At 35.2% G+C, this 72,089-nt stretch overlaps 1 non-coding gene across 1 annotated transcript; it reads left to right on the forward strand.

Moving 5' to 3' along the window:
* The first annotated feature begins 46,003 nt into the window (after positions 1 to 46,003).
* LOC112535845 lies at positions 46,004 to 46,110 on the forward strand. The gene has a single exon (XR_003079933.2). It is a non-coding gene; the product is annotated as a small nucleolar RNA R71 (small nucleolar RNA).
* The last annotated feature ends 25,979 nt before the right edge of the window (positions 46,111 to 72,089 follow it).

Genomic DNA, 72,089 nt, shown 5'->3' on the forward strand with positions numbered 1-72,089 from the left:
TACATATTGATTTAATTAAAAAGTAATGATTTTGGACTAAATTGAAAAGTTAGAAAGAAAGAGGATTAAATTGTAATTTGCCTATTTCCACACCAATATACCACCTCTTTCATTTGTTCTTATCTACGTATGCTTCCCAATTTCCTTTTCTTCTTTGTCTCTCTCATTTTTTCTCCTTTCCTTCTTCAACTTTGATTTTCCAAATCAAACTCTACAAAACTTTTAGTAAGTGAAAATCAAATTCTTTTTTTAAGCTTGAAAGATTTGGGCTTTCTTAATCAAGAAAAACAAAGGTGAGTAATTTTAATTGCTTGATTTTGCTGTAAATTAGGGTTAATGATATGAAATTGTTGATGATTATGTGTTTTGGAATTGTTTAATCAAGAGTAAACATGCTTTTACTTGTGATCTTGAAGCTGAAATTTCTGGGCAGATTTTTCACTTATGATTTCGTGACCTTAGAGGCTTTATCTCGAAAATTTTCAAACATGAAAGTTGTAGGTATATGTCTCAAGAATATCTCTGTAAAATGGTTTTGCAGATTGTTGAGTGAGTAGGAACTTATGAGGTTCGATTTTGCTGCTGCTCTGTTTTTGGTTCAGCAGGTGACCTGGTTTTTGTGCTGACATTTTGAGGCATTTAGACGCTGAACCAAGCAGAGAGTTAAACATGAAAGTTGTTCATTTATATATGTAGTATATGTCTGAAAATTTTCATAATTTTTGGTTGAGTATAACGTGAGATATGTTAAACTTAATATGGCCTGCCCGAAACTGTTTTAAGCAGAAATCGGGCTTAGGATTCAGAAATTTGTTGCTAATTGTGTGTTTCACAACTTGAGCTAGAAAAGTCCAAATTGAGTAAAATTAGTGTCTATAGAAACTTTAGAATGTTAACTTTATATCTGGAGAGTTTCATCAGAAAATTCATTCGTTTGATTGGTCATTTAATAGGAAACTTTTTTCTGTTCTGTTTAGATGGAAATTTGAGCAGCTGTATAGAAAATGCCATAACTATTTCTATACCAATGATTTTGAGGTGATTCTTTCTGATATGGTTTCTATAAAAATGGAAGTGTAATTCTGGAAAATATGAGATTTTTATTAATTGTACATAAGTTTTGGTGTAATTTCTAAGTCAGTATCTACAAGCTGCCTTCATCAACAAATATGTTGATTTGTTGTCATTCATCTCATGCATCATATTAATATCTAGAATATATGTTATTTTGTTGAAATGTGATATTTTATTGATAGTAAATATATATATATATATATATATATATATATATATATTTATGCCTTGTGATTGAATTGTATTTGTATTGAATATGTGAATAGGTTCATCCAAAGGCAAGGAAGTGGTAAGAGAAAAGAATAGGATTACTTTGATATCCTATAACTTTTGGTAAGTATTTAATAGACTAAACTTTGTGTATATTGAGTAGGGACTGTTGTTTGATTACTTGATAATTTCTTCGTTGACTGAGTTGATATTAGTTATGTTTTGGCTTGTTATAAAGTGAATTGATTGTGATGTGTTGTGAAGTGAATTGATTGTGATGTGTTGTGAAGTGAAATGATTGTGATTAAGGATTGATGACTTTTGTATGGATATTGTGTGATCGGGAAAGCTGAGGCGGATAGCTACCCGAGTATGTGAGATGGCAAGGCGGATAGTCTTGTCAAGCGGTCGAAATTTAAAAATGTGAGGAAATGTAAGGATGAGTCATCTGATCCTAATTTGATAGAAATAATGTGGAATTGAATTATTTGACTTGGTTGAGTTTGAGATTATTTGCATTACGTGAGATGAAATTATATGTTTATGAGAATAACTGAAATGGTTGATTTTGTGATTGTTAGTTAAGTGTTGGTATAATTTTCTGTATTGATAAAGATTTGATAATTCTAGCATAATATACTATAGTTTAGTAAATTAAATGCTTATTGAGTCGCTAGCTCATTCCTTAGCAATTTTTTTTTTTTCAAGTTAGTGCAGTTGTAGATAGCCTTAGCTGTGCATTGCTCTTTTTGCATCAGTCAATATTATCAGGTGGGCCAGAGGAGTTATCTAAAGCATTGGGGCATTTTGGGAACTTGTGTGAATTAAACTACTGTATAAATATTTCTTATATATATTAAGTATGTCATGCCACTTAAATTGTATGAATGTATATTGTAACTAAGTAGTAAATTATGTTTATAAAGTTATATATATATATATATATATTGCTATTCAATGGGAAGTTTGAGTTGGGGTGTTACAGTTTTTGGTATCAGAGCGGGAATTAGACCATTGGGACATAAGTTTGAGTACTTATATTTGTGTTTATGTTATGTTATATGAAGGTGTGTATGTGTTGTGATATGTTAAAGTGAGTTGGAATTTTTAATATATTCCAATATGTTAAATGCTTGTGTGATTGAATTGATGGGAATAGAGGGGATTAAGAGCATAACATGCAAGCATATAGTAATTATGCACAACCATTTATTGTTGTGAAGTTTGTTAATGATATAGGCATGGATGAGCACTCCAACGGCCCAGTGGGTTCACATTCGTCAGTTCATGCACATCATATTGAACAAGAACAGATGCATGAAAATGAGCGATTACAAGGAAAAGCTGAAGGGTATGCTCGTGACAAATACTGAAGAGTTAAGAAGATTAGCTCAACAACGTACCACCACCTCCACTAAACGTGCACTGCATTGGATGCAAACTTTGGAAAGTTAAGAAAGCATGGCGGGAAAGAGTTTGAGGGGACAACTGATCCAATTGTAGCAGAGGAATGGCTAAAGTCTGTTAAAGGTGTGTTTATACAATTTAAAAACCGATAACCCAAATGAAAGTGAGGTATGCAACCTCATTATTTCTTAAGGATGCTAGAAACTGGTGGGAGACAGTCCCAGGTAGCCAAACACAACCATTGACAATGACATGGCAAGAATTCTTAAAGGAGTTCAAGATGAAGTATATGCCACCAATATATCAAGAGAGGAAGAAACTTGAATTCCTTGAATTGAAACAAAATGAGATGTCATTCTTTGACTATGAATTACAATTTACAAGGTTATCTAGGTATGCACCAGAGGAAGTGGCAACTGATGAACTGAAGAGAAATAGATTTGAGAGGGGTTTGAGATTGGAGATTCGTGAAAAGTTGGTAGTGCAACCACCTACCTTTATTACTTTATTGGAAGCTGCAACAAGAGCAAAAGAATTATTCTTAGAAAGAAATATATTAGAAGCAAAGAAAAAGAAGATAATTGGGACGTTTACTCCATCTTTCTCTAGAGGTACCTCATTTACACCTAGGGGAGGATCAGGAGGTCAGCGAGGAGGTTTTAGAGGAAGGGGTAGTTATCAGTTTAAAGGGCCAAGTAGTATAACTTTGGGTAGAAGTGGTGGATCGTTGAACATGCGAGGTAATTCGGGTTTCACTTGGTAGAGGATATAGACCCGTTTGTGGCACTTGTGGAAGGACCCATTCAGGAGAGTGTTGGGGACCGAGAGTGCAGGTTTGTTATAGATGTGGGAAACCTGGGCATTATGCCAATGAGTGTGTGGTAGGTAGAGGAGCATCGAGTACCTACCATTCAGGAGGACAAAGTAGTGTTGGGGATAATGTAGTACCTACAACGGTGGTCGTGGTAGAGGTAGGGGAGGTAGAAGTGCAGCTGACATATGTCCATATTGAAGATGCGAACCAATCCTTACCGCGGTGTAACACCCCAACTCAAACTTCCCATTGAATAGCAATATATATATATATATATATATATATATAACTTTATAAACATAATTTACTACTTAGTTACAATATACATTCATAAAATTTAAGTGGCATGACATACTTAATATATATAAAAAATATTTATACAGTAGTTTAATTCACACAAGTTCCCAAAATGCCCCAATGCTTTAGATAACTCCTCCGGCCCATCCCGATAATATTGACTGATGCAAAAGAGCAATGCATGCCTAAGGCTATCTACAAATCGCACTAACCTGAAAAAAGAATTGCTAAGGAATGAGCTAGCGACTCAATAAGCATTTAATTTACTAAACTATAGTATATTAGGCTAGAATTATCAAATCTTTATCAATACAGAAAATTATACCAACACTTAACTAACAATCACAAAATCAACCATTTCGGTTATTCTCATAAACATATAATTTCATCTCACGTAATGCAAATAATCTCAAACTCAACCAAGTCAAATAATTCAATTCCACATTATTTCTATCAAATTAGGATCGGATGACTCATCCTTACATTTCCTCACATTTTTAAATTTCAGTAACCACTTGACAAGACTATCCGCTCAGTCTTGCCATCTCACATACTCGGGTAGCTATCCGCCTCGGCTTTCCGATCACACAATATCCATACAAAAGTCATCAATCCTTAATCACAATCATTTCACTTCACAACACATCACAATCAATTCACTTTATAACAAGCCAAAAACATAACTAATATCAACTCAGTCAACCAAGAAATTATCAAGTAATCAAACAGCAGTCCCTACTCAATATACACAAAGTTTAGTCTATTAAATACTTACCAAAAGTTATAGGATAACAAAGTAATCCTATTCTTTTTCTCTTACCACTTCCTTGTCTTTGGATGAACTTATTCACATATTCAATACAAATACAATTCAATCACAAGGCATAAATATATATATATATATATTTACTATCAATAAAATATCACATTTCAACAAAATAACATATATTCTAGATATTAATATGATGCATGAGATGAATGACAACAAATCAACATATTTGTTGATGAAGGCAGCTTGTAGGTACTGACTTAGAAATTACACCAAAACTTATGTACAATTAATAAAAATCTCATATTTTCCAGAATTACATTTCCATTTTTATAGAAACCATAGCAGAAAGAATCACCTCAAAATCATTGGTATAGAAATAGTTATGGCATTTTCTATACAGCTGCTCAAATTTCCATCTAAACAGAACAGAAACAAAGTTTCCTATTAAATGACCAATCAAACGAATGAATTTTCTGATGAAACTCTCCAGATATAAAGTAGCATTCTAAAGTTTCTATAGACACTAATTTTACTCAATTTGGACTTTTCTAGCTCAAGTTGTGAAACACACAATTAGCAACAAATTTCTGAATCCTAAGCCCGATTTCTGCTTAAAACAGTTTCGGGCAGGCCATATTAAGTTCAACATATCTCACGTTATACTCAACCAAAAATTATGAAATTTTTCAAAAATATACTACATATATAAATGAAAAACTTTCATGTGTAACTCTCTGCTTGGTTCAGCCTCTAAATGCCTCAAAATGTCAGCACAAAACCAGGTCACCTGCTGAACCAAAAACAGAGCAGCAAAATCGAACCTCATAAGTTCCTACTCACTCAACAATCTGCAAAACCATTTTACAGAGATATTCTTGAGACATATACCTACAACTTTCATGTTTGAAAATTTTCGAGATAAAGCCTCTAAGGTCACGAAATCATAAGTGAAAAATCTGCCCGAAATTTCAGCTTCAAGATCACAAGTAAAAGCATGTTTACTCTTGATTAAACAATTCCAAAACACATAATCATCAACAATTTCATATCATTAACCCTAATTTACAGCAAAATCAAGCAATTAAAATTACTCACCTTTGTTTTCCTTGATTAAGAAAGCCCAAATCTTTCAAGCTTAAAAGAAGAATTTGATTTTCACTTACTAAAAGTTTTGTAGAGTTTGATTTGGAAAATCAAAGTTGAAGAAGGAAAGGAGAAAAATGAGAGAGACAAAGAAGAAAAGGAAATTGGAAAGCATACGTAGATAAGAACAAATGAAAGAGGTGGTATATTGGTGTGGAAATAGGCAAATTACAATTTAATCCTCTTTCTTTCTAACTTTCAATTTAGTCCAAAATCATTACTTTTCAATTAAATCAATATATAACTAAATAATTTATTTATCTACCACATAATATAATAAAATAGATCATATATAATCATGATGCAAATGACATGTTTAATGACATGCTAATGAATATTAATTATTAATAAAAGAAATAAATAAATTTGGTTGTGACAATTCCTACCCACTTAAAAAATTTCGTCCTCGAAATTAACTAATCGCCAACAGACATGCCAAATAAGCTCGGGTATTTATCCATCATATGCTTCTCTACTTCCCAAGTTGCTTCCTTAGATGAATGTTGACTCCATTTCACCTTTACCATAGGAATTTCCTTGTTTCTTAATTTTCTAACCACGGTCTAATATCCGAATCGGTTCTTCAACATATGTGAGTTTCTCGGAAACTTCAATTTCGGTATCTTGATGACATGGCTAGGATCAGATCGATATCGTCAAGCATAGAAACATGGAAAACATTATGTACTTGAGCTAACTCGGGGGTAATGCAAGTTTATAGGCTAAAGGACCAACCCGCTCTAAAATCTCATACGGCCTGATATATCGAGGAATTAGTTTACCTTGTTTACCAAATCAAGGATACCCCTCCATGGTGATACTCTCAAGAAAACCTTATCCCCAACTTCATACTCAATTTCCCTTCCGTGTTTATCCTGCATAGCTTTCACATCTATCTTGTGCGGCCTTGATACAGCAACTTGTATCTTGTCTACCGTTTCTTGAATAATTTCAGGACCTTCCAATTGTCTCAACCCTTCTACATCCCAACATATAGGGCTTCTACATTTTCTCCCATATAATGCCTTGTATGGTGGCATACCAATACTAGAATGAAAACTATTATTATAAGCAAATTCCATAAGTGGTACCTGTTCATCCCAATTTCCGCTATACTCTAATGCACAAGCCCGTAACATGTCTTCAAAAGTTTGAATAGTTCTCTCGGATTGCCCATCCGTTTGAGGGATGAAAAGCGATCTTGAAATGCAATTTAGTTCCCATTGCCACTTGTAAGCTCTTCCGAAATGAGATGTAAACCGAGGATCCCCATACGAAACAATGGAGATAGGTACACCATGCAACCTAACAATTTCTTTCACATACAAGTTGGCTAGCTTATCCAATGAATCATTCTCATTGAATAGGTAAAAGTGCGCTGATTTTGTTAACCTATCAACTATTACCCCAATAGCATCATTTCTCCTAAAAGTGCTAGGCAAACCAACAACAAAGTCCATAGTAATTCTTTCCCATTTCCACTCAGGTATAATTAAAGATTGTAATTTACCTGCAGGGTGATTGATGTTCGCTTTCACTTGTTGACAAGTTAGGCATTTAGCTACATATTCGCAACTTCCCTCTTCATGCCCGACCACCAATAATGTGGCTTCAAATTGTTATACATTTTTGTACTCCCGGGTGCATTGAATAAGGAGAATTGTGAGCCTCCCAAAGAATCTTTTGTTTCAATGCGGCTACATTAGGTACATATACTCCGGTTTTCATAACCCACATTCCATCATCTCGCTCGATTAGTTCACTTGTCTTACCATCTTGCACCTTCTTCAACTTCTTTAAGTATGCATCACTACCTTGTGCATGTTTGATCTCATCTAGTATCCGGGGACTAGTCTTCATTGTAGTCAATAATACCCCATTCTTTATAGAACAATGCATATCCATAGCTCTTAGCCGAAATTAAGGAACTCATCTGATATGAAATCATACCTGCAACCCTTTCCAAAGTCTTCCTACTAAGTGCATCTGCCACAACATTTGCTTTTCCTGGGTGATAATCAATGGTACAATCATAATCCTTCAATAATTCCATCCATCTTCGTTGCCTGAGGTTCAACTCTTTCTGTGTAGGTATGTACTTTAAGCTTTGTGGTCGTTGAATATCCGAAATGTCTCTCCATAAAGATAATGTCTCCAAGTTTTCAAAGCATGTATAATTGCAGCCAATTCTAAATCATGTGTAGGATAATTTTGTTCATGAGGTTTAAGTTGTCTAGAAGCATAAGCAATAACCCTTCCATTCTGCATCAATACACAACCCAAACCATTAAGTGAAACATCTGTATAGACTACATATTCCCCTCCTTGTATAGGTAATGTAAGTATAGGTGCTGTAATCAATCTATTTTCAACTCCTCAAAACTAGCTTGACATTTATCATTCCACTGAAAAGTCACTTGTTTTTTTAACAGATTAGTCAATGGCTTTGCTAAAATGGAGAAGTTCTTCACGAATCTTCTATAGTACCCAGCCAATCCCAGAAAACTACGAACTTCTCAAATATTTCTTGGTGATTCCCACTCCTGAATAGCCTTCACCTTAGATGGGTCCGGTTGAACACCTTGTGCAGATATAATATGCCCCAAAAATGCAATGTTATTCATCCAGAACTCACATTTACTGAACTTACCATATAACTGTTTTTCTCTCAAAGTTTGTAATACTGTTCTTAAATGATGCTCATGGTCTTCAGAATTTCTGGAGTATATCAGAATATCATCAATGAAGACTATCACAAATTGATCAAGATACGGTTGAAAAATATTATTCATCAAAGACATGAATGCTGCAGGTGCATTGGTCAAACCAAATGGCATAACAACAAACTCATAATGACCATATCGTGTCCGAAATGCCGTTTTAGGTATAAAAGTCTCTCTAACCTTTAATTGCCAATACCCAGATCTCAAATCAATTTTGGAGAATACAGTTGCCCCTCTGAGTTGATCAAGCAAATCATCAATGCGAGGTAAAGGATATTTGTTCTTGATAGTAACTTGGTTCAACTTCCTATAATCAATGCAAAGTCTCATACTTCCATCCTTTTTCTTCACAAACAACACTGGAGCTCCCCACGGTGATATACTAGGTCGAATATAACCTTTCTCCAATAAATCCTCAAGTTGCTTTTCAATTCCTGTAATTACGCGGTGCCATTCTCAAGGTGCTATAGAAATAGGAGCAACTCCGGAATAGTTTCAATTTCAAAATCCACTTCTCGTTGAGGTGGCAATCCGTAATTCTTCTAGAAATACATCCGGGAATTCTTTGACTATTGGTACCTCCGAAGCCCCTGGACTAACAATTCCAGTGTCTACCACATTCACAAGATAAGCATCACACCCAAATTTCATTAAATGAAAAGCAGTAGCAGCAGAAATCAAACATGTAGGTACAATTTTCCTGTCACCCGTGAACACTATTTTTATTTCCCCATCTATAACCATTTTTACTTCCTTCGTTAAACAGTCAACTATGACATGATTTCTAGATAACCAATCCATTCCCAATATCACATCAAAATCTCGCAAATTGATCACAATTAGGTCTACTGACATATTTGTACCATAAATCATCACAGAACAAGCCCGAACTACAGTATTCACCATTATTACTCCTCCGTGAGGCATCAAACACAAATATCATGTCCTAAAGATTCAATGGCACAATGCATTTTCAATGCAAAATCACATGAAATGAATGAACATGTAGATCCGGGGTCAACTAACACATATGCATCATGCCTACAAATAGGAATTATACCAGTTATTATCTCTGGAGAAGTAGTTGCTTCCCGCCTCGTAAGCATACACTCTTGCCTGCGGTAAGGATTGGTTCGCATCTTCAATATGGACATATGCTGCTGTAGCTGCACTTCTACCTCCCCTACCTCTACCACGACCAGTCGTTGTAGGTACTACATTATCCCCAACACTACTTTGTCCTCCTGAATGGTAGGTACTCGATGCTCCTCTACCTACCACACACTCATTGGCATAATGCCCGGGTTTCCCACATCTATAACAAACTGCACTCTCGGTCCCCAACACTCTCCGAATGGGTCCTTCCACAAGTGCCACAAACGGGTCTATATCCTCTACCAAGAAACCCGAATTACCTCGCATGTTCAATCGATCCACCACTTCTACCCAAAGTTATACTATTTGGCCCTCTAAACTGATAACTACCCCTTCCTCTAAAACCTCCTCGCTGACCTCCTGATCCTCCCTTAGGTGTAAATGAGGTACCTCTAGAGAAAGATGGAGTAAATGCCCCAATTATCTTCTTTTTCTTTGCTTCTAATATATTTCTTTCTAAGAATAATTCTTCTGCTCTTGTTGCGACTTCCAATAAAGCAATAAAGGTAGGTGGTTGCACCGCCAACTTTTCACGAATCTCCAATCTCAAACCCCTCTCAAATCTATTTCTCTTTAGTTCATCAGTTGCCACTTCCTCTGGTGCATACCTAGATAACCTTGTAAATTGTAATTCATAGTCGGCAACAAACATCTCATTTTGTTTCAATTCAAGGAATTCAAGTTTCTTCCTCTCTTGATATATTGGTGGCATATACTTCATCTTGAACTCCTTTAAGAATTCTTCCCATGTCATTGTCAATGGTTGTGTTTGGCTACCCGGGACTCTCCTACCGGTTCTAGCATCCTTAAGAAATAATGAGGTTGCATACCTCACTTTCATTTGGGTTGTCGGTTGGGTATTAAATTGTGTAAACACACTTTTAACAGACTTTAGCCATTCCTCTGCTACAATTGGATCAGTTGTCCCCTCAAACTCTTTCCCCCCATGCTTTTTTAACTTTCCAAAGTTTGCATCCAATGCAGTGCACGTTTAGTGGAGGTGGTGGCCGTTGTTGAGCTAATCTTCTTAACTCTTGACTATTTCGCGAGCATACCCTTCGACTTTTCCTTGTATTTGTTCATTTTCATGCATCTGTTCTTGTTCAATATGATGTGCATGGCGAATGTGAACCTCCGGGCCGTTGGAGTGCTCATCCATGCCTATATCATTAACAAACTTCACAACAATAAATGGTTGTGCATAATTACTATATGCTTGCATGTTATGCTCTTAATCCCCTCTATTCCCATCAATTCAATCACACAAGCATTTAACATATTGGAACATATTAAAAATTCCAACTCACTTTAACATATCACAACACATACACACCTTCATATAACATAACATAAACACAAATATAAGTACTCAAACTTATGTCCCAATGGTCTAATCCCCGCTCTGATACCAAAAACTGTAACACCCCAACTCAAACTTCCCATTGAATAGCAATATATATATATATATATAACTTTATAAACATAATTTACTACTTAGTTACAATATACATTCATACAATTTAAGTGGCATGACATACTTAATATATATAAAAAATATTTATACAGTAGTTTAATTCACACAAGTTCCCAAAATGCCCCAATGCTTTAGATAACTCCTCCGGCCCACCCGATAATATTGACTGATGCAAAAGAGCAATGCAGCTAAGGCTATCTACAACACTAACTGAAAAAAAAATTGCTAAGGAATGAGCTAGCGACTCAATAAGCATTTAATTTACTAAACTATAGTATATTAGGCTAGAATTATCAAATCTTTATCAATACAGAAAATTATACCAACACTTAACTAACAATCACAAAATCAACCATTTCAGTTATTCTCATAAACATATAATTTCATCTCACGTAATGCAAATAATCTCAAACTCAACCAAGTCAAATAATTCAATTCCACATTATTTCTATCAAATTAGGATCGGATGACTCATCCTTACATTTCCTCACATTTTTAAATTTCAGTAACCACTTGACAAGACTATCCGCTCAGTCTTGCCATCTCACATACTCGGGTAGCTATCCCGGCTCGGCTTTCCGATCACACAATATCCATAAAAAAGTCAACAATCCTTAATCACAATCATTTCACTTCACAACACATCACAATCAATTCACTTTATAACAAGCAAAAAACATAACTAATATCAACTCAGTCAACCAAGAAATTATCAAGTAATCAAACAGCAGTCCCTACTCAATATACACAAAGTTTAGTCTATTAAATACTTGCCAAAAGTTATAGGATAACAAAGTAATCCTATTCTTTTTCTCTTACCACTTCCTTGTCTTTGGATGAACTTATTCACATATTCAATACAAATACAATTCAATCACAAGGCATAAATATATATATATATATATTTACTATCAATAAAATATCACATTTTAACAAAATAACATATATTCTAGATATTAATATGATGCATGAGATGAATGACAACAAATCAACATATTTGTTGATGAAGGCAGCTTGTAGGTACTGACTTAGAAATTACACCAAAACTTATGTACAATTAATAAAAATCTCATATTTTTCAGAATTACATTTCCATTTTTATAGAAACCATAGCAGAAAGAATCACCTCAAAATCATTGGTATATAAATAGTTATGGCATTTTCTATACAGCTGCTCAAATTTCCATCTAAACAGAACAGAAACAAAGTTTCCTATTAAATGACCAATCAAACGAATGAATTTTCTGATGAAACTCTCCAGATATAAAGTAGCATTCTAAAGTTTCTATAGACACTAATTTTACTCAATTTGGACTTTTCTAGCTCAAGTTGTGAAACACACAATTAGCAACAAATTTCTGAATCCTAAGCCCGATTTCTGCTTAAAACAGTTTCGGGCAGGCCATATTAAGTTCAACATATCTCACGTTATACTCAACCAAAAATTATGAAATTTTTCAGAAATATACTACATATATAAATGAAAAACTTTCATGTGTAACTCTCTGCTTGGTTCAGCCTCTAAATGCCTCAAAATGTCAGCACAAAAACCAGGTCACCTGCTGAACCAAAAACAGAGCAGCAGCAAAATCGAACCTCATAAGTTCCTACTCACAAAACAATCTGCAAAACCATTTTACAGAGATATTCTTGAGACATATACCTACAACTTTCATGTTTGAAAATTTTCGAGATAAAGCCTCTAAGGTCACGAAATCATAAGTGAAAAATCTGCCCAGAAATTTCAGCTTCAAGATCACAAGTAAAAGCATGTTTACTCTTGATTAAACAATTCCAAAACACATAATCATCAACAATTTCATATCATTAACCCTAATTTACAGCAAAATCAAGCAATTAAAATTACTCACCTTTGTTTTCCTTGATTAAGAAAGCCCAAATCTTTCAAGCTTAAAAGAAGAATTTGATTTTCACTTACTAAAAGTTTTGTAGAGTTTGATTTGGAAAATCAAAGTTGAAGAAGGAAAGGAGAAAAATGAGAGAGACAAAGAAGAAAAGGAAATTGGAAAGCATACGTAGATAAGAACAAATGAAAGAGGTGGTATATTGGTGTGGAAATAGGCAAATTACAATTTAATCCTCTTTCTTTCTAACTTTTCAATTTAGTCCAAAATCATTACTTTTCAATTAAATCAATATATAACTAAATAATTTATTTATCTACCACATAATGTAATAAAATAGATCATATATAATCATGATGCAAATGACATGTTTAATGACATGCTAATGAATATTAATTATTAATAAAAAGAAATAAATAAATTTGGTTGTGACAGCAGGCAAGAGTGGATGCTGTTACGAGGCAGGAAGCAACTACTTCTCCAGAGATAATAACTGGTATAATTCCTATTTGTAGGCATGATGCATATGTGTTAGTTGACCCCGGATCTACATGTTCATTCATTTCATGTGATTTTGCATTGAAAATGCATTGTGCCATTGAATCTTTAGGACATGATATTTGTGTTTCGATGCCTGCTGGAGGAGTAATAATGGTGAATACTGTAGTTCGGGCTTGTTCTGTGATGATTTGTGGTACAAATATGTCAGTAGACCTAATTGTGATCAATTTGCGAGATTTTGATATGATATTGGGAATGGATTGGTTATCTAGAAATCATGTCATAGTTGACTGTTTAACGAAGGAAGTAAAAATGGTTATAGATGGGGAAATAAAAATAGTGTTCACGGGTGACAGGAAAATTGTACCTACATGTTTGATTTCTCACTCGCTTTTCATTTAATGAAATTTGGGTGTGATGCTTATCTTGTGAATGTGGTGAACCTTTGGAATTGTTAGTCCAGGGGTTTCAGAGGTACCAATAGTCAAAGAATTCCCAGATGTATTTCTAGAAGAATTACCTGGATTGCCACCTCAACGAGAAGTGGATTTTGAAATTGAAACTATTCCAGGAGTTGCTCCTATTTCTATAGCACCTTATAGAATGGCACTGGTAGAATTACAAGAATTGAAAAAGCAACTTGAGGATATTTTGGAGAAAGGTTATATTCGACCTAGTATATCACCGTGGGGAGCTCCAGTGTTATTTGTGAAGAAAAAGGATGGAAGTATGAGACTTTGCATTGATTATAGGAAGTTGAACCAAGTTACTATCAAGAACAAATATCCTTTACCTCGCATTGATGATTTGCTTGATCAACTCAGAGGGGCAACTGTATTCTCCAAAATTGATTTGAGATCTGGGTATTGGCAATTAAAGGTTAGAGAGACTTCTATACCTAAAACGGCATTTCGGACATGATATGGTCATTATGAGTTTGTAGTTATGCCATTTGGTTTGACCAATGCACCTGCAGCATTCATGTCTTTGATGAATAATATTTTTCAACCGTATCTTGATCAATTTATGATAGTCTTCATTGATGATATTCTGATATACTCCAGAAATTCTGAAGACCATGAACATCATTTAAGAACAGTATTACAAACTTTGAGAGAAAAACAGTTATATGGTAAGTTCAGTAAATGTGAGTTCTGGATGAATAACATTGCATTTTTGGGGCATATTATATCTGCACAAGGTGTTCAACCGGACCCATCTAAGGTGAAGGCTATTCAGGAGTGGGAATCACCAAGAAATATTTGAAGTTCGTAGTTTTCCGGGATTGGTACGGGTACTATAGAAGATTCGTGAAGAACTTCTCCATTTTATCAAAGCCATTGACTAATCTGTTAAAGAAACAAGTGACTTTTCAGTGGAATGATAAATGTCAAGCTAGTTTTGAGGAGTTGAAAAATAGATTGATTACAGCACTTATACTTACATTACCTATACAAGGAGGGGAATATGTAGTCTATACAGATGCTTCACTTAATGGTTTGGGTTGTGTATTGATGCAGAATGGAAGGGTTATTGCTTATGCTTCTAGACAACTTAAACCTCATGAACAAAATTATCCTACACATGATTTAGAATTGGCTGCAATTATACATGCTTTGAAAACTTGGAGACATTATCTTTATGGAGAGACATTTCAGATATTCACTAACCACAAGAGCTTAAAGTACATACCTACACAGAAAGAGTTAAACCTCAGGCAACGAAGATGGATGGAATTATTGAAGGATTATGATTGTACCATTGATTATCACCCAGGAAAAGCAAATGTTGTGGCAGATGCACTTAGTAGGAAGACTTTGGAAAGGGTTGCAGGTATGATTTCATATCATATGAGTTCCTTAATTTCGCTAAGAGCTATGGATATGCATTTTTCTATAAAGAATGGGGTATTATTGACTACAATGAAGACTAGTCCCCAGATACTAGATGAGATCAAACATGCACAAGGTAGTGATGCATACTTAAAGAAGTTACAGAAGAAGGTGCAAGATGGTAAGACAAGTGAACTAATCGAGCGAGATGATGGAATGTGGGTTATGAAAACCAGAGTATATGTACCTAATGTAGCCGCATTGAAACAAAAGATTCTTTGGGAGGCTCACAATTCTCTTTATTCAATGCACCCAGGGAGTACACAAATGTATAACAATTTGAAGCCATATTATTGGTGGTCAGGCATGAAGAGGGAAGTTGCAGAATATGTAGCTAAATGCCTAACTTGTCAACAAGTGAAAGCAAAACATCAATCACCTGCAGGTAAATTACAATCTTTAATTATACCTTAGTGGAAATGGGAAAGAATTACTATGGACTTTGTTGTTGGTTTGCCTCGCAGTTTTAGAAGAAATGATGCTATTTGGGTAATAGTTGATAGGTTAACAAAATCAGCGCACTTTTTACCTATTCAACAGAATGATTCATTGGATAAGCTAGCCAACTTGTATGTGAAAGAAATTGTTAGGTTGCATGGTGTACCTATCTCCATTGTTTCAGACAGGGATCCTCGGTTTACATCTCATTTCTGGAAGAGCTTACAAGTGGCAATGGGAACTAAATTGCATTTCAGTACTGCTTTTCATCCTCAAACAGATGGGCAATCTGAGAGAACTATTCAAACTTTTGAAGACATGTTACGGGCTTGTGCATTAGAGTATAGCGGAAATTGGGATGAACAGGTACCACTTATGGAATTTGCTTATAATAATAGTTTTCATTCTAGTATTGGTATGCCACCATACGAGGCATTATATGGGAGAAAATGTAGAAGCCCTATATGTTGGGATGTAGAAGGGTTGAGACAATTGGAAGGTCCCGAAATTATTCAAGAAGCGGTAGACAAGATACAAGTTGCGGGCGTTGTATCAAGGCCGCACAAGATAGACAGAAAACCTATGCAGATAAACACAGAAGGGAAATTGAGTATGAAGTTGGGGATAAGGTTTTCTTGAGAGTATCACCATGGAGGGGTATCCTTCGATTTGGTAAACAAGGTAAACTAAGTCCTCGATATATCAAATGTATGAGATTTTAGAGCGGGTTGGTCCTTTAGCCTATAGACTTGCATTACCCCCGAGTTAGCTCAAGTACATAATGTTTTCCATGTTTCTTTGCTTCCGACGATATCGATCCGATCCTAGCCATGTCATCAAGATACCGAAATTGAAGTTTCCGAGAAACTCACATATGTTGAAGAACCGATTCGGATATTAGACCGGCGGGTTAGAAAATTAAGAAACAAGGAAATTCCTATGGTAAAGGTGAAATGGAGTCAACATTCATCTAAGGAAGCAACTTGGGAAGTAGAGAAGCATATGATGGATAAATACCCGAGCTTATTTGGCATGTCTGTTGGCGATTAGTTAATTTCGAGGACGAAATTTTTTAAGTGGGTAGGAATTGTCACAACCAAATTTATTTATTTCTTTTTATTAATAATTAATATTCATTAGCATGTCATTAAACATGTCATTTGCATCATGATTATATATGATCTATTTTATTATATTATGTGGTAGATAAATAAATTATTTAGTTACATATTGATTTAATTGAAAAGTAATGATTTTGGACTAAATTGAAAAGTTAGAAAGAAAGAGGATTAAATTGTAATTTGCCTATTTCCACACCAATATACCACCTCTTTCATTTGTTCTTATCTACGTATGCTTCCCAATTTCCTTTTCTTCTTTGTCTCTCTCATTTTTTCTCCTTTCCTTCTTCAACTTTGATTTTCCAAATCAAACTCTACAAAACTTTTAGTAAGTGAAAATCAAATTCTTTTTTTAAGCTTGAAAGATTTGGGCTTTCTTAATCAAGGAAAACAAAGGTGAGTAATTTTAATTGCTTGATTTTGCTGTAAATTAGGGTTAATGATATGAAATTGTTGATGATTATGTGTTTTGGAATTGTTTAATCAAGAGTAAACATGCTTTTACTTGTGATCTTGAAGCTGAAATTTCTGGGCAGATTTTTAACTTATGATTTCGTGACCTTAGAGGCTTTATCTCGAAAATTTTCAAACATGAAAGTTGTAGGTATATGTCTCAAGAATATCTCTGTAAAATGGTTTTGCAGATTGTTGAGTGAGTAGGAACTTATGAGGTTCGATTTTGCTGCTGCTCTGTTTTTGGTTCAGCAGGTGACCTGGTTTTGTGCTGACATTTTGAGGCATTTAGAGGCTGAACCAAGCAGAGAGTTAAACATGAAAGTTGTTCATTTATATATGTAGTATATGTCTGAAAAATTTCATAATTTTGGGTTGAGTATAACGTGAGATATGTTGAACTTAATATGGCCTGCCCGAAACTGTTTTAAGCAGAAATCGGGCTTAGGATTCAGAAATTTGTTGCCAATTGTGTGTTTCACAACTTGAGCTAGAAAAGTCCAAATTGAGTAAAATTAGTGTCTATAGAAACTTTAGAATGTTAACTTTATATCTGGAGAGTTTCATCAGAAAATTCATTCGTTTGATTGGTCATTTAATAGGAAACTTTTTTCTGTTCTGTTTAGATGGAAATTTGAGCAGCTGTATAGAAAATGCCATAACTATTTCTATACCAATGATTTTGAGGTGATTCTTTCTGATATGGTTTCTATAAAAATGGAAGTGTAATTCTAGAAAATATGAGATTTTTATTAATTGTACATAAGTTTTGGTGTAATTTCTAAGTCAGTATCTACAAGCTGCCTTCATCAACAAATATGCTGATTTGTTGTCATTCATCTCATGCATCATATTAATATCTAGAATATATGTTATTTTGTTGAAATGTGATATTTTATTGATAGTAAATATATATATATATATATATATATATATTTATGCCTTGTGATTGAATTGTATTTGTATTGAATATGTGAATAGGTTCATCCAAAGGCAAGGAAGTGGTAAGAGAAAAGAATAGGATTACTTTGATATCCTATAACTTTTGGTAAGTATTTAATAGACTAAACTTTGTGTATATTGAGTAGGGACTGCTGTTTGATTACTTGATAATTTCTTCGTTGGACTGAGTTGATATTAGTTATGTTTTTGGCTTGTTATAAAGTGAATTGATTGTGATGTGTTGTGAAGTGAATTGATTGTGATGTGTTGTGAAGTGAAATGATTGTGATTAAGGATTGATGACTTTTGTATGGATATTGTGTGATCGGAAAGCTGAGCCGGATAGCTACCCGAGTATGTGAGATGGCAAGACTGAGCCGGATAGTCTTGTCAAGGCGATTCTTGAAATTTAAAAATGTGAGGAAATGTAAGGATGAGTCATCTGATCCTAATTTGATAGAAATAATGTGGAATTGAATTATTTGACTTGGTTGAGTTTGAGATTATTTGCATTACGTGAGATGAAATTATATGTTTATGAGAATAACTGAAATGGTTGATTTTGTGATTGTTAGTTAAGTGTTGGTATAATTTTCTGTATTGATAAAGATTTGATAATTCTAGCCTAATATACTATAGTTTAGTAAATTAAATGCTTATTGAGTCGCTAGCTCATTCCTTAGCAATTTTTTTTTTTCAGGTTAGTGCAGTTGTAGATAGCCTTAGCTGTGCATTGCTCTTTTTGCATCAGTCAATATTATCAGGTGGGCCAGAGGAGTTATCTAAAGCATTGGGGCATTTTGGGAACTTGTGTGAATTAAACTACTGTGTAAATATTTCTTATATATATTAAGTATGTCATGCCACTTAAATTGTATGAATGTATATTGTAACTAAGTAGTAAATTATGTTTATAAAGTTATATATATATATATATATATTGCTATTCAATGGGAAGTTTGAGTTGGGGTGTTACACATGAATCGTACATGCTTTCATCATCACACTGCACAAAAGAAGATATGTCATTTCTAAGTTTAGCGGTTTTAGCAAGAGGAAAATACTTATATAAAACATTTTCGGCCAACGCCTTCCAAGTAGTAATTGTCTGCTGTGGAAGAGATTGCAACCATCTCTTAGCTCTATCCCTCAAGGAAAATGGAAACAATCTCAACCGAATGGCATCATCGGTTGTTCCATTTATTTTGAATGTGTCATAAATCTCCAAAAAGTTGGAGATATGATCATTGGGATCCTCGCTGGGCAATCCTCCACACTGAACGCGTTGCTGGATCATCTGGATAACATTGGCTTTTATTTCAAAGTTGTTGGCCGCTACAGCAGGTCTGACTATACTAGTTTTCGTCCTATCCAAAGATGGTCAAGCAAACTCGTACATCGTCCTCTGATCGTCATCGGCCTGGGGGTTGTGGTTATGCATCACGTCCGCTCCTTGAACCTTAACTGTAACTCTATCCTCCTCTTCAACTGCCTGCAAACGTCATCTCAATAATCTGAGAGAGTGCTATGGGTCAGATAAGGGTTCTATGAGATCAAGGTTAGAGCTCTTGGTCATAAACTACCTGAAACCGACAACCAAACAACCACTAATCAACAAAAATAATAAACTAAAGAATAAATAATAAATAAATAAACAGATAATGACTAAATTAACACAAAAATAATTCACTCTAGTTCACCGTTACTTATCCCCGGCAACGACGCCAAAAAAACTTGATGGGCTACTTATGCAACCTACAGCTAAGGCAGTGAACCTATCAATGCGGCCTAGCACTAGTGAGTATCAAGGTCGTATCCGTGGAGATCTAGTGACCTAGAGTTACTACTGTTCACTATGTTATCTAGTCTGAATTAAAGTGTGAGAAGTCTACATTAATTAACTAATGATTATGAATGCAAATAAAGGAATAAATAGCAACTGACAATCGAAAGACAGTCACAACTAAAGAAGCAAACCCAAAGGGGACCTAAGTGATGGAATTCTAAGGTTGATTTTATAAATTACCAATCTTGTTACCCGTGCCTAAATCCTGAATCGAACTCGGTTCCTTTCTCGAGCTCACCGAGTTCCTAAACCGGAACTAACCTAATGGATTCTCTTCCTATCAGATTATTACAGATTAGCATTAAGATTAATTTAGATCTATTAAGAGTTGTTAATTCTTAATCCGACGAGTGAATTAATGTTATCTCTAAGTGTTAACTACTAGTTCTTACTATTCAATTTCCAGTTGTAACAAGCATTTCTCAATGTCAAGAAACAACCCACAAGACAATTAATTCAACGTCTCAAACTAACTGAATCAAACTTTATTACTGAATAGCAAAGAGATTACAAGAAAGGTAATTACAAATCTAACAATTAAGCACAATCCATCACAATAAAGACCCCAATGGGTTCAAAAGATCTAGCTACTCATGTTCATAGTTAAAGCAAAATAAGGTTTTCTTTCAAGTTGGATGAGAAACCCTAATTTTCCAATCCAAAATATCAAACCCTAATTTGCCTCTTGAATGCTCCCAAATGTTGTTTTGATCCTCAAATCAATGTTGAAAACAAGTGTAATCCTCCCTCAATTGATGAATTTGATCTTCCAAGGACAACAATTGACATCTAGAAAACAAGTGAATTGAGTGTATACTCGAATTAGGTTAGAGAAAATCGAGCTTTTCCCTATATACTCTCTTCAGCATGGCCGTGGTCAAGCCTGTGTTGGTCAGCACGGGCGGAGTCCAGGCTGTGCTGACCCCTAGGGTTCCGTTGTGTTCACCTCTTCCAGGCTGTGCCTAAGCCGGTGCTGACCACCACGGGCCGTGGTGGCTACGGAAACCGTGCCAAAAGGCACTCTTGGAAGGCAGCTAGTTAGCAATTCAGCACGACCGGAGTCCAGGCCGTGCTCAACCCTCGGGGTGCTAGTCCTCACCCAATTTGATGGAATTTAGTCTGTAATCACACGTATTTCCCTCGATTGTTGATGGTGTCCTTCGAAAATGACCTGAAACAAGAAAGGAAAAATAAGACAGGTGATTCTAGCATAAAACGGGATAATCATGCATAAAAATATAAACAATCGAGCATGAGAACATGTGAAGTATGATGCCTATCACTATTCCTAATCTTCTTATTATTTGTTTCTTTGTCATTATAGAACTAGGTATTTTTAAGGCCTGCATAAGCTAGTATGAATTTCTATGTAAAGGGAGTCATTGACTAATGATTATTTTGGAGTCAATTCTCTTCTTTTATTCTTTATGAACTTGATGAATTTATCAAGCGAAGGCTTGGTATTTTACAAACTTAGTTTAATCTAAACTTTTATTTATATAAAACAGCCTTTAATTCTTTATAATTAAGGTTCTAAAGTACGAGTTATTTAAGGGTCTTGTTGGGAGTTAGAGTTTCTTTACTTGATTAGGTGAATGATCCTTGGTGAAGACATCAACATTGAATATGGGTTTGGCATAAGTTAGCCATATTCGTATCATTTATTGTTTTTGGTTGATTCATTTTCTTTAGTGTCAAGAAAGAAATTTGTGAATTGTTTTCTTGTCTAGAGTATTTTTCTTATTCAATTCATATTCCTTACTACTTTTAGAGTCCAATTCATTTGTTCCCTTTTCTTCTTAAATGTTAAATACATTCTTTATTCTATAAAATCAAATCTGTCCTTTTAGTTTAGTTCGTTCATCAAGCTTAGTTTTTCATTAGTTTATCTTATTCTTGGGTGTTTTATTCTGTTTAGACATAATCTTGTTCATTAAGTCTAGTTTCATTTTTTTAATTCGTGTTCTTATGTCTCCTAAATTTGATTCTTTGGTTATTAAGTTGTTCCAACTTTTCTTGTTTGGTATTTGATTATTTTAGCCTTTATAAGTGCCAAAGAGTAGAGATTGAGTGGTAAAAGGTAAAGTGGTGAGCTCAATAGAGGGTAGAAGCCTAATTGAGTGAAACATGAGTGTAAATATCTTTACTTTGAGTGTTAAACACATCAGATTGTGTGTGTGAGAGATGTTTCATCAAGAAGAGTTTGCTAGAGGACATTGAGATCTTCTTTATCAATCTTGTGATAGATTATCAGGAAGACAGAATGATGATTATTATGAAAAGTGTCAGCGAAATTTTTATAATCCTAAACATAAGCCAAAGAAGATAGAAAGACAATCGCGTAAAGATTTCAATGATGAACTTTCAAATGATTGGATAAGTTTGATTGCATTTACTCAAGAACTCAAGGTTCAGAGCAACAACTTTGGAAGGAAAAATACTTGAACTATTATTAATAAAAGTTGAATTCTACAAAGAAACTTGTTTAGGCTTTATAAGCCTCAAAAATCCCCAATCCTAGCTTGCTTAGGAAACATATCTCAAAAGGATAGAGATAATCTTCCTAATTAAAAGATAACTAAAGATAATTCCTAATTAAGCTAAAACACATAAGTAGTCGCCTATAACAACTAAAGAAAATCCTAATTTAATGCGTATGGGCCTTATTTAAGTATAAGCTAAATATACCTAAACAACAAGCTTAAACTAAAGCCCAAGTGTGGCTTGTGGAACTGGCCCATCTTGAACTTGGACTTGTAATATATTAACAGAGATGTGATCCACACTATCTTGTCTCAAATAATCTCGTTGGTCCGCCTGGATGTGGCATGCTAAGCCTTGGATATGCTTTGTTAAGGCCTCTCGATACTTCTTAGCTCTTAATCTAGTCATAGGGCCTTGTGGCAAGGCTTTTGGATCCTTGGCCCATTGGACTTAATCTTGATCTTGCTCTCTATGTCCATATTCCTTAAGATCCTTAGCTTTCTCTATCCAGCCTTGATATAACAAATCTTGTCCATCATCTTCAACCTTTCCATGCCCATTCCTAGGCTGGTCCATATCACCTCTATAAAAGTTACATGGAACCGGCAATTATAGACGCCAATCCAATGCCTAGACGAATGCAAAGAAAGTAAAGTAGTTGATCGAGTATTGATTTCATTCTCTAAATTATCACAGATGAATCTTCTAGAGGAAAGAGTGAACGATGAGAATCGAGGCACGCCCTAATACTTCGATACAAGATTTGCACCATTCGGATCTCTATCATTCCATATTTCTCTAGGCACGAGGACTCCTGATGACACAAGGATTGGCACAAGGAATCATGGGAATGCAATTGATAAGCTGGAGTAGTAGCATTGGGGCGTGATTTGATTATCTAGCAAGACGAGACCCAAATCCATACTAGTAAGGGAGAAATCATATTGCTTTCGATTAATCCAAGCGGGAATGTGCGTGTTTTTATATTTGAAACGCACATAATTATGTAATTTGGCTGGGGTGTTATTAGGTATGCCCATGTGAATTTTTCCTTATTTTGTTATTCTAGCTCAGAAAATTTTGAACTGCGAGAGTTGTTGACTAATCAACTCCTTTTTGGTTCTTCATTTGATTAGAGTTTATTTATCACTCTTTATTTATTTATTCATTTTTAGCTTCTAGTTTCTTCTTCTTATGGAACGAGGCTTGTGCGCTATAAAAATCGCATGCAACTGAATACTTAAGGTCAGTGAGCATATTATTTTAGTTTTCTACCTTCTAGGAAATCAAGTTATGGTTTCTTTCAAGAACTTTGCAGAATTATCAAGACTCGAGCTAACGAACTTAGACTTATTGCTCACGTCCTTCTTTTGTTTAGTGTTCTTCATATACCCTTGTGATTTCTTTCCTTATCGGGATGAAATCCTACATATGTTCTCATTTTATTTGTTTCTTTTGTGCCACTCTTTCTAATTTCTATCTAGTTTGATGGTTTGGTTTTATTTGAAGCTGCCTACAAGTGGTAATTATAGGCACCAATATGATGCTTGGACAATCGCAAAGAAAGAAAATTAGTTGATCGAGTATTGATATCATCTTCAGAATAATCGCGGACGAATCTTTTAGAGGAAATAAGGAATGATAAAAATTAAGGCACGCCCCAATATGCCTATTAAGGATTTGCACCATAGGGATCTCCATCATTCCATATTCCTCTAGGCATGAGGACTCCTGATGACATAAGGATTGGTGTAAGAAATTATGGGAACACAATTGATAACCTTGATCGGTGGCGTTATGGCGGGACTTGATGATCCAACAGGACGAGATATAAATTCATATGCGTAATGAAGAAAACATGTTGCTTTCTATTAATCCAAGCGGGATTGTGTGCCTTTTGATGTTTGTGATGCATAATTATCTAATTTCGGTTAGGGTGTTATTAGGTATGCCCCCACGAATTCTCCCTTGTTTTCATTATTTTGGGTTAGAAAATTTAGGACTACGAGAGTTATTGACCAGTCAACTCCTCTATGTCTAGTATGATGGTTTGGTTTTATTTAGGGAGCATAACCATGACTATTAAGAGAAAGCTCATAGAAGCGGCAAGCATAGGTATTGATCCAATACTTGGATGAATGCGAAGAAAGAAAATTAGTTGATCGAGTATTGATATCATTCTTCGAATGATTACAAATGTTTATTCTCGCCAAATAAAACCAAACCATCGTACTAGACAAAGAGGAGTTCATGGGTCAACAACTCTCGTAGCCCTAAAGGTTCGTGTGGGCTTACCTAATAACACCCCAGCCCAATTTACATAATTATATGCGTCCCAAAAATCAGAATACGCACATTCCTGCTTGGATATTAAAAGTAACATAATTTCTTCATTATGCGTGTGGAGTTGTGTCTCGTCCTACTAGATCATCAAGTCACACTCTAAGCCACCAGTCAAGCTTGTCAATTGCATTCCCATCATTCCTTACGCCAACCCTTGTTTCATCACGAGTCCTTATGCCTAGAGGAACATGGAATGATGGAGATCCCTATGGTGTAAATCTGAATTGGAATATTGGAGCGTGCCTCGATTCTTGACGTTCCCTCTTTCCTCTAAAAGTTTTGTTCTTGCTCATTCTGAGAATGAAATCAATACTTGATCAATTTAATTTTCTTTATTTGCATTTGTCCAAGAACTGTATCGGTGCCTATGATTGCCACTTTAATACGCTTTTAATCAACACTCATATTTTTGCTTGCCAAATAAAAGCAAACCACAAAACCAGACAGAAATTAGATAGAGCCATAAGTTCTTTATTCTCTTCCCTACAACTAAGCAAAAGGATCAAATCAAATTTACTTAAATATAAGGGTCGACAAATAGCACACAAAAAATGAAGGACATAACTGATAAGTCTATGTTTGCTAAGTCCGCAAAGTTCTTAAAAGAACCTATATCTTGATTTTCTATAAGGTAGAAAATTCAAATAATATGCTTACTACCCTCAAGTATTTAGTTGCATACGATTTTTATAATACGAGAGAGTAGTTGACTGGTCAACGACTCTTGTAGTTCCAAATTTTATGAGTACACTGCCCTTTCTAATTTCTAATGGGTTTTAAAGAAAAGAAATTCTACATCGCATATAGGCTTTAACAGCATCGTGGCATAACCATCGAGGTGAGTTCGGGACCTAAGAGATCGAATAGAAAGAGACATAGACAAATAAATCCCTTATGAATTCTAAGGTACTAGGATAGCTTAACAAAAACAAGGAACAATTCGCGTAGGCATACCTAATAATAATCTGGCCTAAATTATTTCATTTATATGTGTCTCGAACATCAAAATTATTACACTTGGATTAATAAAGAAAATATGATTTCTCCCTTATACTTGTGGATTTAGGTCTCGTCCTGCTTAATCATCAAGTTAAGCCCTAATGCTACTAGTCAAGCTTGTCAATTGAGTTCCTATGATTCTTTACGCCAATCCTTATGTCATAGAAGTCATCATGCCTAGAGGAACAAGGAATAATGGAGATTCTAATGGTGCAAATCCTAAATAGGAATATTAGGCGTGCCTCGATTCTCATTGTTTGCTCTTTCCTCTAGAAGATTCGTCTGTGATCATTTGGAGAATGATATTAATACATGATCAACTAGTTTTCTTTCTTTGCATTTGTCCAAGCATTAGATAGGTGCCTATGGTTGCCGCTTCTATGAGCTTTCACTCAACACGTGTTTATGCTCTTGAGATGAAACAAAAATATCATACTAGACAGAGAATAGAAAGAGAGGCATAAAATAAACTAACAGAATGAGAAAAGAAAGAAATAGAAAATAAAAAGAGTGCTTTAGAGAGTGAAAATAAAAAGAGCTTTTTGGAGAGCGGAAAAAAGAATATTGATGTCGTAGAGGAATTACAATGCTCTATTAAAGGAATCGACTCTCGTTGTTTCCTCTTTCCTCTAGAAGATTCATCCGTGATCATTTGGAGAATGGTATCAATACTCATTCAACTAATTTTCTTCCTTCACATTTGTTCAAGCATTGATTAATGCCTATGATTGCCGCTTTCACGGGCTTTAACTTAGCAATCATGTTTATGCACCCTAAATAAATCACACCATCATACTTGATGTGCATAGTTTTACACATATTTGCTTGCATATTATTGCGTATGTTCTTAGCAATTATTATGCTTTTATTCCTAGATCACCTGTGTTTTGTGTTCTTTTGCATTTCAGGAGCATTTATAGGACCGACATCGGTGTTTAAGCAATTATAGATCAATACGTGCGGAAACAGACGAGAATTCATCAAGATCGGATAAGAGCCCGCGTTACACATATTGAGCACGTCCTAGGTCAAGGTCGTGCTAACCATCACGGCCTCGACTCTGGCCATGACCAACCATCGAAACTTGGTCTTTAAAATAATGGTTTGGGCATGGTTTCTGAGGCCACCACAGGCCGTGGTGGCCAGCACCGGCTAGGCCACGGCCATGGTGAGATCCATAGTTTCAGCACGGCCTGGACTTGGTCAGCACGGCCGTGCTGAAACAAATATATAAGGAAAACGAATTTTTTAGGGTTGAGAAAGCAAAGAGGAAGGAGTGAGAGAGAGCCTTGGCGGCTGGTTCAGTTTTTGCATAGTATTGATCGCGAGAGAGAGTTGCAGAGAGGAAGAACCCCGGAATCACAAGGTTCCGAGTACAAACAGTAGTGGAGTAATTCAAGAAGCAATTTGGGAGATTAATCATAGTACAGATCTAGATTTGGAGCTGTTCATCCAATTCGAGAGAAAAAGGTGTACATGTATCATTTTCATTATTCTTCCATTGTAATTGATTTCCTAGATTGTTTTAAACATGAACATGTTTAGCTAGATTGATTAAGTCCATTAGGATTTCTTTACTATATTGGCTTAATATTATATTGTTGGATTATTTGAGTTAGTTTTGTATTCTTTTTGCTTTCAGTATTAATAAGATAATGCATTATTCATGAGACGTTGTGAATTATGGTGTTTAGATTGCTTTATGAGATTGAGAAGTCCATTTGGCAATTGGAATTTTGGAGAGCAAGAACTAGTTAATATTCACTTAGAGATAAGGATAATTAACTAGCCGGATTAAGAATTAACAAAGCTTAATAGAGGCAGATTAAAGCTTAATGCTAATTTAAGAATCAATTGTTAGGAAGAGATTCCAACTTTAGGTTATTAGGTTTAGGAATTCGGTTATCTCGAGAGAGAAACCGAATTCAGTTAAGAATTCATCCACGGGTAGCATAATTGGACTCATCAATCATTTATCTTTTGTTTAATTGCCAACTAGTTTAGGTTCCCTTTGGGTTTGCTTTCTTGTCTTGGTTATTTCATTTATCCATTTATTCTTGCATCTCCCTTAGAACTTCGCTTGTAGTTAATAGTTAGTTTAGAAATTATTCATCATTCATTTTAGGTTAATATAACAAAGAACAAAGAAGTAACTCTGGGCTTTCACTTTCCCAAGGAATCCGACCTTGATACTCGCCATAAGTGCTAGACTGCATCGATAGGTCCACTGCCTTAGATTGTAGCTGCATAAGTAGCCTATCAAGTTTTTGGCGCCATTGCTGGGGACTGTTTAAAAACTAGAGTGAAATTTGCTATTTGTTAATTTAGCCATTTTTTTTATTTTTATTTATTTCTGTTTTGTTTGTACATATTTATTTAGTTAAGTTTATGATTCAGGTAGTGGATGATAAGGAGGTTCAATGCTAAACTCTTTGTATGACACGTTGGAAAATGGTTTCAGGAACCGAGAGAGTGCTAAAAATTGGGATACCCATGCATCTTTAGAAGCTCGAGTGGAATCATTTTGCAGGGCTACCGGTCAACTCTCCACTCCTATCCTTTCACCTCAAGTTTTTTGCGAATTTTGTTGTGGTTTACATTTGAGTAACGATTGTCCATTCTGCAGAGATTTTACTTGTTGTTCTTATAACTATGAATAGGTGAATTATATGGGAAGTTGGCCAAATTACTCGTATGGAAGCACCTACAATCAAGAGTTGAGCATTCATTCACCCTTTGGATGGAGCTTAGATGGCCAAGAACCATCAGGATTTCAGCAACTACATCAACAGCCTAATCTTGCACCTTCAACTCAAGATGAAGAGTTACTATCAGAGGAGCTGATGATGAGGTTCATTGCAAGTCTTGATGATAGATTCTAACAAACAGAGAGGGTACTTGAAAGTCAACAAGCCTCAATTGAGAACATAGAGCATCAAGGAGGCTTGATCTTCAAGTTACTAGCGGCAGAACAATGGGGAACTCCATCAAATGCTACTGAATCTGAGGAACATTTGAGCGCCATCACTTTGCATTTAGGTGAGAATTTTTCTAGTTTATCTACTATGTTTGATGATGATCCTTCTGTGCAAGACGATTTCTTAAACATGAAGATGGAACCAGAAAAGGAAGAAGCGAACATGATTCCTCTGAAAGACTATCAACACGAATGTATAGTTGATGATACTGAGTTGCAGTTAGAGGAATTTTTGGTGGATTTTCCACAAGTCCCTTCGATGATGGAAGATGAACACGAGTTATCCAATGAAGAAGTCTTGGAGGAGCTCGAGTTTCTTCTAGCAAGTGAACCAAGACAAGGACTAGAGAAAACCATTGACGTTCCTGAAGAAATTGCCCAACCGTCGATCCTTCCAATTGGTGAAACTTCAGCTTTCAAATTGGAAGAGCCCCTAGAGCATCATGACTACTAAGGCTGAGCACGAATCGGTCCAATTCGGTTATTTATAAATCACCAGTACCATACCAAACCTCAGTTATTTTAAAATTGAAGGTACCAGTACTGTACCAAACATAAAAGGATCCAATACCGTATTGTACCAATTTTAGGGTTCAATACAGTTTGGTTCGGTGTTATTTTCGGTTCTAACAAATTTAAAAAACACAACTTTAATCTTATCTTTAATCAAATACATTTAGAGAAAATATGATTACCAACCTAAAAAAGTAGCATGAAAATCTGAATTAAAATTGCAATCACATTCTTGAACAACCTGTTTCGCAATTCAGTCACTTGCAAATACAATAATTCATTCAATATTCAAATACAAACCATTAAAATATATATTACTGCTAGCATAAAAATATTTTACAGATGGCAATCAGTAAAATAAATAAATTTATAAACTTTATGTAGCACTAAAATACATGTCCAAAATTAGCAAAGGAATGTTATTACCTCCTCTCAAAATTAGCACTCCCCATTTAATCTTGGCATAAGGAACTCACCAATCTCAGGATCTTGAATAATTTCTAAAATAAAAGTAAAAAATTATGTTAATAAGACTTAACAGCATCAACAATAAACAAAAATATGTAAGAAGTAAAGAAATGTTACCTGACTCTATGCTTTCAATATCCTCTATTGATTCTTCTAGTTGGATAGGTTTATTTGAATTTCTAAGCCAATCTTGACAACAAATGAGGACATACGCTGTTGTAGGAAGTAAAGAACTTCTATATTGTTAAAAGATGTTTTGACAATTTTTTTCTCAAGTTTTGTTTGATCCTTTTCAAAAAAAATTAAATTTATAAATATAATTTAATATATTTTTTATATTTTAATATTAATTTATAATATTTTAAAAGTTAATAAATTAATTATTTCTAAATATTTAATTTAAGTTTTATTAGTATAATAATATAAAAATTATTTTTAAAATATTTATTTCTTAATTTTAATATTTATATAAATTAAGACTTTTAGTATAATTAATATTATTATTCTTAAAATAAAAATATTATATAATTAAAAATTAATTTATTAATAAATATAGTGTAAATAATATTATATTTATATAATAATATCTTTTATAATTTTTACTAATTTATATAACTTTTTATTAAATCAAGTAATATTTTAATTAACTTGTTAAAAATTTCTAGATAGTAAATAAATTTTAAATCTAGTATTATAGTATGTATACTAGATTACTAGTATCAATATACTATGTGACATATTAATATATACAACTTATATTTTTTATAGAGTATAAAGTATATTATAATATTATAGTTATTTTTAATATGTATTATTTTTTATATTTCGATAACAATTGCTTGAATTATATAAATGATAAATATAAAATAATTTTTTATAGAGTATATGTATTATTTGTTTAATATATGTATTATTTATATAATATAAATAATTATTTATAAATATATGTAAAAAATTCAGTTCTACGGTTTGGTCCGGATCAGTACAAGACGGATCGGTTCTATTACGGTTACGGTACGGTTTTTACTAAAGAACTAGTACCCTACCGTAATAGTAAAAAAAATCGGATCGGTTCAATTCGGTTTTAAAAACTTTCGGTTTTTTCGGTTCTGGTACTTTTCGGTACAGTTATTCTATTCGGGCGGGAATTACCGAGATCCATGCTCAGCCCTATGACTATGTGCAATTATACGAGGAGCGAGTTTTGCCCATCATACTGGCAGCTTACTGGACAGTCGGGAAGAGGAAATTGACGATTATCCCTCTAAGCAGATGCTGGAAGCCATTTGCTTGGAAGAAGGATGGATGGTCGTCGATCACGCCCGTTTGCTTTTCACCATGAGTCCAGCTAAAAAGAACCATCACATAAAAAAGAAGCACTTTTGGGAGGCATCCCAAATTCTATTTTTCATTTTTAATATTTTATTATTTTTAAATTCTACCGAGGAGGCACTGAATTTCCACTACATCAGCCTCGATGGATGATCAGGGCAGTCCCCTAGATCTTTTTATTTTTCTGCATTTATTTACTTTATTTTTCATACATGTCATGCACTTGGATTGTGTTGCCTTTGTTCTCTTAGTTGAGCATCCCATGCGGGGTGTCCACAACATTTTACACTAAGGACAGTGTGTTCTTCAAGTGTAGGGTGGTTGCGGGTAAACCTTATAATCCTAATCTCTCATATGGTTTTTAGATATATCTGAAATTGCTATTGCTAAGTGTTGTGTATTTTTAGGGGATGTTAGGACACTGTGTTTTTGTGCACTTAAGTATGCTATTTTTGAGTTGATTGATGACTTAATTTATAGAATTGTAGTTACTTTTCTTTGTTGTTCATTGTCCTTGGAAAATAATTGATGGTGTTTTACACATCAGCCCTGCCGGGTTAAAACGGTGTTATTTAATTATTTTTGAATTTTCAAATTTTAACTTAAAACGTTAATAATGTCATATGCATGTGTTTCTTAAGTAATGATTCAATTAATGATGTTGTGAACCAATTGCACCTAATACCACACCTCAAAATGAAATTTTTAGCCTGTTGAGCATTCATTATACTTATGCTCTTTATATTTCTTGTTTGAGTGTGCATTGCACTGGACTTTACTTTTAGAACTTGCTTTGTAATGCGTGTTGAAGTTACATGAATATTGTGAATACCATGAGATGATTTGGACGATTTAGGATTCACCACATTTGGCCAAAAGCCTAGCCTTTATATTTCCATTAATTAGCCAGTTTTGAGCCTTAACCCTTTCTTCATAATTTACACCTATACACTTCAATTATACCATTCTTTACATTTGTCTTTCCCCTACCCTTATGTTAAAATTTCTTTTTGTGATTTGCTCAACCTTATGTGGGACTAAAATGCCAGTTGCTAAGTTGGTAAATTCACTAAGTCTTTTTTGATATTTTAGATGCTCCGTTTGATCCTAATTGTATTTGTTATTCTTTATGTTTATTCGAGTTGTATGCAGCGGTCGCTAATAAGCTACTAGTTCATTATTCAAAAAAAATAAAAAATAAAAAATAAAAAATAAAAAAATAAAAAAAATTAAAGAGAAGAAGAAGAAAAAAAATATAATAAACAAAATTCTTTAATTATTTATCTCTTTATTGGATTTAGAGCATTTGCGAGCGTTATTCTATAAAGTAGGGATTTTAGTGAATGATTCTTTTTATGATCTTAGGCATTTAATCCTTTGAGCATACACTATTGTTTATCGCACGAATTTCAGCATTTTCACACTTCTGTCCAAATCTCCATACCTTTACCTCAGCCCCATTACAACCTCGGTAAAGACCCCTTTGATTTTGGTATTTACTTATTCACAATAGCGAAGATATGAGTTCTGAGCAAGCCTATGGTGAGCGAGTTTTGTGCATTTGCTTTGAGAGATTTGTTTTTCACCTTATATACACTTTGAGCGACTTGAGTGATCCCAGTGAGGCACTGGTTCGTGATGTTTGTATTGAGTTGTCATTTAAGTTATTCATGCATTAATATTATTTCCATACTCTGTTAATGATTTGCAATTTGATTTATGATTGAGTATCCTTTGAGATGTGTCGAATACTATCTATTGTGGACTAGGGGCATAAACTGTAAGGAATTGCTAACTGCAGTTTTATGAGGTGAGTTGTTAATTGCTTGAGGACAAGCAATAGCTTCAGTGTGGGGTAATTTGATGTGCATAGTCTTACATATATTTGCTTGCATATTATTGCGTATGGTCTTAGCAATTATTGAGCTTTTATTCCTAGATCACTCGTGTTTTATGTTCTTTTGCATTTCAAGAGCATCTATAGGACCGCCATCGGTGTTTAAGCAATTATAGATCAATACGTGCGGAAACGGACGAGAATTCATCAAGATCGGATAAGAGCCCGCGTTGCATACATTGAGCACGCCCTAGGTCCAGGTCGTGCTAACCATCACGGCCTGGGCTCTGGCCGTGAGCAACCATCGAAACTTGGTCTTCAAAATAATGGCTTGGGCATAGTTTCCGAGGCCTCCACGGCCTCCACCACGAGCCGTGGTGGCCAGCACCGGTGGGGGCATGGCCATGGTGAAAACCTACTTGGTGAGATCTATAGTTTCAGCATGGCCTGGACTCCAGCACGGCCTTAACCACGGCCGTGTTGAAACAAATATATAAGGAAAACGAATTTTTTAGGGTTGAGAAAGCAAAGAGGAAGGAGTGAGAGAGAGCCCTGGCAGCTGGTTCGGTTTTTGCACAGTGTTGAGTGCGGGAGAGAGTTGCAGAGAGGAAGAACCCCAGAATCGCAAGGTTCCGAGTGTAAAACAGTAGTGGAGCAATTCAAGAAGCAATTTGGGAGATTAATCGTAGTGCAGATCCAGATTTAGAGCTGTTCATCCAATTCGAGAGAAAAGGGTGTACATGTTTCATTTTCATTATTCTTCCATTGTAATTGATTTCCTAGATTGTTTTAAAGATGAACATGTTTAGCTAGATTGATTAAATCCATTGGGATTTCTTTACTATGTTGGCTTAAAATTATATTGTTGGATTGTTTGAGTTAGTTTTGTATTCTTCTTGCTTTCAGTATTAATAAGATAATGCATTATTCATGAGATGTTGTGAATTGTGGTGTTTAGATTGCTTTATGAGATTGAGAAGTCCATTTGGCAATTGGAATTTTGAATAGAAAGAACTAGTTAATATTCACTTAGAGATAAGGATAATTAACTAGCCGGATTAAGAATTAATAAAGCTTAATAGAGGCAGATTAAAGCTTAATGCTAATTTAAGAATCAATTGTTAGGAAAAGATTTCAATTTTAGGTTATTAGGGACTCATCAATCCTTTTTCTTTTGTTTGATTGCCAACTAGTTTAGGTTCCCTTTGGGTTTGCTTTCTTGTCTTGGTTATTTCATTTATCCATTTATTCTTGCATCTCCCTTAGAACTTAGCTTGTAGTTAATAGTTAGTTTAGAATTTATTCATCATTCATTTTCGGTTAATATAATGAAGAACAATGAAGTAACTCTGGGCTTTCACTTTCCCGAGGAATACGACCTTGATACTCGCCATAAGTGCTAGACTGCATCGATAGGTTCATTGCCTTAGATTGTAGCTGCATAAGTAGCCTATCAATACTAGATAGAGATTGGAAAGAGAGGCACAAAAGAAATGAACAATATAAGAACATAGGTGATGTGATTCTTGTAAGGATTTACAAGAAACACATTACAGAATTGTTGCAAAGAATGTCTAATGTCAGATTCACGAACAAAGGCCTCAACCTAACACTTTACTAGAATTGTGAACCTTGGTATAGAAAAGGTTTTGGATGCCGCACTTAAGATTACAAAGAAGGTAAGTGATAAGTCTCAAAGAATGCCTCAAGAACAAGTCTTGATAAGTTCACAAGTTTTAGAAGAACTAAGAATTGAATTCTCTGAATGGAATCAATAATAAAAATCCTCATTAACCTTGAACCATTCAGCTATAGTGTGTTTAAATAGCTAAAGATACAACCTTAGCTTCCTTTACACGTTTAGGCAGAAACTAGAATAGGAAAATAAAAATCAGAGACTAAATTAGAAGTTTCCTAAATAACAAAACAAGTAAACTACAATGATTTAGACAATCTTTGATATAGGAAGAATAGACTAAATCAGCATTTAATATTCATAAATAACTACAAGGGGTGGCTGCCCTTGTTTCCTAAAAAAAATTAGGCGCCTAGGTTAAGCTTACAAGCATGAGCCTCCTTATTTCCTCTTTAAGTTTCTTTCCTAGCTTCCTCTTTAAGAACTCGGCCTTCCCTTATTCCCTTGAGTAAAATTTCATCCAAAACTTAAGGATTCATTGCCCAACATGTTGAATAAGGTTAATGACAAGATTAGGCTTGATTAACTCTAACTCTTCATGTGGCATAGAAGGCTTGGCCCAAATATCTTGAATAAGACCATTTAAGGCCTCATTTATTCTCTTGGATCTAGCTCTTGCAATCGGGCCTCCCTCGACGAATAATGGATCACTTGGGCTTGGAACTTGATCTCTTTGACTTAGTTGGCTACTTGGCTCTTTAGGCTTTAGGATTGCATCATTCTCCCTCTCTTCAAAAGGACTTCTCCTCAAATCATAACCTATATCAAAGAGAGTTAAATTAGCAAACACTGAAAGTAGGACTAACATTATACTCACTAGGTAAATCAAGTTTACATGCATTGTTATTGATCCTTCCAACAACTTAAAAAGGACCATGTCCTCTTAGGAGTAGTTCAGAACGCCTTTGAGCTGGAAACCTTTCTTTTAGCATATGTACCCAAAGGCAATCTTTAGGCTCAAAAATCACTTTCTTTCGCCCTTTGTTACCTTAACTAATATATTGCACCGTCCTCTTTTCAATATTTAATTCCACCTTATCATGCAATTGCTTCATATATTCAGCCTTCTTTGCACCATCTAAATTAATATGCTCATGCATGGGCAAATGAGATAAATCTAATGGAGTTGAAGGATTGAAACCATAAAAAATTTCAAAAGGTGCATATTTAGTAGCAGAATGCACACTCCTATTATAAGAAAATTCATCATGCGGTTAACATTCTTCCTAAGTTTCCAAGCTATTTTAATGATACTATGCAAAATAGTACACAAAGTCCTATTAACCCATATGAACATCAGTTTGTGGATGACATGTTATAGAAAATAATAGCTTACCAAAAAGTAACTCAAGAACTTAGCATCTTTATCACTCACAATGGTGTGAGGCATGCTATGTAAACACACAATCTCCTTGAAAAATAAATCAGCTATATGTGATGCATCATTACTTTTATAACATGAAATAAAGTGAGCCATCTTAGAAACCTATCAACAACCACATACATTGAATCTTTTTAATATGGAACCTTTATGGATAAGCTTGAGAACCCCTTTTGAATTGCGAACTCCTATTACATTAACATGAACACCCCAAGAACCGATTCGGTTCAACCTCTAAGAAAGGTTAGAAAACATAATACCTAGAAAGACAATCAAGAATTAGAATCTAAGGAAAACTAAGTCCCTCAAACCCGAATTCCAATTATGCCACAAGGATAGATCAACTCCTTAATAAGTAAGATTTGCATTCAAACAAGAATGACAAAGACAAAGCAAACAAGCTTTAACGTAAAAATACCAATTATCATTCAACTTCAACTTAACTTTACATCAAAATTCGTATTGGCCTCATGTAGCCTCAGAAAACAATAAATCTTAACTAATAAGGATTTACATCTCATCTAGGATAAAGATAACCTTACTAACTAAAAGAGATAACCTAAACCTACTCCTAATTAGGTTAAAATACATGTGTGGCCTCCTATAATAAGGAATAAAGTCCTAATTCACATAAGTCATATAGATGGCCTTAAAATATAAGGCAAGTTTGGCCCAAAGTCTTCATATGCTCTGATTCTGCTTATTTGGGAAGCCCAATTAGATTCATTCAAACCCAATAAACTGAATTAGATTAATGACCTTTGAACTTAAATCTAATTCTTCAAGCCTTAATGTGTCCTTAGTCCAAATGTCCTGGATAAGCTCATTCACTTATAATTTGAATCAAACTAGGACTCCTAGTTGAATTAGGATTCCTTTTGTTTCTTAAACTCCTAATATCATTAGGACTCCTTGCAGGATTAGGATGCGTAGTTGAGTCAAGACTTCCTTATTGAATTAGGATTCCTTGAGCTAGTAGGATTTACATCATCAAGACTCCTTGTTGGAGTAGGATTAGTAGGATAACTCTGTATCCACACTATACAACTCAAGATCTCTTTCTTCTTCCCTTGAATCTTTAATCCAATCCTCAAGAGCGGCTATCTTTAAGATGTTTAAGTGGAATTCATTTCCAGTTTTCTCTTTTTTATCGTCTAGAAGTTAGCTCTCAAGGTATGTCTTGAATAGTCTAAAGTTCTCTTCTTCTCCTCTCTTTTCCTTTTTCTCTTTCTTTTCCTTTTGTTTTAACTTAGCTTTTGGGATCCAATACGGCCTGGATTTAGGTCATGCTGGTCAACACGGCCTGGATTTGGGCCGTGCTAACCTGGATCCATGCTGTATTGATCTAAAAGTGTACATTTAGCCTTCTTCAGCACAGCTTGGATTTGGGTTGTGCTCCTCAACACGAACACGCTCCTAGGCTGTGTCACTCTCGGAAACCGTGTTGAAAATTGCTTCAAATCGCCATAGGGAAGGCATTGCAGCACACCCTCTAATCCTGACTGTGCTCCTCAGCACAGGCGTGTTGAACAGTCTAACGCGCCCGATTCATCCATTTCTTCCCGATTCTGGTCCGATTTCTCTCTAACTTTGATGATGCACCTAAGAGACAAAGGAAACTAAAACAAGATGATTCTAATACAAAAACACATAAATTGCTATAAAAATAACTCAAATCAAGCATGCAAACACGTGTACTATCAAGGATATCAAATCACCGCACACTTTTGCTTGTCCTCAAGCAATCAACAGTTTAGATCATAAGTTTGCAATCAACCCCCCTTAGAATTCATGCATTTGATTACAATTAAGCAATATTCAATCTATCCCAAATTGAAGCTCAACCAAAAAACTAAACTAGTAATCTAAACAAGAATAATTATCATATTAGTGTATGAAGAAATTAAATAGTATATTCAACATCAAATATCTAAGAAAGCATATGCCTTATAAGGGATCACTTTATGCACTCGGTGTTTAAAAGGTAGTCATCAATCCCTCAATGCAATTATATTCAATCCACTTGCCATAGGTTTGCTCATAAATCTCGTCTCCGCTACTGCAAACAATCAAATATCACAATCAAGGGTCTTCAGAAGGGTTGAAGTGAGGTGTAAATAATTTCTGGACTTTTTGCAATGCCTTCCCCCCAATGTCAGCTCAAAAAGGACTAAATGCCAAACAAAGGTAATTAAATTCACTATAGTTCTAAAATCTCTAAAACAAGATGCTCAAAAGGTGAAGAATGAATGAATACTCAATAAAGTACTATATTTAAGCAATAGATTTTTATTTTGGATTGAAGGGAGCATCTAAACTAAGTTTTTGAGGGACTTAGTGAATTCAAAGTACTCATAAAACTGACATTTTATCCAACAACTCGATGAACAGATTGCAAAAATTTCAGAAATAGGGTAGGGATCAATCGATGAAAGGCTTAACAAAGTGTGATGATAAAACAAAAATGATAAAAATGAAGAAAGTGAATAGGCTCAAACTTGGCTAACTAATGGAAAATATTTACAGGTTGCCTTTTGGCTACAAGGGTCCTTATCATTTCACAACATCTGATTATTCATGTGACCTCAAAAAGCATTACCGAGCAAGTTTTAGAAATAAGAAGAGTACAATGCACACTCAAACAAAGAAAAAGGAGCATTTATGATGATGCTCAATTAGGTTCAAAACTCACAATTTAAGTGTGTACATTTGCATAAGGTGTCCAAATACCATCAATGAAATCATCATTTAATCAATTCATACACAAAACGCAACAATTAATCAAATTTAATTTAACTGACTTAAAAAATGGTCAAGTAACACTGGTTTAACCTAGCCACTATGATAAACTAAAAATTGCTCAATAATATTCCAAAAGCAACAAACAAGGAGGAAAAATCTGATGCTCAAAATCATAACTATTAATCTTTCAAAGATAAACAAAAAGCTAATAAACATCCTAAGTATCCTAAAGATATACTTCATCAATAATACATTACATAACAATCAGAAAATATAAGAAAAAGAAAAGCCAAAACAACGGCTTACCCACCCCATACTTGAAGGACAGACTATCCACAATGTATAAAAGAGTTAGGAGGCAACATATTAAGTACATAAAAAAGGAAAATAGATACTGGTGGAGGTGGAAAATATTCGCCAAAATTAGCAAAGTCAAAATCGTCCATCCTATTATGCTGCAAGGCTACCTCTATCCTATCTCCCTAGGCCAACTGCCTATGTAGCAAATCCAAAATCTGCCTCTGCATAACATCAAAATGCTAGAACTGCGCTCTAACCTCTTGTTCAAACTTGTTAAACCTATTTATGTGTTGTTGCTGTATGTCGATGATCCGATCAAATCTCGCAATCAGCTTATTAATCTGCACACTATATGGCCGAGGAGCTAATAAGGATGAAGGTTGGGAGGAGCCAGGAATATCTACGGGTCTAGGGTGCTCCCCCTGCTTCTCCCGAGCTGCCCGGGCTATCGACTAAATAAGTCTGTACTCTGGCCCGAAGGGCCTTGTCCTCCGGGTGATCATCCTCATATGCTACATAGTAGAGAGGCTAGTAGGGGTCATCTCGCCCATAAGCATTAACTCATCCAGTAAAGCTCTGTCTATTAGCTCCATCCTCCTAGCAATCCTAGTCACATAAGGTCTGAAACAGATCCAAGTCTTCTTCGGGTCCCTAGTAACAATCTAGCAATGCTGGACTAATCCATACCCCATGTCCACCCTTCTCCTCTGATGTAAGGCCCATAAATAGAATACGTCAGGCTGGGTGACCACTCCAAAAACTGTCCCCCCGCCTTGTCAATGTATATGTGAGCAGGCAGTGAAGATAGCACAAGTTATCAGAGAAGCTGGATGCCTTAGAATTACTCTGGTAGTAAGGCTCGTCCCCCTCTGAGATGGTCTCTTGGGCCTTGTCAAAAGAAACTCTTAGATTGTATAAGGAACCTCTAAAATCATCTGACTCTAGCGTCGCCTGGTCAGAGAGGCCAAGTGCAACACCAAACTAGGGAATACTCATCATGCAAGTCTGCCCCCTAACCGAAATGAAATGGCTTCTAGCTACAGCCAGTCCCTGATCTGTGTCTAAAGGAAGAAAGTATAGGCGAACTCAAGTGTGAGCTCCCTGTAAGTGAGCTCCATAATGCCGAATAAGGCCTTAAAAGGTGGAGTCTAAAGTAACTCTTTTAGTAGCTAGGCCAACTGTTTCCAATGCCTGCTAGTCGATGCATCTCCCACAGCCTAATTGCCTGTACCGCAGCTACTAATAACAAGCCTCGTGAGTGGGGCTCTGAAACTGTAAAAAGTCTATATCATGCGGGAGCTAGAGGTGGAGATGGAGCTCTAGGGGCCGGTCGTCGAGGTGCAGGTGCTCGAGGTGCAGGTGCAGGTGGTGCAGGTGCAGGTGGATCAATCGGGTCTGAACGCCTTCTCTTCTAGATGCCCACCTTCCGGGGTCTCTCATGCTGCTCAGCCATATTCCTGCATGAAAATTGATCAAAATTCTTACCAAAATAATAATTCTTGCACGAAAGAGACAAATATTCCAATAATAGCAATACGACAGTAATTTAACATATTTTCAACACACTTGCATTAGTTAATTTCCAATTCAGCAGCATGATGGCTAATTCACCAAACCAGCTCACAATTTAGTAAGTTCAAATATCAAAACAACGATAATCAGGCAATTCAAATGCAGAATAAAAGAAATAAAAAATATAAACAATAGTAACTAATAAAGCAAAGTAAACAATAACATCAAAGCAACATTAAAAGAAAAATAAGAAATTGAACGAAACAATAAATAAAATGCAAAAAAAGTGAAGAATTTATGAAATAACAAAATTAACAAAGAGATTAATGAAAATAAGAAACAATATCAAAAGAATTAGAAATAATTAACTAAATTAGAGAAAAGAGTAGAATCACATACCAAAATGGAGTATTAAACAAAGTTATTAAACACAGTTATGTGTCCTAAACACGGGCATGTCATCTTACACGGTCGTGCCGACAGCACGTGTTACTCTCGGAAGACGTGCTGAATTCCCATTTCAGCTCAAAACAGTTTTTGTGTCGTCAACACGGGCGTGTTGTCTAACACGTTTGTGTCCACAAACCGTGTTACTCTTGAAAGACGTGCTGAAATTACAGGTTTCTCTCAACACAATTTGGTTGCCCACAACACGTCCGTGTTGACCAGCACAAGTGGGCATGTTGAACCTCCAAGACCGTGCTAAAACTCAGAATTCATTTCAAGCACTTTTTCACCCGCAATTTCCTACAATTTTCAATAATCAAACATTCAAGTTACGTTCCATATATTTCTAAACACTCATATGGCATATAAAACTAAAAAAACTTAAATGAAAATGAAGACTAAACTAGACAAAATAATGTACCAAAACCAATGATTAAAATGTTTAAGAACATAAAATAAAAGTTGGGGTGCCTCCCAAAAGCACTTCTTTTTTTCCTTGAGTCATTTTGCTAGACTAATAATGCTTGAGCTACTTCTTTTGATGCAATACAAAGTTGACTCGCTCCTCGAGCTCCAATGAGTCACCATAGTAATGCTTCAACCTATGCCCATTGATGTTGAAGTTTCCTTATTCTAGATGGTGCAATTCCACCGTGCCATATGGGATAACTTGTTGGATAGTGAACGGTCCTGACTAATGGCTCTATATCTTCTCAGGAAAGAGCCGGAGTCGTGAGTTATACTATAACACACTATCCCCAACTTGAAACTCCTTGGTGCTCCTTAGCCTCTTGTCATGCTACTTCTTAGTACACTCCTTGTAGACTAAGGAGTTGCCATATGCTTGGTTATGCCACTCTTCCAACTCGTTAAGCTGCCCTTGTTTATTTTTACATGCATTATCAACATCAAAATTGCAAGTTTTTAAAGTCCACAATGCTTTATGCTCAAGTTCAACAGGCAAATGGCATGCTTTCCTATAAACTAGCCTATAACCAGTTGAAGTACGATAGGCCGTCCTAAATGCCCCTAAGGCACTATCTAGCTTCTCCGCCCAGTCCTTCCTAGTCACTCCTATAATTTTCTCTAAAATCCATTTCAAACCCTTATTAGTAACCACCACTTGTCCATTGGTTTATGGGTGATAGGGTGTGGAAAACCTGTGTGATACACTATAGCGTTTAAGCACCTTTTCTAACTAGGCATTACAGAAATGATTCCCCCTATCATTATTAAGAGTTCTAGGTGTCCTTAAGCTAGCAAACAGTCTTTTGAGGAATCTTGTAACTACCCTAGGATTATCAGTGGGAAAGGCTTGCGCTTTGGGTCATTTAGAAAAGTACTCAACGGTAACCAAGATGTATTTATTGCCAAAGGAAGAACTTATTACGAGTAGAGATGTTACCTGATCTTTGGTAGGCATCACAAACCTGGACAAATGCTGTAGCATCCCTAAAGATTGTTGGCCAGTAGAATCTAGAGTCCTTCTTGGCAATGCCTCAAAATCTAGAGGATCTCCTTCCCATGTACACATCGCCGTATAACCTGATCTGCACAAACCTGTAGTATTTCAATTCAAAAAAGAATTTCTTCTTTTACTGAAATGTCATATCCTTCGCAAGGACTTTAGCTATCACATAGTTTGCAAAATCAGAAAACCAAGGGATATCAGAATTAACCTAAACTGAGCATAGGAACTCATCCGAAAAATGGTCATCAATCGCACTCTCATCAAGTGCCTCCAAAGTTAGGTTTTCTAGCACAGAAAGGTGGTCTATTGCTAAGTTCTCAACACCTTTCTTATCCTTGATCTCAATATCAAACTCTTGCAACAACAGAATCTAATGAATAAGTCTAGGCTTTGCATCATTCTTGCTAAACAAGTACCTGAGTGCGGAATGGTCTGTATAGACCTCAGTCTTTGATAGCACCAAATAACATATAAACTTGTCAAATGCAAAGACAATAGCTATAAGCTCCTTTTTAGTGGCGGTGTAGTGCTCCTTGGCATCAGTCAATGTCTTGCTAGCATAGTGAATTGATTAGAACTTTTTATCTCTCCTCTGTCATAAAACAGCTCCAACTGCAAAATCACTAGCATTGCACATAAGCTCAAATGACAGCTCCCAATTAAGTGAGACCATAAGTTATTAGTTTCTCCTTCAACATCTCAAAAGCATGTAAACAATCATCAGAAAATAAAAAAGGTGCATCCTTTATAAGCAAATGATTTAAAGGTCTAGAAATCTTAGAGAAGTCCTTAATAAACCTCCTATAGAAACCTGTATGACCTAAGAAACTCCTAATAGCCTTAACTGAACTAGGTGGGGGTAATTTAGTAATAGTATCCACCTTGGCCGTATCGACCTCCATCAACTCATACAAAATTTTGTGTTCCAGTGCTATACCGCCCCTAATTATAAAATGACACTTTTCTCAATTAAGGACTAGGATAGTATCTACACAACGCTCAAGCATCCATTCTAGATTATGTAAACAGTGAGTAAAAGAGTTACCAAATATAGAAAATAGTGATACACACTGGAAAGCTCGTTACTGTTCTAATCGGTATAAGCTCATCCTTCTCATTTTTAACCATGGTCATACCTCCCTTTTTGGGAACTACCTGCACAGGACTAACCTGAGAACTATCAGATATAGGGTAAATCAAACCTGCATAAAAGATTACCTCCTTTTAACCACTTCCTTCATGTTCGGGTTCAGTCTGCACTGTGGTTGCACCACTAGCCTGCAACTATCCTCCATAAGGATCTTTTGCAAGCAGTAGCTAGGACTAATCCTAGGAATGTCAGGAATTTTCTAAGCAAACCCCTTTCGGTACTTCCTAAGATAGGCCAAAGTCATTTCCCTCTCTTCGGGTGTCAAGTTTGCACCAACTTCCTTCCACCATGTGAATTTTGGGCTGCTAGGATGAAAGGCAACATGTTATCCTCATCCAAATATGCATAATTGAGGTGCATTAGGAGCTCTTTCAACTCAAGGACTGGTGGTTCTTAAAGTGACGGCCTCAATTTCTGCACACCTACCCTGTCAATCTCAATAAACTTATCAGTATTCTTGCTTGGTTCATTAGCTAACGAAAATGCAAGCTGCTCCAACACACTCTCATTGGATAGCTCATGCTCATCCTCTGTCTACAATGCTACTTGTAAGGGATAATTAAGCAATATTTCCTACAATTGTGTATCAATAACATCATCAGGTAAATAAACAGAAAATATAGTATCATCATGATCTAAGGATTGTCTCATAGAATTATTCAAATCAAAAGTGATAGTTTCATCCCCTACCTAAGTTTAAGGTTCCTATCATAAATATCTATAATAGCCTTAGACATTGCAAGGAAAGGTCGACCTAAAATTAAAGGTATGTTACTCTCACCATCCATGTCCATGATCATAAAGTCAATAGGAAATATAAATTTGTCAACCTTAACAAGCACATCCTCCACAATACCCCTAGGATACTTAACAATCTTATCAACAAACTGTATGCTCATCCTAGTGGGTTTCGTCTCACCCAGCCCTAACTTGGTAAGCAAACCATACGACATCAAATTAACCCTAGCTCCTAAGTCAGCTAAAGCATTGCTAATTTTCAAATTACCAATCACACAAGGGACAGTAAAACTCCCTGGATCACGCTTCTCCTCTAGCCATTTGTTCTGAAGTATAGCCGAACACTCATCATTTAAGGTCACGATCGCCAAGTCCTCTAACTTCCTATTGTTGCTACGGATTTCCTTTAAGAACTTCGCATACCTAGGCAGCTACGAAATAGCTTCAACAAAAGGTAAGTTAATTCGCAGTTGTTTAAACGAGTCAAGAAACTTAACGAACTACTGATCGACTTTCTCCTGCTTCAACCTGGCAGGATATGGAATCGGGGGCTGGTATTCCCTTAAAGGACTGTTCTTCTACCCTCTATCTTCTCTGGCTCCATCACCTTGCTATCTCCATCTTTCCTACCCGAATCTTCCTGCACAGCATCATCATCATTAGAAATAGGAATAGAACTAGATAGTTGCTTACCTGATCGTAAAGTGATAGCCTTCACGTGCTCTCTCAGGTTGGACTCTGTATTACTGGGCAAAGTCCCTGGCTGCCTCTCAGTCATCATCTTAGAAATTTGGCCTATCTGATTCTCCAAGTTCTAAATGGAGACTTGTTGACTTCTAAGAGCTGTGTCCGTTTGCTGGAATCTAGTCTCTGAAGCGGACACAAACTTCATCATCAGCTCCTTTAAGTTAGGCTTTTTGTCTCGAGTTGAGGACACTGAGGTGGGAGAACAAATTGTTGTGATTGCTGATGTAGTTGTTAAAACCCTGGTGCCCCTGGTTGTTGTTGTTCCTCCATCTGAAGTTCGGATGATTTCTCCATCCCGGATTATAGGTGTTTCTGTAAGGGTTGTTCTGCTGCCTAGGCTGACTTCCCATATAGTCCACCTGTTCATGGTTAGATAAAGAAGAGGAAGCAAACATATCTCCCAATATACAGTTACTACTGTAATGCAGGCCACCACAAAACTCACAGCTTACTTGAGCTGCTTGGACATGCATCTGGAGTTGATCAAGTTTCTTGGATAATAACTCCACTTGAGCTGCCAAGGCTGCAGTGGCATCCAACTAGTGTACATTCCCTAAACATCCCATCCTGCTCCTAGTAGTGTGCCACTCGTAATTATTTTTTGCCATCTCCTTAATTAAAGCTTTTGGCTTGCTCTAGTGTCTTGCTGCTCAAAGAACCACTTGAAGCTACATCTACCATCTGCTTAGTAGCCAAATTCAAACCATTATAAAAAGTTTGTACCTATAACCAGATTGGTAATCTATAGTGTGGGCAACATCGCAATAGGTCCTTGTACCTCTCCTAAGTGTCGTACATCAACTCATCATCAAACTGCACAAAATAAGATATGTCATCTCTAAGTTTAGCAATTTTAGAGGGAGTAAAGTACTTAACAGAAATTTATCTACCAAAGAATCCTATGTAGTGATAGTGTTAGGAGGTAGTGACTGTAGCCATTACTTTGCTCTATCCCTTAAGGAAAAGGGAACAAGCAGAGACGAATTGCATCGTCTGTTGTCCTATTAATCTTGAAGGTATCACAAATCTTCAAGAAACTTGCTATATCTGCATTAGGATCCTCATCTTGCAAGCCTCCAAACTAAACCGTTTGCTACACCATCTAAATAACATTAGGCTTTATTTCAAAATTATTGGTGGCAACAGCCAGTCTCGTAATGCATGTTCATATCCCACCAATGATGGTTTCAGAAAATCATACATCGTCCGGTTATTGCCATTGTTGTCGTTGGCGTCTGCCATCTCTACTGTAATATTTCTGGATTCACTCTCATGTACGGATTTCCTAACCTGAATCTCTTCTTCCTCTATGTTCAATCGCTTTTTCAATTGCCTGAGGGATCACTCTAGTTCTGACAGAGGGTCTAGTAGATCAAGATTGGACCTCCTGGTCATACACTACCTGAAACAACAAATAACCAACAATACAAATGAATAAAAGAAGAAAATTGAACAAAAAACAAATAAAGAATAAATAGTAAATGGCTAAATTAACAAGAACACACAATTTATAATATTTCTCAAAATAAACTCCCTAGCAATAGCACCTATCGAATGTAATCTAGCTATGGCAAGTATCAATATTGTATCCCATGGGAATTGAGGAACTACTGCTATTACGCTATTCCTATTATCTAATCGATTAAAAGGTGGTGAAGATTATTAACTAAACATGATTAAGAATGCAATTGAAAGCTAAATTTTAACAAAGAGAATAAAAGTTGAAAAAGGATAATAAGATGAGTTAACCCAATTGGGGATTACTCTAGCTAGCCGACTTTACAACAATAAATTATGAATTGATTTATTAAGAATTGTGATCTGTGGATAATTTTTTGAATGAATTGGCTTCTCTCTCGAGTTAACCAATTCCTAACCATAAAGATCTAAAGTTGGAATCTATTCCTAACAATCAATTTTAGAATAGCATTAATCTCTAAATTACCGCTGATAAGAATGTCTAGTTATTATTTCAGTAAGCTATTACACTTATCTCTAGGATGCAAATCACCAAATCACACAAGCAGTTGTCCAATCTCAATTGAGTTTTTCAATTATAAAGCAGTTCTCAAATTGATTCAACAATAAAGAGGAAACTATAAATTTTACTATACGTGAATGAAAACAACAATTTTAAATCAATAATCTGATCATTTAAGCACAAAACAAGCCTAGCATGACTAAAGATCACCCCTAAATAGGTTTGATAGAATTAGTTACACATGTTCATGATTAAAGTAAAACAGGAATGGAATACAAACTAGATAAGAATTGAAAAGAACATGAACACCCTTTTCTTAAATGGTAAGATGCTATCCCCTCTTTAATAACTCTGTATCCATACTCTACAGCTTAAGATCTATTTCTTCTTCCCTTGAATCTTGGATCCAATCCTCAAAAGTAGTTATCTTGATGATTTTGAAGTAGAATTCGTCTTTATTTTCCTCTTTTTGATCATTTGGAAGTTAGCTCTCAAGTTCTATCTTGAATAGTCCAAAGTTCTCTTCTTCTCCTCTTTTTTTTCCTTTTTTTCTTTTTCTTCTTTTGTTTTAGCTTAGGTTTCGGGATCCAACACGTGCTGATCTAAAAGTGTACATTTGGCCTTCTTCAGCACGGCTTAGATTTAGCCATGCTCCTCAGCACAGACATACTACTAGGTCGTGTCACTCTCAGAAATCGTGTTGCAAATCGCTTCAAATCGCCATAGGGAAGGCATTTCAGCACACCCTCTGACCCCGACCATGCTCCTCAACACGACCATGCTCCTCAGCATAGGCCATCTTTGGTAGAGCTAATTAGGCCCAAACTCCCTTATGTGCTCCTTTATGCTCATTAAGCCCATATTAGATTTATTCAAGGCCAATAAACTGAATTAGATTAATAAGCCTTGAATTTGAATCCAATTCTTCCAGCTTTGATGTGTGCAATTCTAAAAGGATGAATACATACTTAGAGTACGGGTGTGACAATTCTCCCCACCTTATGAAATTTCATCCTCAAAATTAAACAGACTAGGGTATTGGTTTCTGATATCCTCCTCCCACTCCCAAGTTGCTTCCTCATTTCCATGATGTTTCCATAATACTTTCACTAAAGGAATAGTCTTCTTTCTTAACTCTTTAACTTCTTTAGCTAAAATGGCAACTAGTCTTTCCTTGTAAGACAAATTATCCTTTATTTCTCAAGGTTGAGCTTGTAAAATATGACTAGGATCACTCCTATACTTTCTTAACATAGAAATGTGGAAAACATCATGAATTGAGATAATTCTAGAGGTAAAGCCAATCTATAAGCTATTGGACCAATCCTTTCTCTAACACCCCAACTCAAACTTCCCATTGAATAGCAATATATATATATATATATATAACTTTATAAACATAATTTACTACTTAGTTACAATATACATTCATACAATTTAAGTGGCATGACATACTTAATATATATAAGACATATTTATACAGTAGTTTAATTCACACAAGTTCCCAAAATGCCCCAATGCTTTAGATAACTCCTCTGGCCCACCTGATAATATTAACTGATGCAAAAAGAGCGATGCACAGCTAAGGTTATCTACAACTGCACTAACCTGAAAAAAAGAAATTGCTAAGGAATGAGCTAGCGACTCAATAAGCATTTAATTTACTAAACTATAGTATATTAGGCTAGAATTATCAAATCTTTATCAATACAGAAAATTATACCAAGACTTAACTAACAATCACAAAATCAACCATTTCAGTTATTCTCATAAACATATAATTTCATCTCACGTAATGCAAATAATCTCAAACTCAACCAAGTCAAATAATTCAATTCCACATTATTTCTATCAAATTAGGATCAGATGACTCATCCTTACATTTCCTCACATTTTTAAATTTCGGTAACCACTTGACAAGACTATCCGCCCATTTCAGTCTTGCCATCTCACATACTCGGGTAGCTATCCGGCTCAGCTTTCCGATCACACAATATCCATACAAAAGTCATCAATCCTTAATCACAATCATTTCACTTCACAACACATCACAATCAATTCACTTCACAACACATCACAATCAATTCACTTTATAACAAGCCAAAAACATAACTAATATCAACTCAGTCAACCAAGAAATTATCAAGTAATCAAACAGCAGTCCCTACTCAATATACACAAAGTTTAGTCTATTAAATACTTACGGAAGTTATAGGATAACAAAGTAATCCTATTCTTTTCTCTTACCACTTCCTTGCCTTTGGATGAACCTATTCACATATTCAATACAAATACAATTCAATCACAAGGCATAAATATATATATATATATATATATATATATATATTTACTATCAATAAAATATCATATTTCAACAAAATAACATATATTCTAGATATTAATATGATGCATGAGATGAATGACAACAAATCAACATATTTGTTGATGAAGGCAGCTTGTAGGTACTGACTTAGAAATTACACCAAAACTTATGTACAATTAATAAAAATCTCATATTTTCCAGAATTACACTTCCATTTTTATAGAAACCATAGCAGAAAGAATCACCTCAAAATCATTGGTATAGAAATAGTTATGGCATTTTCTATACAGCTGCTCAAATTTCCATCTAAACAGAACAGAAAAAGTTTCCTATTAAATGACCAATCAAACAAATGAATTTTCTGATGAAACTCTCCAGATATAAAGTTAACATTCTAAAGTTTCTATAGACACTAATTTTACTCAATTTGGACTTTTCTAGCTCAAGTTGTGAAACACACAATTAGCAACAAATTTCTGAATCCTAAGCCCGATTTCTGCTTAAAACAGTTTCGGGCAGGCCATATTAAGTTCAACATATCTCGCGTTATACTCAACCAAAAATTATGAAATTTTTCAGACATATACTACATATATAAATGAACAACTTTCATGTTTGAAAATTTTCGAGATAAAGCCTCTAAGGTCACGAAATCATAAGTGAAAAATCTGCCCAGAAATTTCAGCTTCAAGATTACAAGTAAAAGCATGTTTACTCTTGATTAAACAATTCCAAAACACATAATCATCAACAATTTCATATCATTAACCCTAATTTACAGCAAAATCAAGCAATTAAAATTACTCACCTTTGTTTTCCTTGATTAAAAAAGCCCAAATCTTTCAAGCTTAAAAGAAGAATTTGATTTTCACTTACTAAAAGTTTTGTAGAGTTTGATTTGGAAAATCAAAGTTGAAGAAGGAAAGGAGAAAAATGAGAGAGACAAAGAAGAAAAGGAAATTGGAAAGCATACGTAGATAAGAACAAATGAAAGAGGTGGTATATTGGTGTGGAAATAGGCAAATTACAATTTAATCCTCTTTCTTTCTAACTTTTCAATTTAGTCCAAAATCATTACTTTTCAATTAAATCAATATGTAACTAAATAATTTATTTATCTACCACATAATATAATAAAATAGATCATATATAATCATGATGCAAATGACATGTTTAATGACATGCTAATGAATATTAATTATTAATAAAAAGAAGTAAATAAATTTGGTTGTGACAATTCCTACCCACTTAAAAAATTTCGTCCTCGAAATTAACTAATCGCCAACAGACATGCCAAATAAGCTCGGGTATTTATCCATCATATGCTTCTCTACTTCCCAAGTTGCTTCCTTAGATAAATGTTGACTCCATTTCACCTTTACCATAGGAATTTCCTTGTTTCTTAATTTTCTAACCTGTCGGTCTAATATCTGAATCGGTTCTTCAACATATTTGAGTTTCTCAGAAACTTCAATTTCGGTATCTTGATGACATGGCTAGGATCGGATCGATATCGTCAAGCATAGAAACATGGAAAACATTATGTACTTGAGCTAACTCGGGGGTAATGCAAGTCTATAGGCTAAAGGACCAACCCGCTCTAAAATCTCATACGGCCCGATATATCGAGGGACTTAGTTTACCTTGTTTACCAAATCGAAGGATACCCCTCCATGGTGATACTCTCAAGAAAACCTTATCCCCAACTTCATACTCAATTTCCCTTCTGTGTTTATCTGCATAGCTTTTCTCTCTATCTTGTGCGGCCTTGATACACTGCTTCGCAACTTGTATCTTGTCTACTGTTTCTTGAATAATTTCAGGACCTTCCAATTGTCTCAACCCTTCTACATCCCAACATATAGGGCTTCTACATTTTCTCCCATATAATGCCTCGTATGGTGGCATACCAATACTAGAATGAAAACTATTATTATAAGCAAATTCCATAAGTGGTACCTGTTCATCCCAATTTCCGCTATACTATAATGCACAAGCCCGTAACATGTCTTCAAAAGTTTGAATAGTTCTCTCGGATTGCCCATCCTGTTTGAGGGATGAAAAGCGATCGAAATACAATTTAGTTCCCATTGCCACTTGTAAGCTCTTCCAGAAATGAGATGTAAACCGAGGATCCCTGTCTGAAACAATGGAGATAGGTACACCATGCAACCTAACAATTTCTTTCACATACAAGTTGGCTAGCTTATCCAATGAATCATTCTGTTGAATAGGTAAAAAGTGCGCTGATTTTGTTAACCTATCAACTATTACCCAAATAGCATCATTTCTCCTAAAAGTGCGAGGCAAACCAACAACAAAGTCCATAGTAATTCTTTCCCATTTCCACTCAGGTATAATTAAAGACTGTAATTTACCTACAGGTGATTGATGTTCTGCTTTCACTTGTTGACAAGTTAGGCATTTAGCTACATATTCTGCAACTTCCCTCTTCATGCCTGACCACCAATAATGTGGCTTCAAATTGTTATACATTTTTGTACTCCCTGGGTGCATTGAATAAGGAGAATTGTGAGCCTCCCAAAAAATCTTTTGTTTCAATGCGGCTACATTAGGTACATATACCCTGGTTTTCATAACCCACATTCCATCATCTCGCTCGATTAGTTCACTTGTCTTACCATCTTGCACCTTCTTCTGTAACTTCTTTAAGTATGCATCACTACCTTGTGCATGTTTGATCTCATCTAGTATCTGGGGACTAGTCTTCATTGTAGTCAATAATACCCCATTCTTTATAGAAAAATGCATATCCATAGCTCTTAGCGAAATTAAGGAACTCATCTGATATGAAATCATACCTACAACCCTTTCCAAAGTCTTCCTACTAAGTGCATCTGCCACAACATTTGCTTTTCCTGGGAGATAATCAATGGTACAATCATAATCCTTCAATAATTCCATCCATCTTCGTTGCCTCGAGGTTCAACTCTTTCCGTGTAGGTATGTACTTTAAGCTTTTGTGGTCGTTGAATATCCGAAATGTCTCTCCATAAAGATAATGTCTCCAAGTTTTCAAAGCATGTATAATTGCAGCCAATTCTAAATCATGTGTAGGATAATTTCGTTCATGAGGTTTAAGTTGTCTAGAAGCATAAGCAATAACCCTTCCATTCTGCATCAATACACAACCCAAACCATTAAGTGAAGCATCCAGATAGACTACATATTCCCCTCCTTGTATAGGTAATGTAAGTATAGGTGTCATAATCAATCTATTTTTCAACTCCTCAAAACTAGCTTGACATTTATCATTCCAACCGAAAAGTCACTTGTTTCTTTAATAGATTAGTCAATGGCTTTGCTAAAATGGAGAAGTTCTTCACGAATCTTCTATAGTACCCAGCCAATCCCAGAAAACTACGAACTTCTGAAATATTTCTTGGTGATTCCCACTCCTGAATAGCCTTCACCTTAGATGGGTCCGGTTGAACACCTTGTGCAGATATAATATGCCCCAAAAATGCAATGTTATTCATCCGAACTCACATTTACTAAACTTACCATATAAATCATTTTTCTCTCAAAGTTTGTAATATTGTTCTTAAATGATGTTCATGGTCTTCAGAATTTCTGGAGTATATCAGAATATCATCAATGAAGACTATCACAAATTGATCAAGATACGGTTGAAAAATATTATTCATCAAAGACATGAATGCTGCAGGTGCATTGGTCAAACCAAATGGCATAACAACAAACTCATAATGACCATATCGTGTCCGAAATGCCGTTTTAGGTATAGAAGTCTCTCTAACCCTTAATTGCCAATACCCGGATCTCAAATCAATTTTGGAGAATCGGTTGCCCCTCCGAGTTGATCAAGCAAATCATCAATGTGAGGTAAAGGATATTTGTTCTTGATAGTAACTTGGTTCAACTTTCTATAATCAATGCAAAGTCTCATACTTCCATCCTTTTCTTCACAAACAACACTGGAGCTCCCCACGTTGATATACTAGGTCGAATATAACCTTTCTCCAATAAATCCTCAAGTTGCTTTTTCAATTCCTGTAATTCACGGTGCCATTCTATAAGGTGCTATAGAAATAGGAGCAACTCCGGAATAGTTTCAATTTCAAAATCCACTTCTCGTTGAGGTGGCAATCCAGGTAATTCTTCTAGAAATACATCCGGGAATTCTTTGACTATTGGTACCTCCGAAACCCCTGGACTAACAATTCCGGTGTCTACCACATTCACAAGATAAGCATCACACCCAAATTTCATTAAATGAAAAGCGAGTGCTAGAAATCAAACATGTAGTACAATTTTCCTGTCACCCGTGAACACTATTTTTATTTCCCATCTATAACCATTTTTACTTCCTTCGTTAAACGTCAACTATGACATGATTTCTAGATAACCAATCCATTCCCAATATCACATCAAAATCTCGCAAATTGATCACAATTAGGTCTCACCGACATATTTGTACCACAAATCATCACGAACAAGCCCGAACTACGGTATTCACCATTATTACTCCTCCGAAGCAGGGCATCGGAAACACAAATATCATGTCCTAAAGATTCAATGGCACAATGCATTTTCAATGCAAAATCACATAAAATGAATGAACATGTAGATCCGGGGTCAACTAACACATATGCATCATGCCTACAAATAGGAATTATACCAGTTATTATCTCTGAAGAAGTAGTTGCTTCCTGCCTCGTAACAGCATACACTCTTGCCTGCAGTAAGGATTGGTTCGCATCTTCAATATGGACATATGCTGTCAGAATGCACTTCTACCTCCCCTACCTCTACCACGACCAGTCGTTGTAGGTACTACATTATCCCCAACACTACTTTGTGCTCCTGAATGGTAGGTACTCGATGCTCCTCTACCTACCACACACTCATTGGCATAATGCCCAGGTTTCCCACATCTATAACAAACCTGCACTCTCGGTCCCCAATACTCTCCTGAATGGGTCCTTCCACAAGTGCCACAAATGGGTCTATATCCTCTACCAGTAAACCCAGAATTACCTCGCATGTTCACTGATCCACCACTTCTACCCAAAGTTATACTACTTGGCCCTCTAAACTGATAACTACCCCTTCCTCTAAAACCTCCTCACGACCTCCCCGATCCTCCCCTAGGTGTAAATGAGGTACCTCTAGAGAAAGATGGAGTAAATGTCCCAATTATCTTCTTTTTCTTTGCTTCTAATATATTTCTTTCTAAGAATAATTCTTCCCGCTCTTGTTGCGAGCTTCCAATAAAGCAATAAAGGTAGGTGGTTGCACCGCCAACTTTTCACGAATCTCCAATCTCAAACCCCTCTCAAATCTATTTCTCTTTAGTTCATCAGTTGCCACTTCCCTCCGGTGCATACCTAGATAACCTTGTAAATTGTAATTCATAGTCGAATGACATCTCATTTTGTTTCAATTCAAGGAATTCAAGTTTCTTCCTCTCTTGATATATTGGTGGCATATACTTCATCTTGAACTCCTTTAAGAATTCTTCCCATGTCATTGTCAATGGTTGTGTTTGGCTACCCGGGACTGTCTCCCACCGGTTCTAGCATCCTTAAGAAATAATGAGGTTGCATACCTCACTTTCATTTGGGTTGTCGGTTGGGTATTAAATTGTGTAAACACACCTTTAACAGGACTTTAGCCATTCCTCCTGCTACAATTGGATCAGTTGTCCCCTCAAAGTCTTTCCCGCCATGCTTTCTTAACTTTCTAAAGTTTGCATCCAATGCAGTGCGTTTAGTGGAGGTGGTGGTCATTGTTGAGCTAATCTTCTTAACTCTTCAGTATTTGTCGAGCATACCCTTCGACTTTTCCTTGTGATCTGCTCATTTTCATGCATCTGTTCTTGTTCAATATGATGTGCATGAACTGACGAATGTGAACCCATCGGGCCGTTGGAGTGCTCATCCATGCCTATATCATTAACAAACTTCACAACAATAAATGGTTGTGCATAATTACTATATGCTTGCATGTTATGCTCTTAATCCCCTCTATTCCCATCAATTCAATCACACAAGCATTTAACATATTGGAACATATTAAAAATTCCAACTCACTTTAACATATCACAACACATACACACCTTCATATAACATAACATAAACACAAATATAAGTACTCAAACTTATGTCCCAAATGGTCTAATCCCGCTCGATACCAAAACTCTAACACCCCAACTCAAACTTCCCATTGAATAGCAATATATATATATATATATAACTTTATAAACATAATTTACTACTTAGTTACAATATACATTCATACAATTTAAGTGGCATGACATACTTAATATATATAAGAAATATTTATACAGTAGTTTAATTCACACAAGTTCCCAAATTGCCCCAATGCTTTAGATAACTCCTCTGGCCCACCTGATAATATTGACTAATGCAAAAAGAGCAATGCACAGCTAAGGCTATCTACAACTGCACTAACCTGAAAAAAAGAAATTGCTAAGGAATGAGCTAGCGACTCAATAAGCATTTAATTTACTAAACTATAGTATATTAGGCTAGAATTATCAAATCTTTATCAATACAGAAAATTATACCAAGACTTAACTAACAATCACAAAATCAACCATTTCAGTTATTCTCATAAACATATAATTTCATCTCACGTAATGCAAATAATCTTAAACTCAACCAAGTCAAATAATTCAATTCCACATTATTTCTATCAAATTAGGATCAGATGACTCATCCTTACATTTCCTCACATTTTTAAATTTCGGTAACCACTTGACAAGACTATCCGCTCGGTCTTGCCATCTCACATACTCGGGTAGCTATCCTCCTACCGGCTTTCCGATCACACAATATCCATACAAAAGTCATCAATCCTTAATCACAATCATTTCACTTCACAACACATCACAATCAATTCACTTCACAACACATCACAATCAATTCACTTTATAACAAGCCAAAAACATAACTAATATCAACTCAGTCAACCAAGAAATTATCAAGTAATCAAACAGCAGTCCCTACTCAATATACACAAAGTTTAGTCTATTAAATACTTACCGAAGTTATAGGATAACAAAGTAATCCTATTCTTTTCTCTTACCACTTCCTTGCCTTTGGATGAACCTATTCACATATTCAATACAAATACAATTCAATCACAAGGCATAAATATATATATATATATATATTTACTATCAATAAAATATCACATTTCAACAAAATAACATATATTCTAGATATTAATATGATGCATGAGATGAATGACAACAAATCAACATATTTGTTGATGAAGGCAGCTTGTAGGTACTGACTTAGAAATTACACCAAAACTTATGTACAATTAATAAAAATCTCATATTTTCCAGAATTACACTTCCATTTTTATAGAAACCATAGCAGAAAGAATCACCTCAAAATCATTGGTATAGAAATAGTTATGGCATTTTCTATACAGCTGCTCAAATTTCCATCTAAACAGAACAGAAAAAAGTTTCCTATTAAATGACCAATCAAACAAATGAATTTTCTGATGAAACTCTCCAGATATAAAGTTAACATTCTAAAGTTTCTATAGACACTAATTTTACTCAATTTGGACTTTTCTAGCTCAAGTTGTGAAACACACAATTAGCAACAAATTTCTGAATCCTAAGCCCGATTTCTGCTTAAAACAGTTTCGGGCAGGCCATATTAAGTTCAACATATCTCGCGTTATACTCAACCAAAAATTATGAAATTTTTCAGACATATACTACATATATAAATGAACAACTTTCATGTTTGAAAATTTTCGAGATAAAGCCTCTAAGGTCACGAAATCATAAGTGAAAAATCTGCCCAGAAATTTCAGCTTCAAGATTACAAGTAAAAGCATGTTTACTCTTGATTAAACAATTCCAAAACACATAATCATCAACAATTTCATATCATTAACCCTAATTTACAGCAAAATCAAGCAATTAAAATTACTCACCTTTGTTTTCCTTGATTAAAAAAGCCCAAATCTTTCAAGCTTAAAAGAAGAATTTGATTTTCACTTACTAAAAGTTTTGTAGAGTTTGATTTGGAAAATCAAAGTTGAAGAAGGAAAGGAGAAAAATGAGAGAGACAAAGAAGAAAAGGAAATTGGAAAGCATACGTAGATAAGAACAAATGAAAGAGGTGGTATATTGGTGTGGAAATAGGCAAATTACAATTTAATCCTCTTTCTTTCTAACTTTTCAATTTAGTCCAAAATCATTACTTTTCAATTAAATCAATATGTAACTAAATAATTTATTTATCTACCACATAATATAATAAAATAGATCATATATAATCATGATGCAAATGACATGTTTAATGACATGCTAATGAATATTAATTATTAATAAAAAGAAGTAAATAAATTTGGTTGTGACACTTTCAATAACCTCAAATAGACCAATGTACCTAGGGCTTAATTTCCCTCTTTTACCAAATCGTAGTACTCCTTTCCATGTTGAAATCTTAAGGAAAACCTTATCACCCATAATATATTCAATCAGTACCCTTCTTAGGTCTGCATAACTCTTTTGTCTATCTTAAGCTTCCTTTAGTCGATCCCGGATTAACTGAATCTTCTCAGTTGTCATCTGTAAAATTTCTAGACCAATTAACTACTTTTCTCCAACTTCATCCCAACAAATTGGAGTCCTGCACTTCCTACCATATAATGCTTCGTAAGCTGCCAACCTTAAGCTCGAATGAAAGTTGTTGTTATAGGAAAACTCCATTAATCGCCAACTACCCTGAAATTCCATCACAGAAGTTTGAACATATCTTCTAGTGTTTGAATTATTCTCTCTGACAGACCATCTGGCTGAGGATGAAAGGCGGTACTAAATCTTAACTTAGTTTCCAAAGCATGCTGCAAACTCTGCCAAAACCTAGATGTAAACCTTCGATCCCTATCTGATACAATAGAAAAAGGAACACCATCCAATCTCACTACCTCCCGGATGTAGGTTTCAGCAATTTGGTCAATCTATGCATAATCACCCAAATAACATCATGTCTCTGTTGGGTCCTAGGCAATCCTACCACAAAATCCATAGTAATATGCTCCCACTTCCATTCAGGAATAGGAAGAGGTTGCAATGTTCCTACCGGATGTTGGTGTTCTACTTTAACTTGTTGGCACACCAAACATTTATTCACAAACTCTATAATATTCTTCTTCATCCCTAGCCACTAATAATTATCCTTCAAGGTGTGGTACATTTAGTGCTCCTCGGATGCATGGCATATGCTAAATTGCATACTTCCTCCATTATCTCCCTTTTAAGAGCTTCAACATTGGCTACACACAATCTACCCTCGTAAAGAAAAATATCATTCTCTAAGATCATAAAATCTACCAGGTTACCTTGTTGAACTTGTTCCTTGATTTTTGCTCATCCTGACCTTGTGCCTCTTTGATTCTATCAATTAGCACTAGTCGAACCTTCAAAGTGGCTAGCAATGCTCGATTCTCGCTCTGAGCTAACTCTATATTTATTGCTCTCAACTCAAGTAAGAATGGAATTCTCATAGTACGAATATAAGATAAGTTACTTGAGGACTTCCTGCTAAGTGCATATGCTACTACATTAGCTTTCCCTAGGTGATACTTAATGGTGCTATCATAATCCTTTAATAACTCAACTCATCTCCTTTGCCTCAAATTCAACTCCTTTTGGCTTAATAGGTATTTCAAACTCTTGTCGTCTGTGAAAATCTAGCACTTCTCACCATACAAATAATGCCTCCAAATCATCAAAGCAAAAACAATTATTGCTAACTCAAGGTCATGTGTAGGATAATTCAATTCATGTGGTCTTAATTGCTGAGAGGCATATGCTATCACCTTACCTTGTTGCATCAATATGCAACCCAAACCATTTATGGACACATCACTATATACAGCATATTCCTGCCTTGTCACTAGTAGTGTCAACATGGTCCTGAAGTTAAGCATTCCTTCAGTTCATTAAAACTGCCTTAGCATTTATTCTAGACAAACTTCACATTCTTCCTCAATAAATTTGTCAAAGGTGAAGCAACGATAGAGAAGTTTTGCACAAACCTCCTAGAATTGCTTGCTAACTCTAAAAAACTATGTATCTCATGCACATTGGTAGGTTGTTTCCAACTAACGATCGCTTCAATTTTCTTCAGATGAACATATACTCCCTTGGATTAAATGTTATGCCCTAAAAATACCACTTTCTCCAGCCAAAACTCATACTTGCTCAACTTGGCATAAAATTGCCTATCTCTCAATGTTTGCAATACAATCCTCAAGTGCTTTGCATGTTGCTCCTCTGTTCGTGAGTACACCAGAATGTCATCTATAAACACAATTATGAAACTGTCTAAATAAGGCTTGAATACCCCATTCATCAAGTCCATAAATGCAGCTGGAGCATTAGTTAACCCAAACGATATCACTAAAAATTTGTAATGGCTGTATCGAGTTCTAAATGTTGTTTTAGGAACATATTTTTCCTTAATTTTCAATTGGTGATACCTGGATCTTAAATCTATCTCAAAAGATACATGAGCTCCTTATAGTTGATCAAATAAATTGTCAATCTATGGTAATGGAAATTTGTTGCAAACTGTCACCTTATTCAATTGTCTATAATCAATGCACAATCTCATAGTGTCGTCTTTCTTTTTAACAAACAAAATCGATGCTCCCCAAGGTGATACTCTAGGCCTAATGTAGCCTTTATCAAGTAATTCTTGCAATTGTACCTTCAGCTCTTTCAAATCAGTTGGAGCCATTGGATAAGCTTGAGAAAGAGGAGTGGTCCCCTATCCATAAGCTTGAGAAATTCTTTTGAATTGCGGACCCCTAACATATTAACATGAAAACCCCTTGGAACCGATTACTTGAGGCTAATGAGCATATTATTTTAGAAATCAAGTTATGTGTTCTTTCAAGAACTTTGCAAGAAATCAACGTCCTTTCTTTCTTTTATGTTTTCTGTCTATCCCTATGTTTAAATTAATTCAACTTGATCCTTACACTTAGCTGTATGGAAGAGAACAAATAATTCATAATTTGTTTGCTTATTAGATCCAAAATCCTACCTATATTCTCAGTGTTTTTTGTGCTTTTGGTGTCTATCTTTATAATTTCTATCTAATACGATGGTTTAGTTTTATTTGGCGAGCATAAACAGGATTGTTGAGTTAAAGTGCATGGAAGCAATAATCCAAATCGGCTATTTTTTAATTTTGGTATTATAATAGAATTGAATCAATTAAGAATGATGAAAAATAATAAGAAAACAATAGAAAACACTAAAGAAACATAATTATAAGAAAAGAATTGAAGAAAAACCTCGAAGAAAGCAAGATTGCAATTCATATTCTTGTATCCTTTCTCTAATCACATAGCAACTAAAATCCAATTTTAAGCTTCAAGATCAATCTAAAACCTTTAATAATATTTTTATAATCAATAAGGGATTAGATAATAAACAAAACTCTTAAAAAAAAAAATCGACCAAAATTACTTGAAGAGCCCTTGCGCACCAATTCTCTCTTCTCAAATTTGTTTGTTGTTAATGTAATCAGATCTACCGTCCAAATTCTCTTATCTCTCTAAACTGAATGGATTACCTACTTTGTAGCTACTCGTCTTCCTAAAATATAGGAATCTTGTCTTTTCCTAGATTAGGACTCTTTGGTAACCCTAAACACTAAGAATAAAATTTGATTAACAAGATCAGCCCTTACAAACACTCAAAAACCAAATCAAGAATCAAGATTTTCAAGAAAACACATAAGATAGTTCAAGAAAATTAGGATATTCAAGTAAGCTTTCAAGATTGCAGATTCTTTTTCAAGATTCAATTTTTTTAATACTTATCTTCTTTCTTTTTTTATTTTCTTTTTTTACTAGATCAGAATATGAAATTATACAAAATAAGAACAATAATATAAATCAAGAACACAACTGTACCTCCACTCCAAGATCATTAAAAAGTTGAAATACCTTCACAAAGACTTAAAAAAACAACTAAACACCAAGATCTCTAAGAGCCAAAGCTCTGATACTAAATGTTAAGAACCTTTAAGAATAGAATATACGAACTCTAATAGTTATGAACCCGTATATCATTAACCTAGACCCACTAAGAAATTAAATCAAATCGTAGAATCACTCTATTTGATAGATATAATTAGAACCTAAAGAAAACTAAGTCCTTTAAACCCTAATCCTTGCACGCCACAAAGATAGATAAAATCTTTGATAAGTGTGAAATGCATTCAACAAGGATACAAGAATTCAAGCAAAGGTTGCTAAAATAGTGAAATATCATTGATAATAAGAACTTAAAGTAACATATGGCTTTGTTCAAGTTAAACAGACTTGAAACAAGCCTTAGAAGAAAAATAATAGGAAAAAAACTATTCTGCCCTAAATAAACTTAATAAAACTAAACCAAGGCCTAGAAGCATATTTCGGCCTTAATTAGTTCTTCATGGGCTTGAACCTTCAATAGATTGAATAAAGCCCTATCTTATGTATCTTGGGCCTTCAAATGGACTCTCCTTGCTAGCCCAATCTGGTATATAATCATTTAAGGCTTGTTGCAACTTCTTGGCTCTAGACCTTGTTATTGGGCCTTGTGGCAAGTTTAGCCCATCTTTGGCATTCTTAGCTTTTCTTGCATGCTCCTTATCAAGCCCATCATCTTCAAGCTTTTCTTATGCTAGCCCATCCGTATCACGAACCTAGACTTATCGCTCACGTCCTTTCTTTCTTTTGTGTTCTTTCTCTACCCTTTTGTTTAAATCAATTCGATTTGATCCTTACGCTTAGACATAGAAGAGAATAAAGAACTTGCTATTTCTTTCCCTATCGTATCTAAAATCCAAACTATGTTCTCATTTGTTTATTTCTTTTATTCGGCTCTTTCAAATCCATGTCTTGTTTTATGGTTTATTTTTATTTGGCGAGCATAAACAAAAGCGTTGAGTTAAAGTGTGTGGAAGCGACAATCATAGGCACCGATCCAATGCTTGGACAAATGCGAAGAAACAAAATTAGTTGACCAAGTATTGATATCATTGTTTGAATGATCATGGAAGAATCTTTTAGAGGATAGAGGGCACGCTGAGAATTGAGGCACACCTAAATACTCTTATTCAAGATTTGCACCATTGGGAACTCTATCATTCCTTGTTCCTCTAGGCACGAGGACTCTGGATGACACAAGGATTGACATAAGGAATCATGGGAATGTAATTGACAAGCTTGGTCGGTGGCACTAGGGCTTAGCTTGATTATCAAGAAAGATGAGACATAAATCCACACGCATTAGAGAGATATCATGCTAGTTTTGATTAATCCAAGTGTAATACAAGTGGAAATGTGAGCGTTTGATATTTGGGGCGCATATAAAGAAGTAATTCAAGTCGGGGTGTTATTAGGTAGGCCCTCGCAGGTTTTTCCTTATTTTCGTTAAGCTGTGATATGGAGTTCCACAAATAATGTAACACCCCCATCACATGCTAACCAATAAACATTAGCCAGGAAGCATACAAGCGTCGTAGAATATATACTACAGGTAGATAGGTCAATATGTAGGTTGTTAAGAATCCAGACACAAGGTTATTAACATATAAACATATGATTATACTTAAACATCATTTAACAAGTATTACAAACATCTTCTTATGCCTTATAAGGCATACTTCCATATATATCACATAACTGCATACAAAAATGCATCGGGAGGAGACTTCACAAACCGGCCCAACTTGAATCGCTAAAAGCTAGACTTCGCATACAACCAACGGATGCACTACTATTTACAAACCTGAAAAGAAAAATTTTGGAGAGGGTGAGCCTCCATTTCGGTAAATAAATAATCAACATAATCTATATCATATACACTTAATATAATTTCCACCCAATCACATAACTTTCCATGATATTCATGTTTTAGGTATAAAGTCATACCATTCTACTCAATTCATTACAACCATCATAGAAGAAATACAATTCAACAATTATGGTTAGTTCTCACGGCTTGTGGATCCCCTTTAATGTGCTGCTCCGCCTCATCCTCACATATCACACACGTAAGCTGCTCCGCCTCATCTCACATTATACACTTTTATAGCCTCTCTAGGCTTTAGCCTCCCAAGGCTTTATATATATATATATTTCTTTTTTCACAGGGGAATCCACCATTCACATGCACATATGCACTTAACATCACAATTCAATCATTTCACTTATATCATATTTCAGCAATAACAATTGTTCCACTCAACACCAATCATTTCCATCTCAGTCATTCAAACATAAACAATATTAAGCAAACGCAACCATTTGCGGAACCTTTGATTAAATATATGAACATAGCAAATATTAACTATTTACTTACTCAAAATATACTTATTCATTTAGCATATAAGAACCTCCTTTCTCCACAACTTCCTTTCCGGTGCCTTTGAGTACTGTCAACACATTCATCAATTCACATTTCATGCATATTACAAATATTCATGTAAATGCGAGTTCTAATGCATTACAAGATCATCCCTTCTCTAATTCATAGGTCTAACTCTTCCTCTAAGACTCTCAATTACTGTTTTAATATCCTATAAACATTTCCCATCTAGTTAAATACCAATTTAACTCAAATTAACATCAATAAATTGCATAAAACTAATCTCCAACATTTCTGTTTTCTAGACAGAATTTAGTACCAAGGTATATTTATTGCTGGGCAAAATTGGCTTAATACAAAAATCTCATATTAAATATACATATCCATTTATGCGTCTAGTTTCATCTCCAAGAAGAATTACTCAATTCCGACTTCTATAGATTTAATTATTTTCAAGTTACTGAGCAAGGGTCATACAGCTAGTTGTACCCGAGCAGCAATCTGTTTTCTCAATTTAAGCAACCAAAACGGCAAAAATAGCAAAATCACAAAACTACAAAGTTATAGAGAACTCTTTAAAATTTCCATAGACACCAATTAAGCTTAATTTGGACTTATATAACCCATGTTATGCCTAAAATACAGAACATCAAGGTTGCTGGAATTTTGACAGTTTTCTATCTTAACATACTTAAACTTAAATCAAGCTTAATCTTTTTGCAATCATTCAATACTCTACTAATTCATGATAATCAGACCTTTAATTAATCAATGAGAGCATCAAATGAAGTTTTTCCAATTTGTAATCAAGAGCCCTAATGACAAATTAATAACACTCAAGTAACAACTTACCAATTTCAGCTTTTGGGTTGCTAATATGCTTAAATCCTTTAGCTTTAGCTTGGCTCCTTCAATATTTAGCAAAATCCTATCTTAATCTTAAGTTTTTCTAGGTATTCCACTCCTCTCTCTTATTCCAAATTTTGTGTTTTTGGCCATGTATGAATTTTAGAGAAATGAAGAGGTAAAATGAGCTTGCTCATGGTTCCAATTTCCAATATTCCTCTCTTAATGCCACCACCTACTAAACTATTTTTATCACCCTAAATTAATTCTTACTAACCATATATAGGTACTAACTTTTAATTGTATCTTTTAAGTCCAATCTATTTACCCAACCTTCAACTATTGGTTCAATTAAGTCTTAAGGCTTAATACACATAACCCAAGTACTTAATCAACTTATCTAAATTAATAATCTAATATCATGCTTCTTATTCTCTACTTATAATTAATATATATCTGTTCTCATAAAATAAAAATATCATTGATATACCATCATATGTCCAATGATTAAATGTAAATGCACATAACATGGATGATGAGAAAATGTAGGCGTTACAACTCTCCCTTCCTTAAGAAATTTCGTCCTCGAAATTTTAACAACTCACCAACATTACAATGGAATAGATGCGGATACTTCTGTCTCATATGCTCTTCTACTTCCCAAGTTGCTTCTCTTGGTGAATGATGACTGCACTTGATTTTGACCATAGGAATGTCTTTATTTCTCAAGTTCTTAATCCTTCGATCAAGAATTTCTATCGGTTCTTCCACATATGTCAACTTTTCTGTGATTTCTATCTCTGGCTCTGGAATGATATGACTAGGATCTGATCTATATCGCCTCAACATAGAAACGTGAAAAATATCATGAATAGAAGACAACTCTGTAGGTAATGCTAACCTATAAGCCAATGGTCCAACTCTTTCAATAATTTCATAAGGTCCTACATACCTCGGACTAAATTTCCCTTGTTTACCAAACCTTAATATTCCTTTCCATGGTGATACCCGTAAGAAAACTTTATCACCCACAATATATTCTATTTCCCTTCGATGCAAATCAGCATAACTCTTTTATGCATCTGTGCTACTTTCAAATTCTTTTTAACTATCTCTATTTTATCCACTGTTTCTTGTACCAATTCTGGACCTTCAAGCTATCTTAAACCTTCAACATCCCAGCATACTGGACTTCTGCATTTCCTCCCATATAAAGCTTCATAAGGAGCCATACCGATACTAGAATGAAAACTGTTGTTATACGCAAATTCCATCTGTGGTATGTAATCATCCCAGTTACCCTTGAACTTAAGTGTGCAAGCCCTCATCATATCTTCTAATGTCTGAATAGTTCTTTCTGATTGCCCATCTGTTTGAGGATGAAAAGTCATCACCGAAATGAAGCTTAGTACCATATGCTTTCTGCAAACTCTCCCAGAAACGAGAAGTAAATCTGGGATCCCTATCTGATACAATAGATATAGGCACACCATGCAATCTAACAATCTCAGAAATATACAATTCAACAAGTTTATCAAGTGAATCTGTTTGCTTCACAGGTAAGAAATGAGCACATTTAGTAAGTCGATCAACAATTACCCAAATAGCATCATGCTTGTTAAATGTACGCGGCAATCCCATAACAAAATCCATAGTAATCTTATCCCACTTCCACACAAGTATAGATAAAGAATGAAGTTTACCTGCAGGTGCCTGGTGCTCTCCTTTCACTTGCTGACATGTCAAACACTTACTCACAAATTCTGCCACATCCTTCTTCATTGTCGGCCACCAATAATAAGGCTTCAAATTTTTGTACATTTTGGTACTTCCAGGATGCATTGCATAAGGTGCATAGTGCGCTTCATGCATGATTTCCTTTCTCAAATTTCCTACATCAGGTACACATACACGATTTCTATTCAATAACACACCATCATCTTTCAACACAAATTGTGTATTCTTTCCTTCTTGTACTCTACCCTTCACCCTTTGCAAATAAGAATCTTCACACTGTGCATCTTTAATTTTATCTCCAATCAAAGGCTTTACTTGTAATGTGGCTAACAGATCATCGTCATAAACATAAAACTTCACATCCATAGCTATAAGTGCAACTAAATATTCTACATTGTAACAAATCATACTTGAAAAATTTTCCACTGACTTCCTACTTAAAGCATCAGCAACAACATTTGCTTTTCCAGGATGATAATCAATAGTGCAATCATAATCCTTTAGAAGCTCAATCCATCTTCGTTGTCTCAGATTCAACTCTTTCTGCGTAGGGATATATTTCAAACTCTTATGATCAGTAAATATCTGAAATGTCTCCCTGTATAAATAATGTCGCCATATCTTCAATGCATGTACAATAGCTGCTAATTCAAGATCATGTGTAGGATAATTCAGCTCATGAGGTCGTAATTGTCTTGAAGCATAAGCTATAACCTTCCCATGCTGCATTAAGACACATCCAAGTCCTTGCCTAGAAGCATCGATATACAACATAACCTCCATTTTCAGATGGCAATGCGAGTATCGGTGTAGTAGTAAGCCTTTTCTTCAACTCTTGAAAATTTTGATCACATAACTTCGTCCACTGGAATGGCACATTCTTCTTTAACAAAGCTGTTAGAGGCTTAGCAATAACTGAAAAATCTTTTACAAATCTTCTATAATAGCCAGCTAACCCAAGAAAACTTCGAACTTCAGAAACATTTCTAGGTGGTTTCCATTCAATAATTGCTTTAATCTTTGATGAATCTGGTTGCACTCCATGTTTAGAAATAATATGCCCTAAGAATGCAATTTCCTCCATCCAAAACTCGCATTTGTTGAATTTTGCGTATAACTGTTTTTCCCTCAAAATCTGTAAAACAATTCTCAAGTGTTGTTCATGTTCTTCTGGGCTTCTAGAGTAAATCAAAATATCATCAATGAACACAATAACAAAGTGATCTAAATATGGCTGGAAAGTCTTGTTCATCAGTGACATAAAAGCAGCAGGAGCATTTGTTAAACCAAATGGCATCACAATAAATTCATAATGCCCATACCTTGTTCTGAATGCTGTCTTGGCAATAGATTTCTCTTCAACCCGGAGTTGCCAATAACCTGATCTTAAATCAATTTTAGAGAATACAGTTGCACCTTTTAACTGATCAAGCAAATCATCAATTCTCGGCAATGGATATTTATTCTTCAACGTTATCCCTGTTCAATTGCCTATAATCAATACATAATCGCATACTACCATCCTTTTCTTCACAAATGAATCGGGTGCTCCCCAAGGTGAAGTACTTGGCCTGATGAAACCTTTATCAAGTAACTCTTCTAATTGCTTCTTTAATGGAAATAGGTGTCGTACCAGGGATGATGTCAATCTCAAAATCAACCTCTCGATTTGGTGGCAAACCAGGTAAATCATCTAAGAATATGTTAGGAAATTCTCCGACCAACGGAATGTCTAATACCCTGGACTGACCTTAGTAGTATCTATAAAACTAATTAGATATGCTTCACATCCATTTTAATTAATCGACATAAAGATCGCTGAAATCAAACAATTAGGAATTGTCTTCCTTTCACCCACCATTACTATTTTCATTTCTCCTTGTATTTCCATAGCCACTTCCTTTGTTTTACAATCAACAATAGCATGATTTCTTGACAACCAATCCATCCCCAAAATAACATCAAACTCTCTAAGATTAATAACAACCAAATCTGCATGTAGTTTGACACTACCTACTACTACAGGACATGATCTCACTATCGTAATTACTGTGATAATACCCCCAGCAGGCATAGATACATATATATCATAACCTAATGCCTCTATATTAGCATGAACATGCGATGCAAACTCATATGATATGAATGAACATGTGGATCCAGGATCAATAAGAACATGTCCATCAGAATCATGAATAGAAAGTATACCAGAAACAATTTCAGGTGCTACAAATGCTTCATTTCTAGTAGTAGCAAATACTCTAGCTTGTGCTTGTGGTTGACCAATTTGTTCTGATGGTATTGCTGAAATAGTTAAACCTCCTCTGCCACCTCTTCCTCTGCCTCTGCCTGAACCAACTGGAATATTTTCACCAACAATACTCTGACCCACTGTATAAGATTCTCCAGCATTATTTCTTCTCATAGGACAATCTCTAGAATAATGTCCTGGCCTACTACAAGTAAAACATACTACTGGTCTAGGTCCCCAACATTCTCTAGTATGTCTCCTGTTGCACGTAGGACAAACAGGAGCAAACCTTCTACTGGCTGAAACTTGTCCTCCCTCAAGTCTGGATGAATTGTATCCACCTCTACTATAAGGTACTGTGGAGGATCTACTAGACTGACCACCAAACCCTCGTCCACGATAACTACTCCACTGTGAATTAGAGCCTCTAAACGAAGAAATACTAATATGTCTTGGAGGATTACTATAAGCACCAATGATCTTCTTCTTTTAGCTTCCATAGTATTCCTTTCAAATGATGTTTCTTGACTCTCAAAGCGACTTCAATTGAGGCATTGTAATTATGAGGTTTCAACGCCATTTTCTCACGAATGTCAAGCCTCAAACCCATCTCAAATTTCTTCCTTTCGGTTCTTGATTGGCTATTTCTTCCGGTGCATACTTACATAATCTCACAAATTGAACTTGACTCTGCAACCGATATATCATTCTGTTTCAACTGAAGAAATTCAAGCTTCTTTCTGTCTCTATAAATTTCTAGAGTATACTTCTCAGTAAATTCTCTCAAGAAATCATTCCAAGTCAAAGTCATTGGTCGATCTTTGCTTCTTAAAACTGCTTCCCACCAATCAAGTGCATCTTTTTCTATTAAAGATACTGTATATAGAAGCCTTTGTTCGGATGTGCAATTAAATCTATCCAACACCCTTTCTGTATTTCGTAACCATTCCTCAGCCTCAGCAGGATCAGTAGTACCTTGAAAAACATTAGCACCTTGTTTCCTAACTCTTTCATAATTCTTATCTATCACAACCTTTTGTTGTTGAGTCTGAGGCACCGGTGCTTATTGTTGAGCTGCCCGTTGCATCAGAAAATCCATAAACTGTTCCATAACATTTTGTACATTCGATTGTGCAGCATTTTCAGAATGTAACTCATGCTCATCATGTTGATCATGTTCAGATGCATTTTCATGACCATGCACAAACTCTAATGACTTATCTGGGCCAGTTGCGTGTTCTCCTTGTCTCTCCATCTATATATATGAAATGCAAATATTCAGTCAAGTTCAAAGAACATATATCATATGCTTAATGATGTGCAACATGAATCTACTCCCAATGAATCTAATCCCTGCTCTGATACCACTAAAATGTAACACCCCCATCACATGCTAACCAATAAACATTAGCCAGGAAGCATACAAGCGTCGTAGAATATATACTATAGGTAGATAGGTCAATATGTAGGTTGTTAAGAATCCAGACACAAGGTTATTAACATATAAACATATGATTATACTTAAACATCATTTAACAAGTATTATAAACATCTTCTTATGCCTTATAAGGCATACTTCCATATATATCACATAACTGCATACAAAAATGCATCAGGATGAGACTTCACAAAACTGGCCCAACTTGACAGAACTGCTAAAAGCTAGACTTCGCATACAACCAACGGATGCACTACTATTTACAAACCTGAAAAGAAAAATTTTGGAGAGGGGTGAGCCTCCAGCTCAGTAAATAAATAATCAACATAATCTATATCACATACACTTAATACAATTTCCACCCAATCACATAACTTTCCATGATATTCATGTTTTAGGTATAAAGTCATACCATTCTACTCAATTCATTACAACCATCATAGAAGAAATACAATTCAACAATTATGGTTAGTTCTCACGGCTTGTGGATCCCCTTTAATGTGCTGCTCCACCTCATCCTCACATATCACACACGTAAGCTGCTCCGCCTCATCTCACATTATACACTTTTATAGCCTCTCTAGGCTTTAGCCTCCCAAGGCTTTATATATATATATTTTTTTTTATAGGGGAATCCACCATTCACATGCACATATGCACTTAACATCACAATTCAATCATTTCACTTATATCATATTTCAGCAATAACAATTGTTCCACTCAACACCAATCATTTCCATCTCAGTCATTCAAACATAAACAATATTAAGCAAACGCAACCATTCGCGGAACATTTGATTAAATATATGAACATAGCAAATATTAACTATTTACTTACTCAAAATATACTTATTCCTTTAGCATATAAGAACCTCCTTTCTCCACAACTTCCTTTCCAGGCCTTTGAGTACCTGTCAACACATTCATCAATTCACATTTCATGCATATTACAAATATTCATGTAAATGCGAGTTCTAATGCATTACAAGATCATCCCTTCTCTAATTCATAGGTCTAACTCTTCCTCTAAGACTCTCAATTACTGTTTTAATATCCTATAAACATTTCCCATCTAGTTAAATACCAATTTAACTCAAATTAACATCAATAAATTGCATAAAACTAATCTCCAACATTTCTGTTTTCTAGACAGAATTTAGTACCAAGGTATATTTATTGCTGGGCAAAATTGGCTTAATACAAAAATCTCATATTAAATATACATATCCATTTATGCGTCTAGTTTCATCTCCAAGAAGAATTACTCAATTCCGACTTCTATAGATTTAATTATTTTCAAGTTACTGAGCAAGGGTCATACAGCTAGTTGTACCCGAGCAGCAATCTGTTTGCTCAATTTAAGCAACCAAAATGGCAAAAATAGCAAAATCACAAAACTACAAAGTTATAGAGGACTCTTTAAAATTTCCATAGACACCAATTAAGCTTAATTTGGACTTATATATCCCATGTTATGCCTAAAATACAGAACATCAAGGTTGCTGGAATTTTGGCAGTTTTCTATCTTAACATACTTAAACTTAAATCAAGCTTAATCTTTATGCAATCATTCAATACTCTACTAATTCATGATAATCAGACCTTTAATTAATCAATGAGAGCATCAAATGAAGTTTTTCCAATTTGTAATCAAGAACCCTAATGACAAATTAATAACACTCAAGTACCAACTTACCAATTTCAGCTTTTGGGTTGCTAATATGCTTAAATCCTTTAGCTTTAGCTTGGCTCCTTCAATAGTTAGCAAAATCCTATCTTAATCTTAAGTTTTTCTAGGTATTCCACTCCTCTCTCTTATTCCAAATTTTCTGTTTTTGG

Source organism: Ricinus communis, chromosome 3 (assembly GCF_019578655.1).
Source record: "Ricinus communis isolate WT05 ecotype wild-type chromosome 3, ASM1957865v1, whole genome shotgun sequence".
NCBI classification, from domain to species: Eukaryota; Viridiplantae; Streptophyta; class Magnoliopsida; order Malpighiales; family Euphorbiaceae; genus Ricinus; species Ricinus communis.